Consider the following 67,132-nt stretch of genomic DNA (forward strand, 5'->3'; position numbering starts at 1 on the left):
TTTACTTTTTGCTTGGACAAAATTTGAACTTTTGTTGTCGGTCAAGCTATGTTTGAGTCTATTATTGATAACCATTATTTTAGTTACGGTATTTGAGATATAAATCATTTGGTAAATGTAGGAGATACTGTCTCCATCCATCATCACTTTGTATTCAAAATTTAACACCACTTAAAAAATATTACAAACCCAAACTAATATTAATTAGGTCTCGATTATAATATACCAAGGTTGATAACAATGAACAGTTAGAGAGCCAAATTGTATTGCATGATTGATATACCAAGTTCTTAAATGAAATCAAATTAGATATAAAAGAAAACACTGAAACCTACTGCTACTCAGACGAAGGTAGGCACAATAAGATAGGCTGGCTATCACAGATGTTGCGTCAAGATGATCAGAAATTTGTATCTGCTTACTATTACCTGAGAAAGTTGCCAATCGATCATGTATGTGATGCTAATCCTTTTAATGGCTTACCACAAATGGAGCGTCATCGGCTGAATGATTTAGTCATTAGGACAAAGGACCTCAAGACTCGTTTGGCAAGGGAGTTCATCAAAAAATATTTTTCCAGGGAAGATCTAGTGATGAATATACTAAAAAAAATCAAGGAAAAAAAAGGCTTTAAAACCCAGTTTTTTGATATAAATGACCTGAGGATGAACTGGTTCAAAACCTTTTCTTGGATGGGTGTACAATACTACAGATTATAGAGAGTTATGTGAGGAGTAGAAGTGGATTGGCTGTAGAGTTTGGAATTGACCATGATCAAGAAGCATTGATGGTGGAAGACTTGTTCTTGCTACAAAACCAAATCCCCTTCCAAGTCATTGTGTTGTTCTTTGAATCAATGAAAAATGAGGAACATCGTGCATACCTGAAATCGTGTATTGTTATTTTCTTTCACTTGAACAATTTCATGACACGTGAACAAAAATTCTTCAACATTTATTTGGACGAGGGTCAATGTGATAAACTTCTGCAAATACGCAATTGCGGTGCATATGTTCACCTCGTTTTCCTTCTTCACTCCTTGATCAGAGGTAATAATAAATATGACCAAGATGACAAGCTTTCTGGTTTCACATTAATGAGATCGGGAGAATATAACTTTTGCACGTGCAGCGTAGAAGAACTTAAATCAGGTGGGTTACAATTTAATCCAACCATGAACGATTCCATCTCTTTCGGTAGTAAATATTTCAATATCAGTGGATATCTTATCATTAATTGTTGATCAGAGGTATATAAGCTGATGAATCTTGCAGCGTAGAAGAACTTCCTCAATTAATTGTTGACGAAATGACGGTATATAAGCTGATGAATCTTGTCGCCTACGAGATAAGTCTTCCTCCCAAGTTCCTTGGCCAACAAACTCAATATCTTATCATTTCTTATGTGAAATTCATGGATGCTCTGATCAATAAAGAAGAGGATGTTAAAGTCCTAAGGGCATCAAGAGTACTTCAAAATCGCCTCAGCAGAGAGGTAGATGTAGCTAAGTTATTTAACAAAATGGGGTCAGAATGCTTCAACCCACCACATGGCTTATATGAGAATGTCAGGAAGCAGATAGAAACTCACTACCAGAACAAGTCTGCGATTTGGATTGTCCAAGTTCGTGAAAAATATTTATGCAATACCTGGACTATTGCTGCTCTTTTGGCAGCTGAATTCATTCTTTTGTTGACTATCAAAATTTGGTACACAATTCTCTCCTGAGTTACTGCAATATTTTTAGCCTAGCTATAGTAAAAAAATATCCAACTTTATAGACTGGTGAAAGCAACTATAGATATAGGTTCGTATGTTATATAATAAATCCTCTTTTTTAGGATAGTAATATACTAATTTGTCATGGCACTTACAAGGTTGATTTTTTTTAGTATGTGATCTCTTTTAATTTTTTTTACAATGATAAATATTTGCTTCATACGATCTACTAAATTATGACATTTTGTTTTTTGTTTGGACAAAATTTGGACTTTTGATGTCGGTCGGGCTATGTTTGAGTCTATTATTGATAACCATTATTTTAGTTATGGTATTTGAGATATAAATCATTTGGTAAATGTAGGAGATACTGTCTCAATCCATGATCACTTTGTATTCAAAATTTAACACCACTTTAAAATAAATTACAAACTCAAACTAATATTAATTAGGTCTCGATTATAATATACCAAGGCTGATATCAATGAACAGTTAGAGAGCCAAATTGTATTGCATGATTCATATACCAAGTTCTTAAATGAAATAAAATTGGATATAAAAGAAGATACTGAAACGTGCTACTACTCAGAGGAAGGTAGGCATAATAAGGTAGGCTGGCTACCACAGATGTTGCGTCGAGATGATCAGAAATTTGTATCTACTTACTGTTACCCGAGAGAGTTGCCAATCGATCTTGTATGTGATGTTAATCCTTTTAATGGCTTACCACAAATGGAGCATCATCGGCTGAATGATTTAGTCATTAGGACAAAGGACCTCAAGACTCGTTTGGCAAGGGAGTTCATCAAAAAATATTTTTCCAGAGAAGATCTAGTGATGAATATACTAAAAAAAATCAAGGAAAAAAAGGCTTAAAAACCCAATTTTTTGATGTAAATGTTCCTGAGGATGAAATGGTTCAAAACCTTTTCTTGGATGCGTGTACAATACTACAGATTATAGAGAGTTATGTGAGGAGTAGAGGTGGATTGGTAGTAGAGTTTGGAATTGACCGTGATCAATAAGCATTGATGGTGGAAGACTTGTTCTTGCTACAAAACCAAATCCCCTTCCAAGTCATTCTGTTGTTCTTTGAATCAATGGAAAATGAGGAACATCGTGCATACCTGAAATCGTGTATTGTTGTTTTCCTTCACTTGAACAATTTCATGACACGCGAACAAAAATTCTTCAACATCTATTTGGACGAGGGTCAATGTGATAAACTTATGCAAATACACAATTGCGGTGCAAATGTTCACCTTCTTTTCCTTCTTCACTCCTTGATTAGAGATAATAATAAATATGACCAGGATGACAAGCTTTCTGGTTTCACATTAATGAGATCGGGAGAATATAACTTTCGCATGCGTAGCATAGAAGAAGTTAAATTAGCTGGGTTACAATTTAAGCCAACCATGAACGGTTCCATCTCTTTCGGTAGTAAATGTTTTAATATCAATGTATATCTTAAACTTCCTCAATTAATTGTTGACGAAAGGACGGTGTATAAGCTGATGAATCTTGTCTCCTACGAGATAAGTCTTCTCCCAAGTTACAGGAAGCAACCATAGTGACGTGGGGCGTTACAGTTATGTGAGTAGTAGAGGAGGATTGTTAGTAGAGTTTGGAATTGACCGTGATCAAGAAGCATTGATGGTGGAAGACTTGTTCTTGCTACAAAACCAAATCCCCTTCCAAGTCATTGTGTTGTTCTTTGAATCAATGAAAAATGAGGAACATCGTGCATACATGAAATCGTGTATTTTTGTTTTCCTTCACTTGAAAAATTTCATGACATGTGAACAAAAATTCTTCAACAACTATTTGGACGAGGATCAATGTGATAAACTTCTACAAATATGCAATTGCAGTGCACATGTTCCCCTTCTTTTCCTTCTTCACTCCTTGATTAGAGATAATAATAAATATGACCAAGATGACAAGTTTCTGGTTTCACATTAATGAGATCGGGAGAACATAACTTTTGCATGTGCAGCGTAGAAGAACATAAATCAGCTGGGTTACAATTTAAGCCAACCATGAACGGTTCCATCTCTTTCAGTAGTAAGTATTTTAATATCAGTGTATATCTTAAACTTCCAGAATTAATTGTTGACGAAAGGACGGTGTATAAGCTGATGAATCTTGTCTCCTACGAGATAAGTCTTCTCCCAAGTTCCACGAAGCAGCCATAGAGACGTGGGGCGTTACAGTTATGTGAGGAGTAGAGGAGGATTGTCAGTAGAGTTTGGAATTGACCATGATCAAGAAGCATTGATGGTGGAAGACTTGTTCTTGCTACAAAACCAAATCCCCGTCCAAGTCATTGTGTTGTTCTTTGAATCAATGAAAAATGAGGAACATCGTGCATACCTGAAATCGTGTATTGTTGTTTTCCTTCACTTGAAAAATTCATGACATGTGACCAAAAAATTCTTCAACAACTATTTGGACGAGGATCAATGTGATAAACTTCTACAAATACGCAATTGCGGTGCTCATGTTCACCTTCTTTTCCTTCTTCACTCATTGATTACAGATAATAATAAATATGACCAAGATAGCAAGCTTTCTGGTTTCACAATCATGAGATCGGGAGAATATAACTTTTGCATACGCAGTGTAGAAGAACTTAAATCAGCTGGGTTACAATTTAAGCCAACCATGAAAAGTTCCATCTCTTTCGATAGTAAATGTTTTAATATTAGTAGATATCTTAAACTTCCTCAATTAATTGTTGACAAAATGACGGTGTATAAGCTGATGAATCTTGTAGCCTACGAGATAAGTCTTCTCCTAAGTTCCAGGAAGCAGCCATAGTGACGTGGGACATTACAGTTATGTGAGGAGTAGAGGAGGATTGGCAGTAGAGTTTGGAATTGACCGTGATCAAGAAGCATTGATGGTGGAAGACTTGTTCTTGCTACAAAACCAAATCCCTGTCCAAGTCATTGTATTGTTCTTCGAATCAATGAAAAATGAGGAACATTGTTCGTACCTGAAATGGTGTATTGTTGTTCTCCTTCACTTGAGAAATTTCATGACACATGAACAAAAATTCTACAACAACTATTTGGACGAGGATCAATGTGATAAACTTCTGCAAATACGCAATTGCGGTGCTCATGTTCACCTTCTTTTCCTTCTTCACTCCTTGATTAGAGATAATAATAAATATGACCAAGATGACAACTTTCTGGTTTCACATTAATGAGATCGGGAGAATATAACTTTTGCATGGGCAGCGTAGAAGAACTTAAATCAGCTGGGTTACAATTTAAGCCAACCATGAACAGTTCCATCTCTTTCGGTGGTAAATGTTTTAATATTAGAGATATCTTAAACTTCCTCAATTAATTGTTGACGAAAGGACGGTGTATAAGCTGATGAATCTTGTCTCCTACGAGATAAGTCTTCTCCCAAGTTCCTTGGCCAACAAACTCAATATCCTATCATTTCTAATGTGAAATTCATAGATGTTCTCATCAATAAAGAAGAGGATGTTAAAGTCCAAAGGGCATCAAGAGTACTTCAAAACTGCCTTAGCAATGATGCAGATGTAGCTAAGCTATTTAACAAATTAAATGGGGTAAGAATTCTTCAACCCACCACAAGACTTATATCAGAATGTCTGGAAGCAAGTAGAAACTCACTGCCAGAACAAGTCTGCGATTTGGATTGTCCAAGTACGTGACAAACATTTCTGCAGTACTTGGACTATTGCTGCTCTCTTGGCAGCTGCATTCATTCTTTTGTTGACTGTCAAAATTTGGTACGCAATTCGCTTCCGAGTTAGTGCAATGTTTTTAGCCTAGCTATAGTAAAAAATATCATACTTTCTAGACCGACGAAAGCAACTATAGATATAGGCTCGTATGTTATATAATAAATCCTCTTTGTTAGGACAGTAATATACTAATTTTGTCATGGCACTTACAATGTTGATATTTTTTAGTACGTGATCTCTTTTAATTTTTTTTACAATGATAAATATTTGCTTCATATGATCTATTGAATTATGACATTTTATTTTTTGTTCAAACAAAATTTGGACTTTTGTTGTTGGTCGGGCTATTTTTGATTCTATTATTGATAAACATTATTTTAGTTATGGTATTTGATATATAAATCATTTGATAAATGTAGAAGATATTGTCTCCATCCATAATTACTTTATATTCAACATTTAACACCACTTTAAAAAATATTACAAACCCAAACTAATATTAATTAGTTCTCCATTATATGTGATGCTAAATATGTTGAACTATACAATGTGATAATAATTTATATGTATTCACTCATGTACAAAATTAAAATAGAAAATTTGAGTTTATATGCACACCTAAATAAAATATGCAATCTATTATTTTGATTCTAATGTTTTTTGTTTTAGAAGATGCCCTTTGCACGTGTTGTACCTTATTTTTTGCATTTATTATTCTCTCTCCGAGTTCCCTCTCACCAAAATAGCTACTAGAAAATGGACTTTACAGTTACAACCATCACCAAAATGTCGATGGTTGTATGTTATTAAAAGTATAGATGTGCATATTCTATTGAAATGTAGGTTTGTTTTATTTATATAATTTTTTAATTATATTTATTAAATTTATATTATTCTTAAATAAATAATATTATATATAAAATAATGATTATGTTTGATTGTTTTAATATTTATATATATATAATATGAGGACAATTTTTTTGTAGGGGCTTTGCTTTAAGTTCTACCAGTGAGACTCTCAGTGTTCTCGACTTTTGAACAGTTTTCGGAGTGATTTTTTAATGACCGTGTATATTGTAGCTATTTAAAGCATCGGCGCGATTTTTAGAAAATTTTAAATAATTTACAGTATCGAAAACTAGGTTCAAACATGTTGTTGTACGCAACACGCGTGACTAATTTTTTTTAGCACGTGGAAAACAATATGTTTGAACCTAGTTTTTGGTACTGTAAACTATTAAGAATTTTCTGAAAATTTGCAGGATGCTCTAAACAACTACAATATACATGGTCATTAAAAAAAATTGCGCCGAAAATTGTTCACGAGTCGAGAACATTGAAGAACTCCACCGGTAGGGCTTAAGGTGAAGCCCCTATAAGAGAATTCCCCTATAATATAATAACCCTTTAAACCTAAATGATATTTTTTAAATAAAAATTATGATTAGGTATTATATATTATTAGTATAATGATATTTTATAATATTTAAATTTATATTATAATATAAGTTAAATATCTAGTATTGTATATTAATATGATTTAAATATACATTTAAATTTATATTAATATAATTATTAAATATCTAGTAATGTATCTATAATATTTGAATTTGAATTTATATTAATGTAATTATTATATATGTAATTTTATATTAAATATTATTATAATAATAATATTTTATAGTACTCGAATTTATATATTAATATAATTAATAAATATCTATTTTAGTTAGTTTTAAAGGAATATTCCGTTAAATATTTAAAATATTTTGTTAAACATTTAGAATATTTTATTAAAGTTAAAAAAACACACTGTTAAAATCAAAACTTCTGTTATTTACACACCGTTAAATTATATATTTTTCTTTATCCAAGATTGACCTGATAGTTTAAAGCTAGAGCAGTTACAATAATTAAGTTAAAGGAAAAATTGAGTTTATATGCATAATGGAGGGGCTTAATTAAAAAAAAAAATATTCGGTACACATCATTATTTGATACTAATATTTCCCATTTTTTCAAAAATGCTCACACCATTGTTCCTCTAATCTCTCTCTCCTCCTTTTTCCTTGTGGCGATGAGCAACCACCATCACCACCCACTATCATCCATTTTTTTTTTTAGTTTTCCCTTTCATTTTTTTTATCATTCGACTCCATGAAGTAAATTTATCTCTTCGTCCTTGTCCGAGACTGACCTGATAAATCAATAGTCTAAAGCTGGAGCAGCTCCAATAGTTAAGTTAAAGAAAAATTTGAGTTTATATGCATAATGGAGGGGCTTAATTAAAAAAAAAAACACCATATATGATGTGCATATCATTATTTGATGCTAATATTTCTCATTTTTCAAAAATACTTGTACCATTGTTCTTCTCATCTCTCTCTCTCTCCTCTTTTTCCCCATGACAACAGGCAGCCACCATCACCACCCACTCTCATGGCGACGGGCAACCACCATCACCATCCACTCTCATCTATTTTTTTTCTTAGTTTTCCCTTAATTTTTTTTATCATTCGGCTCCATGAAGTAAATTTCTGTTTTCGTCCCTGTTCTAGACTGTCTCGATAAATCAATAGTCTAAAGCTAAAGCTGGAGCAGTGCCAATAGTTAAGTTACTAAAATTAGTATTGCTTGTAAGATTGTATTATTATTTGTCACATTTTTTTTTAAATCATGTTTCTTTTAAAAAATAATAAATATGACCACAATTTTGAAATTATTATTATGTTAAAAGAAAAGGAAAAAGGCCCATAGTGAAATTAGTATTGGGCTTTAGTTTTTGGGCTTTTTCAAAGAAAGTAGGGAGGTGAAGGATTTAGGAAAGAAAACTGGTGGTGATATTTGGTATTTTATACCAAATTTCTGAAAAGAACGAAAAAAACCCTAAACTCTCACTCTTCTTTTCGTTTTCACACAATTCTCTCTCTTTCTCTCGCCGATGAGGCCACTGCTCCAAGCCTCACTCCTCTAAAGCTTCCTTTTACTCATTCCACAACGACGCCGTTTAACCGGATTTCCTTCTCTCTCTCACCTTCCTTCCTCCCAGGTCTCTCTCTGGAATTTTATGTGTATTTATCGATTTCTGCATTGAATTATTGTGCTTTTGTTTCATTTTATAGCTTATCATGGTTTTCAATACTTTCTCAATTATTATTCTGTTCTCCACTTTTAAAGATTTAAACTTTACATGTTCACAAAATCACATGACATGTCTGTGTATTTTTCAAGATTTTGTTTTTTCCCCCTCGAGGGAGAAAGTACTTTGTATGAGTTGGTACAGGCTAGCTAGTGTTGACTCTGGATTAAATATAAATATTGAACATTACTATTCAACTATTTTATTTTATTTTTGGTAAAGAAAAAAAATTAATTAATTATGATGTAATGATAGTAATGAGGGAGACCTGATCCAAAATAATTGACAACATTATGGTCTGGAAGTAACCCTTTTTTATAGATTTATGGTTGAGCTCTTTCTCTTTTTCTTTCTTGCCCTTATGTTTTTATTAGTTAACACCCATAACCCATTTGAAAAATGTCAACTTTTTTTACATATTTGTGATTTTCTTTAACTTTATATGTCAGGACTAAGCTCCTTTGATCCTTACAATGTAATGGGTGATATGTATAAAAGATAAAAGATGACATCAAAAGTAATTATCTTTTGGTTTTTTTATTGCATTTGATTTGAATGTGTCTGGCTTGTTATGCATTGGTCTGGTGGTTTTGTTTCTATGGAAAACACAACTGTCAATAGTGATTTGATATGGTTGATTGCAAATGATTGATGTAGTTTTTCTGGGTGTCTTTGTGCAGAAGATATGACAACTATTAATGTTTTTGTGAACTATGATGGGCATTGGGATGATAAGAAATGCTACGTTGACTTCAAGATGACGGGTATATTAGTGCCCAAGGAAACTACATATAAAAGACTGACGGGATTGTTGTTCAAAGAGTTGAATATCAAGCCTTCAGAACATTCCATAACTGTTCAATATCAAGTGAGTCCAGGTTCTCCACCCATCACCATATTGACTGACAGCGGTGTCTTGTTTTACTTGGCGTTGAAAAAGAAGGATCCTGTACTTACTGGCTTCCCATTGTGCATCACCATTGAGGATAAACGATTGGCTCTCAATAACCAAGCAGTGCCAATTAATCAAGTTCAAGCAGCTGAACAACGAAGTGAAACAGCGAACGGAGAAGAACATGATGAATCAAATCATTTGAACGCATTGCCCACTCCAACGAACAGTGATAATCACACATCAGATAATCACATATTTGATGATGTTTATGATTCTCCAATGGAGGTGGAAACAATCGAACCAGCCGACTATGTTGACCGATCTATTCTCACTCGTTCACGAGCCATTGTAGAAGCAAAAGCTAGTTCTAGCAAACGACGACCCTACAAGAAGCATAAGCAAAAGCGTGATGCCGTTAGTGAATATGAAATGACAAATACTATCATATCAGAGTACCATTATTCAGAGATTGCAGTTAAGCAGCTGTATAAAAACAAGGATGTGTTGAAGAAGGTGGTTAGTATGTTTGCTATAAGAAACAATTTTCAGTATAAAGTCAGGAGATCAGACAAGAGGTTTTTTTTGGTTACTTGCTTGGATCAAACTTGCAAGTGGCTCCTTCGGGCATCAAAGTTTTTGAAAACTGACATGTTTATTGTGAGAAAATATGTTCCTACGCACACATGCTCTTTGGATGTTAAAGGGGATCATCGCCAAGCTAGTAGTCGAGTAATCGGTGAATGCATCAAGTCCAAGTATAAGTTGTTGGGAGAAACATCTTATTCACCATATGACATCATAAGAGATATGAAAGATGAATATGGTGTTTCAATTAGTTATGAGAAGGCCTGGAGAGCTCGAGAATGTGCCTTGGACATGATAAGGGGAGCCCCAGAAGAATCATATGAAAACATTCTTTCTTATCTGTACACGTTGAAGAATAAGAATCTGGGATCGGTAACTCACCTTGGTACAGATAATGATAATCATTTTAAGTATTTGTTCATGGCTTTGGGAGCATCAGTTAATGGATGGCCTCATTGTCGACCTGTTATTGTGGTTGATGAAACATTCCTAAAGGCTAAGCATAGTCGCATCTTGTTTACAGCGTGTGCTAAAGATGCCAACGACAAGATTTTCCCTTTGGCTTTTGGCATTAGTGATTTTGATAATGATGCATCATGGGATTGGTTTTTAACAAAGTTAAGAGATGCATACGGTGACCGTGATGGGTTGTGCATCATATCCGACCAACAAAGTAATATCTGTGCGTCAGTTAAAAAAGTTTACCCGAATGCTAAACATGGGTTTTGCATGACTCATGTTCTTAATAATCTGAAGACCAAGTTCAAATCTTGTGGTAAAGAAATTGTTCCTACTTTTATTGCTGCTGCTAGATCGTACATTAAAGATGACTTTGAGTACTACATGAAACAGCTTGACAACATTGATGTTGGTATTCGTCCTTATCTAGCTGAAATAGGACATGAAAAGTGGTCGCGTGCGTTTTTCACTGGTGGGAGATATTCAATAATGACTGCTAACATTGCCGAGTCAATGAATATTGTGGATGGTTCAGCTAGAGAAATGCCTGTGGCGACTTTGGTTGAGTGGCTAATTACTTGGATGGACAGATGGTTTACGGAAAAGAGACACGAAGCTGAATCAACAGTCACAGTACTTGCAGCAGCTACAGAGAAGGTCTTGCGGGAAAATCAGGTTGCAGCCTTGCCTTTGGTGGTATGTCTTCCCACTTATGATCTCTTTTATTTTATTTTTTTCTTTCAGGTTACCAAGTAATAATCAGATACGTTACATGAACCAGATTGTTTGATTTGTATTGCTTTGCAGGTTTTGCCAATAGATTCAAACTTATCACGAGTGTATGATGGTGATAATCTTTTTGTTGTGAATTTAGATGAGAAAATATGCTCATGTCGTCGATTTAACCTAGATCAAATTCCTTGTCGACATGCTTTGGCGGTTTTAGCGAAAAAAAGGTTGAACCCTTATGCATATTGCTCACGCTACTATAAGAAGGAAGAATTACTTGCAACTTACCAGGAAGAAATTAACCTTCTTGGGAATCCTCGAACTTGGAGTATTCCGGATGATGTTAAGTTGACAGAAGTCTTACCTCCAATTTCAACCGAGAAGTCTAGCAGACTAAAACGAAAGAGATTATCTTTTAGTGGAGAACACAACTCTCAAAGTAAGTGTGGTAGGTGCGGACAGCCTGGGCATAACCGAAAAACATGCAAAGCTCTCGCCATTCAACCATCATCCTCACTGGTAAGAAGATCAACTCGGTTATCAGGAAGGATTACATCTGATGAAGTTGCTGATGAGAACCCATCTGATGAAGTGGCCGATGAAATCCAATCTGATGAAGCTGCAAATGAAGTCCCATCTGATGATGCTGCCTATGAAAATGAAGTAGTGAAACAATTAACATTTGATGAAGCTGCCAATGAAAGTGAAGTCGTGAAACAATTAACGTTTGATGAAGCTGCCAATGAAAGTGAAGTTGTCCAAGAAAAACCATCTGATGAAGTTGCCAATGGAAGTGAAGCTGCCAAAGAAAATGAATTTGCCCAAGAAATACCATCTGATAAAGTTGCCAATGGTAATGAAGTTGCCCAAGAAATACCATCTGATGAAGTTGCCAATGGTAATGAAGTTGCCAATGAATTTCCATCTAATGAAATTAAGATTGAAATGCCATCTGTACCATCTGATGAAGTCGCCAAAGAAATACCATCTGACGAAGTCGCCAAAGAAATACCATCTGATGAAGTTGCCAATGAAATACCATCTGATCAAGTTGCCCAAGAAGTACCATCTGCCTAATAAACATATTAAGTTTTTTTTTTTTTTTTAATTGTTTTACTCAGTACTTAAGTAGGATTGTCATGGTTTGTTTCGTTATGTTTTGTTTGTATAGTTCGATTGAGAACTTTTCTTATTTGTTAGAAGGATTGTTTTCGTAGGATTTTCGTCTATGTTTAATTAAGAATCATGGCATGTTATTCTAGACAAATAGTGTGAAGGAAACTGAGAATAACACATTGCTTAAACTGAGTCCTCCATCAAGGTAACCTCCTTCATCAGCAGGTACATAATCTGTTCTTTGACCATCTTAAAATAACATCTTTTTTACATTGTTGTTTTTGTAATGAATTATAATTGGTTGAGTTTGCTGTGTTCTCCTCATATAGATCTGGTGATCTACATTTTTGCAGTGATTTGTCTTAATTTGGTGGTTGGTTGTTGCCATCAGCATATAGTGTTAGTTCTCCATATCGTGAGAAAGAGAAAGAGAAAGATTTGCACATGTTGATTTGTAATCAGCAGAGGTGCTTGAATTATGGAACTTGTGCTGATTTTTCTTGTTTATAAATGTTTCTTAGTCTTTTTTTGTTTCAATCGAATCCAAAATAGTAAAACCAGTAACTAACTGTTCATGCTTATGGTTAGTCATTCCATTGTCAACCAACCTTGGCAATAAAAACTTATCCAACAGTAGAATTGAAAGGTTAACCCCAAAGGGTAGTAAAAAAAAACAGGTCTTTATCACCTTTTTAAGAACCTACTCTTAAAAAATCATTTAAATTGAATGATTATGTATTGATTATATAAATATAAATATATTTAATTTGTAGAGGTTAGTTTGGTTGCTCCTTTATTCAAGAAGCCAAGTCTCCAAGATATGAGTTGTGAGAAATAAGGAATATGCATATTCAAGATTTGTTGAAAGAAAGAGTAAGCTTCAATTATGTGGTGAATATGTATTATTTGGTGAGAAGGAACAGTTCCCCCGAGACAAATATAGATAAGAAAGTTGGTTAAAAATTTGTTTGATGTATACAAATCGGTAATGTAAAAAGGATTTAACATGTTAATGTTGTAATTAGTGTAGTTTTATTGATCAAAATTTAATCTCCAAATGAAATCAAGAGAAATTTATTTAAACCAATTTATCTACTTTGTTTGTAGTAGATCTAGTTCAAATCAAGGATCTACCTTTTGAGTTTGTCTTATAACAGACATATATAGCCAATCATTAGTCAATTTTTTGTTGGCATTTGTCAAATTGGTTGATTAAATAGTGCATTTTGAAATTATATCTTTTCAATACAAAGGCATGTCCGACCTTAAGTTTAATGGACATGTTGGTGTTGAAGGTGACACTGCAATAAAAGAGCTTTTTTCCATAGAGAGAAAGGTTGATGATGGTGAAGAAAGAGAACATTTTGGGATTAAGTGTATCACTAAATACAATTAAAGAAAGTGGGGTATACTACCCTTCTTAAAAATTGAGTCTTTAAAGTACTGATAGGAAGTTAAAGACTTAATTTTTTTGTTAATCCTCTCAAATTCAACTGGTAAAAATTGCATCTTTTTTATTTTTAATGTAAGAGTAGCACTTAAAAATGAAAAAGGAATGGTATCATGTCATCTCATCTCATCTTGTGATTAGCTTAGCTTATTATAGGTGCAGTTTCTGTTTGGAGAGAGAGAGAGAGAATCTAAAGTGAGTGAAGGCAACACTCTAACTTCCCTCCCTTTAAAGCAACCAAGAACCCTCTCTCTTCTCTCAACACATCCTCATTTACCTTCTATTCTATTCTAATGAAGAACTAAACACCATTTTTTGTCTCTCAATTGTTTTGGGAAAATGAGTATCAAACTTGTCATGATTTCTCTAGTTGTAACTTCCATTATCTTCTCTCTTTTCTATATTCCCACTATTTTAACAATACCCGTCACCACTTTCAGGCCTAATGTTGTTATGAATCAGTATTTCAACTTGAAGGACTCCGACAACACTAGTTGGGCGCCATATCCAGTGACCTTCGCTTACTTGATCTCGGCCACGAAAGGTGATTTGGGCAGACTAAAGCGATTATTACACGCTCTGTACCATCCGGGTAACTACTATTTGATTCATATGGACTATGGAGCGCCACGGAGCGAGCACAGAGACCTGGCTGAGTTCATAAGCGAACACCCTGTTTTTAGCCAAGTGGGTAATGTTTGGATTGTTGGAAACTCCAACTTGGTGACTTACAGAGGACCCACTATGCTTTCGACCACGCTTCATGCAATGTCAATCCTTTTGAGGGTTTCTAAGTGGGATTGGTTCATCAATCTCAGTGCTTCTGACTACCCCTTGGTCTCTCAAGATGGTATGGTGAGTGCACCTTTTTTGTGTTCGATCATTTGTCGCACTGAAACAAAGTTTTCATTTTTGTTACTCTATTGTTTTTTCTCAATCCATTAAAAGGGAAATGTGGTTGTTTTCAGATCTGATCCATGCATTTTCGGAGTTGCCCAGTAGAGATCTCAATTTCATACAGCACTCCAGCCGATTAGGTTGGAAACTGTAAGGCTTCTTTTCATGCTAACGTTTTGTCTTTTGATTTTGTTTTTTTTCTTTCTATGTATGTTATGTTGTGATTTAGGCTGAGAGACTTATCAGAACAATTTTTTGCTTGGCAATGGCAGGAACAAGAGAGGAAAACCAATCATAATTGACCCGGGACTCTACAGCCTTAATAAATCAGAGATCTGGTGGGTTATTAGACAGAGAGCTCTCCCAACTGCATTCAAGCTCTACACAGGTTTTTCCACTTTATTTGTTGTTCTCTTCACAGAATCAAAATTTAGTCTTTTTGTGTGTGTATGTTTGTGTTCTTGTTCTTTTGTCTTTTTGTTTACCAGAAAAATACATAATTAGTAATTATAATGAGGAAGCAGAAATAGTAGAAGATATTTGGGTTTGGCCGGCCTCTACTCACTTTATATTATATAAAATGAATTTTCCTTTGAAAATCTTGTTATGATATGAGTGGTGAACATGTGAATTTCTGTACAAACATGACACGTCTAAAGGTTGCTGAGTACAAGGTACAATTGTTATTAGCCTGGTCATGTCAAACCAAAAAACATAATTAAATAAATTTACTTTACCAAAACACATCTTCTGGTTTCTGATAAGCTTGAAATGAGATTTGTGAAAACGTGGGAGGACCCACTTGGAAGAAGTGGGGTAATAATTTGCTTGATAAACAATTCCAAATATTTTAAATTGGGCTTCTTGTTCTGTTTTAATGTTGGCCTAGCTCATAGATCTTCTTCTTGTGGTTACTCACATGAAAAGAATTTAGTTGTTAAACCATACAAAGAAAAACCAATCATGATTAGATTACTTCTAAATATGAAAATGGATTTTATTAGCCTTTTTTCCTTTTGCCAAAGGATTTTGTAATCCATTTGTATATAGCGTGTTCCACAAGGGTGTGTGTGTGTGTGTGTGGTTCTGTATCACTTTTGCAATATTGGAATGTCTCTTTCCAATTTTTTTCTTCATATTTTAATGGCCTTTTGCTGGTAGGTATGCAACTGCCACTGGCTATAGATGATGCCATATGTCACATGGATCTTTAATATCCACATTAAGCCTTTCTCATTCCACCTAACTATGTGAGTGTGACCAATACTATTGGGTTACTATATACTGATTACGCCACCACCCAACTTTTTTCTTTTATATGCCCAAATTAAACTTACTAGAGTGTAATTTTGCACATTTATGACAGACATGTGCACATCAGGTGCTGCATAGTCTGGAAAATGCACGTGCCTATATGACATGATACACATATGTCCATGCCTACTTAAGATAAGATCTAATATTATTGGAATGCAACGTGGCTTCCTGCTCCATCGATCTCTCCCCCACTCTTAACTTATTGTAGATAATTTTACAGCATTCAGTTTCATTTCCTTGGGAAGAAAAATGGACTTTGTCTCCACTCAGAAAATAATTACTTAATTTGCCAAATTTGTTTTGTTTTTGTGCTAATAATCTTTTTCTTTTACTATTTTATATTGGGAGTTAAGGACTTGAACCTTAGGTTAGGCCTCGGCTGTTTTGGGGTGTTGTTACAATGACCCTGCAACCACAACAGTGATTAGTGCTTTTAATGACATAATAACCCCATCTTACCTTCATGACGTATGCGGTTTGGTTGTTAATCTATTCTACCATTATTTTCAGAGTAATGGGTGAAAATCCTTTATAATATGATTCTGACATTCTTTTGATAATTTTTTGGGAAATGGCTTCCAAGAGGGAGTTGTGAGTTTTTGACAGTGTCAGCAAATTTTTTTATAGGTGTCTAGTGTGTTTGGCAGGCCATTTTACAAAGAATTATAAAAAATGATATTATTTTGCAAAAGTGATTATATAAAATAAGTTACTTTGTCAATGTATAAATACATGTAGTTTCAATTCATAGTTCACCAAAAGAAAGCTGGGTTTGAACTTTTATTGCTTGACAACAATGCAGGTTCAGCTTGGACAATCATATCAAGATCCTTTGCCGAGTATTGCATAGTGGGGTGGGACAATCTACCAAGGACTCTCCTCCTATACTACACCAACGTTGTGTCTTCCCCCGAGGGCTACTTCCAGACCGTCATATGCAACGACGAGAACTACAAGAACACCACAGTCAATCATGATCTTCACTACATTAGTTGGGACACACCTCCTAAGCAACATCCCAGGTCCTTGGGACTCAGAGACTATAGAAAGATGGTTCTCAGCAATCGCCCCTTTGCCAGAAAATTCAAGAAGAATGATCAGGTTCTCAACAAGATTGATCGCGAGCTTCTGAAGAGACGCCGTGGAGAGTTCAGTTATGGCGGATGGTGCTCTGGGACCAGGAGAATGCGCAGCTCGTGCTCCACTTTGCAGAGTGACAAGTTTGGTGTGCTGAAGCCGGGACCAGGTTCCAGAAAGTTAAAAACCTTGTTGTCAAGATTAGTATCTTCCAGGAGTTTCCAAAAGCAACAATGCAGATAGATTCTTTTGTACCACATATAGAACAATAAGATTGCCAAGCAGCTTTTAGTTTTTGGAATGTTAAACCTGCTTCTGCTCTTACCATAGGACTTGTGCCCTAAAACCTATTGTATTCCATGTGATTTGATTCACTCATAGTAATGAGAAATAATGTTGTGCATTATTTAGTTAGCCATGTTTGTTATATTGAGTTTTTGTCTGCCCTGGCTTTGTATCCACCCCTTTGGTGAACCGTCACTCTTATTAGAAACACCAAGTTTCTTGCTGTGGACACAGCGAGAAACTTCACAACGTTGCTACTAATAAGAGCGGTGGTGAACCGTCACTCTTATTAGAAACACCAAGTTTCTTGCCGTGGACGCACCAAGAAGCAAGCCACTTGGTTAGAGATCAAAATTCAGTCTCATTACTTCTTATGCCAATGCTTATGCCGAAATCAAAATTTCATAATTCATTATGATCATGCAAATGTGATTACAGTAATTTGTGAAATCGATTTAAATTTCAGCATAATCTAGCGAGTGTTTAGGCTGAAATTTTGATCAAAATTCAGTCTCATTACTATGATCTCTAGCCAATGCTTATGCCAATAAACTTTGTACATAACTACTTGTTGCTTAAGTCTTAGAAGGCCATTAAATGAGATTTATAAATTGTTTTCACAATCAATTGTATTAATTTACTGAATTTAAAGATGGCGGATTAATTATACGGTAAAACATAACAAAAGAGTACTATACAACATGACCATTTTAAATTATCAACCAAAATGTTTTTATAAAAAATAAAGCCAATCACAACAACCATCAAATCCACCTTTTCTTTCTCAATATATGTACAAAGTTTCATCACAAAAAAAACTAAATGCCTTTGTAAACTCAATTAAGTAATCAATTTTTAGTACTTTGAGAACAAATGTTAATGATATTTAAATGAAAAAGCACATTTTTGTATTAGAATTTAGGGGTGTAGTGTAAGGAGTCAACTTTTCAAACTTTGAGGATTTACCATAAGTAGATGTTGTCTACCTTATTTATTATGTATATAAATGTGGCATAGAGACTTATGCTATCGTCTATGGTCTATGGTCCACAAATATAACGTTCACTTTACTCTATTTATTTCTTAATCTTTTTAATATTATTTTTTTCTTACTATCCAAACGGTCACATTATTTTTTTTTGTAACTTTATGCTGCCGACCATCACCAACTTTCTGCCCAATTCACTTACTTTACATATTACAACGTTATAAATATTATCAAGAATGAATCAATATTTTCACTTCCAAAAATAAATTTAATAATAAATAAATAAAATACAACCGCGGGAACGTGCCAAAACATTCAAACTAAAACAACTCTTACATTATTTGGTCGGAAAGCGACGGTAGTCGCCGGAAAAAGTTCATCGGTACGGACGGCATATCGCCACGAAATCTAGGATGACGTAAGTAGTAGAATCCCCATCCCAACATGAACACCTTAAACGGCACCGCATAGAACACCAACGACGCCACCAAGCAAAATACCACAAATATCCCCGTCGCCCTCGGGTCCCGCCAATTGCACAGAGCCTCCAACCGCTCTCCTTGGGCCGCCACGTCACCCAACAGAGTCTGGGCCCTACCCGCCAAGGCCCGCAACCGATCGTACCGGACCCGAACCACGTCGGCCGACCGATTTGAAGGGAACCCGTCGAACTCTTCGTCCAGCTCATCATGGCCCACCGAGTCCACGTGGGACAGCCTCGGGTCCATGTTGGCAGGGATCACGCGGCGGTACCGGAAACGGAGGGTTAAGATCAAGAAGGCGTACATGAATACGGTGGGGAGCACCAGATGCGGACAGAGCACCACGGCCACGAGGAGCACGTGCATCAGAATGGTGGTGGGAGTGTGCACCCACGTGCGAATCCCGTCGAGCCAACCGGCCAAAGTGGCGGCGCGCGAGAGGCACCCCACCACGCGGAACCAGTTGGCCTTGCTCCGCCTCATGCTCCACACGTGGGTGTCGGAGTCCAGCAAGAACTGGACCACTTCTTGCCCCAATGGCGGCTCGGAGCGAGCCATGCGAGCCGTCACGATGCGCATGGCCGTGTGGCGGAGGATGTCTTGTTGGGCCGGGCCCAAGGGGCGGACGTAGTGCATTCTGGGCAGCATTGGGCTGCTGTAAGCTTGGATCAGACTGAACCACGAGGCGCATGAGAATCGAACGGCGATCTCCACTTCTCCCATTTTTTTAGCACCACCGGGGAGCAACACCGTAAGAGAATATGAGCTCATGTACACTCGATTAGTGTCGAGCGCTGACAGCCGTACACGTATCTTTCCGATCCTCAAATCTTTCCCTGGCCTCCCCGCTTCGTCGCGCTTGTACCTTCCATTGTCAAAAACTCCAATGGTGAGTACAGTGCATGGGTCGTAGACGTCCCAAGTGTACTGCTCGTTCCAGCGTGGGTTAAAGCGGTCCATGATAGTACGGGTGCGGACCCACTTAGGTCCATACTTGGCAACCACGTAAGCATCGGTAGTGCCACGTGTACCGTCTTTGGTCTTAACGGGAAGCAGATTAGTGGCACCTCTTATCCCGACTTCTAGTAATCCAATCGGAGCTTTGGATAGTTGTTTAGCAGCGGCTCTGACATCACTTGTCACGTGCGCCGCCTCATCAAGCACGTGATACCCACCCTCCAAGCAAACCCGCACGTGTATTCTCCCAGCGTAGGGTTGTGTTTTCTCATCTCCTCCAATCAGATTAAACCACCTGGACTTTGGCTCGGCACTGTCGTCCGTACGCTTCTCAATAGTCGGCACGTGTATCTTGACGTGGCCAACCGAGTGTGCGTGCGTGGCGTCCTCAACTGTAACCACCAAAAACGGCTCAAACGGCTCGGCTGCCACGAACATCAGATCCTCGTTCCACGTGGGGCTCGATGACCCCACCGAAGCTCGGCTCGTTTTGAAAAGCTGGGCCCCAAGCTGTGCCTTCACGTACACGTCCGCACCGCTCCTAGGCTTAGCTTCGGGTCCACCCGAACCAAGCTGCAAATCTTGGGTTTGGATGACCGTTAGTCTCAAGTACCATAGCTTCGGAGACAAGTACACCTTGGCTCGGGTCTCTGGTATCAAGCCACCGGAGTCCGACTGCCAAGCCTCCTGAAAAGCCTCGTCCGCCTGAGTCCCTATCCACACGGCAAGCATGACGTCATTTCCAGGCGAAGTATCTGAGTCAAGAGTGTACCATTGGGGAGCTAGTGGACTATCTGGTGGCACTCGCTTGGGGATTTCCTGGAGATCAAACGACACCGTTCCCAGAGAACTTTCGGCGGTAGTTACGGTGGTGATGGTCTTGTCATTCTCTGTGGTTTCCTTCTTAATCTCGACCTCTGTCCAAACAGAGACTTCGAGACTAGTGGAGTTGAGACCGTCTTTGTCGAAAGCGAAGACTTGGTCCCAGTCTTTGTCCGAACTCTGATTCTTGGTCTTGATGGAGTGAGTTCCGATAACGAGTTTCGCGTAGACGGAGGATGTTGAAGAAGATGGTTTGGCTTTTACAACACGAACGTAGAGGAAAGGCATTCGGTCGACGAGGTCGTATGCGCTGTGGCTTCGGTCACTGGCTATGGATCGAAGCTTATGGTCCATCAAAGTCAAGGTGCCGCCACCAACCTCCGAAGACGTCGTTTTCTGATCTTTACTTATCTGGTTCTGTTGTTTCGAACTCGTATCGGTGTGAGCGATTGCTGGTTTCTCAACCTCAGCAGGCGCCGCCGCCGTGGTAGCCACCACAGCAACATCAGTAGTAGCCGTTGGCTCCGCAGGAGACTTCTGATCAGCCTCCGCCTTTGGATCCTTCTTATCATCACCGCCTCCATCCTTTTTAGCTTCCTCTGTTTTAACCTCCTCGTCACTTTTCTTCTTCTCCTCCTCTTTCTGGGCATCCTCCGGCGGTTTGGTCTCTTCAGCCGACGCAGCTTCTTGTTTGACCTCAGCCGGGGGCGGAGGATTCTCGTCGACGTAGTAAATCTTTAGACCAACCTCGCCTTTGATCTGAGAGAACACACTCCGCTTCTCTAAAGGATAGTAAACAAGCGGAACCTCATTGGATTTAGGAATGAAAGTGGAGCCGGAGATCTTGACTTTGCCGAGAAAAGTACTCTTCTTGCCACTCTTCTTGTGATCGTTGTAGAGATTGATCTCGAGGGTTTCGGAGGCCATGGCGTCGGAGTCGTGGACGATGAACTCGAGTGTCTCGTCCCACTGAGGATTGAGATCTCTGAACTGGGTCTTGGTCCTCCGCCTCTGACCGTCGAAGTCAACCATGGCGTAGGCGCTGGCCGTGCCTTGCCCGTCTTTGGGCATCAGATTCTTGGCGTTGCTTATCTCCACGAACAGCTTCCGACAAGAAGACGATGCTTCCGCCATTATTAATGTCGTTGTCGTTTCGATGTGAAGGAGCTGAGATATTGGTGTCGTTTATTGGTTATGAAAAAAATGGAGAGAAATGAGATAGTGAGTGAGAGCGGGGAGAGAAGGGGGTTTGGTTTAATAAGGAAAGAGAAAGGAGCGTTGTTGACACGTCAGAGTGGGTTGGACACGTGGGTGGATATTGGGCTGCGAGTTATGTTTGGGTGTTTTGCGGTTGCAGTCAACTACAGTGGACCACTCCCTCCACTGTCTGACTCTGACTGAGGCTCTGACCGCCGTGCCTGTTGGTGAAAATGGGCATGTGTTTTAGTTATATTAACGAAAATGCCATCGTTTTTAAAAGAAAAGCAGAGTAAATGATGGAATAGAATAGTTGCCCGTTCTGACCATGAATCATGTAAATATCTGACCATGGTTTTCAAGTATATTCGATTTTTCAATTTTAATCAAACCAAAAAAAAAAAAAAAAGAAGAAAAAAAGAAAACATAGCAGTAGTATTAGTACATTTTTTATATGATGATCTGCTGTGGTCGAATGCATGCCAACCGAATATGTGAATACCACTTTAATGGAAGAAGAAGTCAATTGCATCATGGTAAAACTCATAAGTTTAGAGGGAAATTAGTAGTTCGAAAACTCATTATTCATTCATTTCAAAAAAAATAAAAATAAAAAGTAGTTAATGTTACAGTTAGAATCCTGTGATCTGCAGGTAGAAAAGCTGGGTAAAAGCTGGACAATGAGGAATGTCAAGTGTGATGATTCTAAGACTGTGTAGGTATAAGACTACACGGTTGAAGATGACTTAAATTATGTAGGTATGGGACTACACAGTTGAATGATGCTTAAATAGATTAATAGGTACTACCTATGCTAACAAGATGCATCTTCTTTTCAGTAGCCTATAATTTAAGAACTCTAAAATTAAGCATGTTTGACCTGAAGTACTCATGGTTGGTAACCATAGTTACGTGGTGGGCGTTACAGTTAATTTTAGTTAGTAATAAATATAAAGGTTGGTTTGGTTTGATTTGATTTGGTGTTGTTTGTGTTATATATGGTAGATTTATTAGATAGAATCAATGATAATATTAATTAGTGGTCCATTAAGTGGAGTGGAGTGGAGGTGGGTAATGTAAGGACAAAGATCTAAAGGTAAGGGACGTTTGTTTTAAACTTTATATAACATAACATGCAGTTGCTGTACTTTTGTTTACTTACTATAAATATATATTATAAATTAATATCAAAATTAATACCGTTAATATGTACATTAAGATTAATGTTATTGTTATGCTTGAATTAACGTGTGATTCGACTATATATATATATATATAAATATTCATGGAATATATACTAAGCGTTTATTTAGTGGGAAGCCCAGTAAAAAGGACACTCACTAACTGTAAAAATAATAGCAGGAAAGGAGTGTACGTACGTATGATGATTTGTTGGGTTATATGAATAATGATATGTTGTTGGAAGTTAAGGTTGAAAAGTACATATCAAACTTAAATTAATATAATGATATATATATATAGCTTTCTAAGATCTGCATATATCTATATTCATGAATATATAAAGACAAGGGTTAGTATAGTCAATTAAAAAAAAGGAATTGTTAATATAAAAGGATGGTATTGATCGAGAGAGAGAGAGAGAGAGAGAGAGAGAATCAGATACTCTTGGAATTCAGCTGTTTTGTCAAATAGTTATTATATAAAGATATATATAGACAGTTCTGAAAATGTGAACGTTGCTTCATCAACTTGTTATGCCACAAACACTATTTTACTCATTCCTATCTATCTATAGTATCTCTTCATCATATCTATATATCAATACCAAACATAAATATATATATAAAAAAAATGATATTTCAGATAAAAAAAATATCAAACTTAAATTAATATATAAATACACAAACTTTCATATATTATTATTAATCATATATTATTAACTCTGGTCACGTGGAAAGTACTACCAAGTCCATACAAGCATAGATGAGACAACTGAAATAATTTATGCAAAACGGTGCAAAAGGAAACCCATCTCCCAGGGACTGGACTGGACTGGAGTCGGCTGAACTATTTGTACCACTGCCATTTTATTTATAGTTTTGCCAAGCCAACCACTCTGTTTGGGTCTCAAATTCTTTTGGGACTTGAAATATATCGGCAATATGCCCCCTACTAAAACTCAAATTTATTTGTCTGCACCCAATTAAATTGTTACAACTCATATTTTATATTGCATAATACTTATTGCATTAATAGCCATTTTTAAGAATAAAATTTACACCTTCAACAACTTGATGTACTTACTTTTAACAATTTCTTTACACAGTAAAAGTGATTCGTTCATAATTATTCAAAAAAACACCCACCAAAGGAGACCCGAGTCTCAATAGAAGCTCAATCCATTTTCAATGCCAAAACTAACCATGGTTTACTTTAATATGAACACCATCTTCATTTAAATGTCCAAAAATAGAGCCAAAATACCCAACATTCAAGTAACCTGATTTTAAAGCAGCAATTTAGCCCCGAATTTTCACGCTTGTAAAGTACTTGCACAATTATGAAAACACAACCCGGATATTTTGACTGTTTGAACTCGATCAATGCATGACAAGTCAACCAACCCAACCGCCTAATGTAACACAGAACGGCTCCACCCATGCTTCAAGAAGATGACATTGAGTCTGTGTCACCACACGTATTTTCAGGAAGTCCGAGCGAATCAGAGATTATGAAACTGTTGGTAGCGCCAAAGATATTCGCTAGCTGCAAAATTAGGGTTTGACAAGCGACAGTTGAAGGGAGGAAAGACGGTGGAAGCGCAGGCAGAGATTTTGGTATGAATTCATCCTTATTGAAGGTGGGAGCATGTAATGCATGCACTGCCCGACAGAATAGAAACCTGTAGAGAAGAAAATACACAACTCGGTAACTGCTCTATAATTTTTTCAATGCACAACTCAACAATGCTAAGTTATATATGTCAATGTTGGGGATTTAACTTTTACCGAAACAAAACAAAGTCAGACATTGAATTTTACCAGCAAGTAGGACAAGTAGAAGGTGTTCTGGTATATGCAAGAATGTTCAACCTTTGTTGAATCAATTTCACCAGCGTTGAGAAAAAAGGGGGCTTCTTTTTATAACTTTTTCAAGCGTTTATATTTCATTGTTTCCACATATTTCAATTATTCCATGAGCAAAAACACTGATGAACACTGAAAGGACTATTTTGCGTCATATTATTAACTGGGCTGTGCTTTAAATAATGCAGTAAATTACAGTCCTAAGATTGTAACTGTCATAGGGTCAATTTTTTAAAACTAAAATACCACTATGTTATGGAGATGGCCAAAGCTTTAAACATAGGTCAGCTAACCCAACAATAAAAACAAAACACACAACCAAGTTTCAGTTCAATCAAATAGCACGTCAATTAGAAAAAGTACAAGGTTTTATTAGATCCAAACATGGTTGAAAAGTGAAAAGAAAAATTGAAAATCAATGATACCTCAAGACAAGTCGCCTAAGGAAAGGATCGCGCAAAATCTGCGCCCAGACAGGATGAAGGGCATCTGATGCAGCTAAATTTACACCCCAATCATTTAAGGAAGATGAAAGCAATTTCTCTGCCTCAACATATGTATCCTGAAACATTTTGTTCCAGTGAGTCAGTAGAAGAACTAAAACAGCAGTATTCATAAACCAGAAGGGTTGACTGGTACACACCATTTCAACATCCGAGTCAGAAATGCAAAGCAACAGGCAGAAAGCCTGTAATGGAGCTGTAAGAAAAACAGTGAATAGACTTCCAGTCGAATGACGAGGTGAATCAGCACTTGTGCAGTGATATGAAGTTCTCGGAGAAAGAAGAATCGCTGCCATTTCTCCTTTTTCTGCTCCATTTATAGCCTTCTCACATAACCAGAATAACCTTTTATATCGGTAAAATAAATATTTCACTAGAAACCAAAATAAGTACACTACTAATCATACAAATCAAAACCATCATAAACAGTTTGTTTTAATAAATGCAAAATTGAAGTCCTGTTTTTCTTTTTCCTCCTTCACTTTAATGTTTATTTGTAATAAATTAAAAATACGAGAGACAAGAGATGAGCCAAATGACAACAAGAACGAGAACAAGCTCTCTCACGTCAATACTCAGCCCAGAACAAGTTCAAACAGTATCTTTGAAAATTAAGAGAATATGAACAGAAGCTAAAAGTTTACATCTGCACAGCATTATGGACATTAACATTTCCAAACTAACAAACATATCTATTCAACTACAACTAGATAGTGATTTCTAGGGTACCTAACTTAGCCTAATTAAAAATTCCACAGTAACATACCCAGATAACATCAGAATCATTTTTTAGGAACAGCTGGCAACAAACAACACTCTTTAATAGTCTTGCTGAAAAATGTTTTAAAAAATAAATAATAACTGAAAACAGTACCAGTACTTTCTAGCATTTGTTGCTTTAATGATTATAGTTTCACTTATGTACCACTGAATAATGTATCATTTTTTTAGTGAACAGGATTGTATCTGAAACAACACACTTAACTTTATTTATTTATAGTAACATATCATCACAATTAAGAACTGATGCATTTAAATAAGTAGATGTATTCAAACACGGCAGATGATTACTTGCCTCAAATGCTTCATTGGCGTCACCATCAATAACTAAGAAAAGTGGTCTTCTTGTAAATGGAACCAAGTCACTGGGATAAATGCAATTTATTCCTGTAAAATGATTCTTTTGACATTAGAATAACCAAAAATCCTGACTCAAGTTAATGATAAAATTGAGTCTTCATCTCATGTATAAGAATTCAATACTGAAAATGCGATATAAATCAAATAGTAAATGTCACCAATGATATTCAATAACTTTTTCTTGATGTATTTCATTTGTATAGAAAATCAATAATAAATCTTAAACTTAATCAAGGGCAAAAATTTTAAAAACAAAGAATACGAGAACAATCATACAGTGAGTACAAAATCGTGCATATATTCTCAGCAAAAAAATAAAATTGTGTATAGAGTATGTACCTCCATTTCCACGAGACCCAAACTGTAAACAACCAGAATCTAATGCTGAGCTATATTCTTCAGACTGTTCGGAAGAAGGGTCTGGTCTTTCAGACACAGATCCTAGTGGAGAAGGGGAGGTGGCATGAGAGTACCGAGGAGCACCTGTAGGAGACAGAAATATTTCTGTTTCTGAAACAATACAAATAAATAAAGAACTTTCTACAAATTATAACATAATTAACAATAATGAGGTAAAAAGTTAAAAAAAAAAGGAAATAAACCTGAAGCTGACAAGTAAATTAATAAAACTCCGTCAGGAGGGAGCTCCTCACATATTGTGGCCACAACCTGCCATAAGAAAGCAGACACATATAAATTTAAATAATCTTAAGAGCACAACAATTCTGAAATAATATAAAGCAGACCAACAACTTCAACTAACAGTAGCAGATATAAATAGCCTTCTCAAACTAGATTTCATGATTTTTGCAAGCAAACTTAAAGATGCCAAAACTTTAACTTAACTAGTAAACAAATAAATACAAGCATAAAAGAAAAGGAAAGGAGGAATGTAAACTGCAATCAGCTAGCATATTTGCAATTATGGTGTCCTTGACATGATGAATTAAATTGAACATAAGTTTGTCATGATATCTATGATTATTATTTATTATTTCTTTAATGTGAAATCTCTATGATTTCTTTAATCATTTTTTAATGTCATAGATAATTTCGAAGTTTTCCATAATCCTGAGATATCCAAAATGAACGTAACTTTTAGTGTAAGATGGAAAACAGAAGTAATAGCCCCATAGCAGGGGGGAATATTAGGAGTCTAGGTGTTATAAAACTACATAGCCATTGAAATTATTTAACAACTCTTGCAACATTATGTGTTATAATGGTAAAGAGTATCAGTGAAAACTACTGCGATTAATATTTATATAAGTTAGAAATCTACTTCAATTCCATATATAGATGAAAGTTGAAAATTGTAGAGAGCCTTATTGAAAATCTATATTAAAACAGGTAATTGTTGGTTAATTACCTAATACAAAATAAAGAAAAAAAAGAGCATGCACATCAGCTTGTGCCATAGTCATACTCACAGCTAAAAAATGTGTGATGGAAGGACGATGTAAAACCGCCTTTCTAGGGTTAGGAGGCAGTGTAGGATCAAGAATATCTTTAGGTGCAGAAGAAGGCCCATTGTGACCATTCTTTGTTAGATTTGATTGATAAAATGAGCCACATGGTTCCCACTCCAGACACTGAAGCATTCTGAAAGTGTCAAGAGTGACCTCTGAAAACTTAACCTGTACCAAAGATAACAACAACAGGAATAAAGGTTCAAATCAATTAGCCATGGAATGAAGGTGCAATAATACCAAATAACAGCGAAACAAGAGTGTCAAAGCAATGTATTTCGATAAAACACTGAATCAACTACCTTATTTGTCCTAGTTTATAATGACAGACTCTAATCAAGGATATCAATTAACAGCACCAAAACACAGAGAAATAAGCATTTACAATTTGAATAAAAAGAAAGAGAAGGAAAACCTTGATCGATACCTAACCTCATTGTGATGATAAGTGGCGAGAACAGCGTCTCGAAGTCTCAGATTCCTAGAACAAGTGTGTGGAGACAGTGAGTCCGAAAAAGAGTCCAACACAACACTATACCTGAGAGGCCTGATATTCATAAAATTGGTGTCATACTTCAAAAACCTAACCAGCTCCTGAAAAACCAACTTCCATTCCTTGAAGTCGGTTTCTTTGAAGGTCCTCTTGCACTCATCAAGCAAAAGCCTGAGCTGGTTAAGCAGTTGCTGAACCATTTCCCGCCGGTTCAAAAGCAAACACACCATCAGAAACCTGAAACACATTATCTGTTTATTCACAAGAAACACTGATTATCACTAAGCCGAATTGAGCAAGAAGGGCAGCAGCGTACCTTGAAATGAAGCGGAGGTGCTTGGAGGCGAGGGAGAGGTCGTGAGGGGGATTGGAGTGGGAGTGGGAGTGGAAATTGAAGTAGTCGCGAGTGAGAATGGCGTCGTAGAAAATGAAAGCCTCGTGGAGATAGCTGGCCTGACTGGTCCTCATGTAGTGAGCGAAGTAGAGCTGAGCAATCCGAGAAGCGATGTCGCCGATCTCGGACCTCTTGAGACCACTCTCGACAAGTTTCTGACGATTCTCCTGCTGGAACTTCCATACCTGAGTGTAGACCTTGAAGACCTTGTAGAAGTAAGCATCGTACTCTTGCCTGATCCCATCGATCGTCGTCGTCGTCAAAATCAAGTCAAAATTCAATACCCTAATCGTAATCGTAGTACCTAATAGTGTGATAATGATAGTACCTGTTGCGGTGGTAATAGGGAAGATCTCGGATTTTGGAGAACTTCTTATCGGCTTTGTGGACGAGTGACCAGAACACTTCGCTCGCCGGAACCACGCTGCTGTTGCTGCCACAGCTCTGCGGCTGAGCCTGAGCCTGACCTTGCATCATTTCATTTTTCATGTCGTTTGGATCATTCTTCCATGTCGTTTCGTTAATTTGAATTCTAGCTTAGCAGGACTCAGGAGACTCTCTCTCTCTAATTTTTTTATTACAATACAATAGTCATTTTCTATGTAATAAAGTGGACTGTATTATATAATAATTATTAGAAAATTAGAGTAAAATCCAATTTTATCTCGATAAAAAGATAAATGTTTACAATAAAAATATGATTTTTCTATCTAGAAAAATGAAAAAAATATATAAAGTAATTTCTTTTGGACCAAAGATAAAGCTAACTTTAATAATAATAATAAAAAATTTAAAAGTGGTGATAACATATTATATAATGAGATTATATCTAAATCATCGATATTTTACATTAATGAAGCCTAAGCATAGAGATGATCCATTACTAAAACCAAACTTTTTGGTTATTAAAAAAAAACAAAAATCGAACAAAGGAGTAAAGAGGGGTAAATTGGTAATTACGTTGGGGGTGTAGAAGTAGATGATAGTTGATTTGATACTGCGAGAGTGCAAAGGCTAAAACCCCAACCCAAACACTCTCTTCTTCTTCTTCTTCTTCATGCTTCTTTTCTTCTTGTGAATAATAATAGCAGAAGAATCGAAGAGGGGCTCAAATGGTGACGATGCCTCTCTCAATGTCTCTATCTCTTTCCCATTCGCTTAATCGTCCCTACATTCAAAGGCCTTCTTCATCGACTGCTCCGCTGCGATTCCGATACTCCTCCTCCGCCGCCGCTTTCACTCTCAGACCCATTCTTTCTCACTCCCGTCCTTCTCGATTCTCTACTATCATAGCTTCTTCTTCTTCTTCAGGTTCTTGTTGTTCTCTCTGTATTTGTTTATTCAGTTAATTTATTATATATATGTTATACGAAGAGGAAATAATGGCATAATCACTTTGACTATCATTTGTTTATTTTCTTGTAAATTATCCATGATTTAATTTAAGTATATCTAAATTTACGATGTTTATAATTGTTATTATGTTCAAATTTGAAATTTTTGTGTTTGTGTTTACTTTGTTTCAATGATAGTTAGAAGGTAAGGAACAAGAGGTAACTATTTAGGGAAGGGAATAGGACACAATATCACAATATAGGAGGGAAGAATGGAGAACTTAGTCCTTATTTGGAGTTGGAGGGATTGAAAGTTAGTTAAAATTGAGATTTTGAATGTATCTTAAACCTCTCAGCATATTGTATCACATATTTTGATAACTAAAGATGAAATTGCAGTGTATTTTTACTGACTCTTATTGTTTTTTGATGACACAAATTAGACAAGTTCGCAAGCATTTTTTCATCAAGTAGTAGTCAACAAACATCTTCAGTTGGTGTTACGCCACAACCTGTGCCTCCCAGTCCCTCTTCTTCGCAATTGTAATCACATCACACTTTTTTTTGGCTGTTGGTATTGTTGTTATGACTTTTATTTAAATAGTCATGCTGTGATAAGAGGCTAAGTTTGGTCAATAACCTTTTAGTGTGCTGTGTGTGTGTGTTTTTCCTAGTCCTATTACATAAATTCAATTATTTTATGATTTTCTTTTTTTCTTTGTTTGTTTTCTGTAGGGGATCACCTCTTTTCTGGATCGGAGTAGGTGTTGGTCTTTCAGCTCTATTTTCATGGGTGAGAGAATATTTTATTTTATTGAGTTCAGAAATATTAAATGTTCAACTACGCCATGTTTGACAAGTTGATTGCAATGGCAGGTGGCAGGGAACTTAAAGGTTAGTGTTATCCTCCCACAAGTTGGCATATGTTTTGTTTAATTTGATTTTGATTGCTTAGTGTGCATCAAAGATTTTCCTACAAAAATAGTTGCAAGAGGGGAGTTTAGGGGCATTCCGTTAACTCTGATTTTGTCAAGTTGAACGTAAATATTTTGAGTTTCTTTTTCTGACTGTACAAGTTTTCGTATTAATAAGAGGAATTCTTGTTCTTTTCTTGTTTTTATCAAGAAAACTTTTTTGGTTTTCATAAAATAAAGGGCTCTGGGAACACAAGGGAGTTTTGTCACTTGAAGAAAATAATTAAATGAAGTCCTGAGTCCCAATCCATTCATTATAGATCATAATTTTTTCCTGGTGCTTACTCAACATATGGGACAGGTTCCAAAATTATGGCTGTTTTGTTTTTTATCTCCTTGTGGAGGTTAAACAAAAGAATATGCGACATTATAGTATATAGGCACTAGGGCAATGCCATTATTAATATATATATATATATTTTCTTCATAGTTTTGTTCGTTTAATAATTATGTTCTGACAGAAATATGCAATGCAACAAGCTCTTAAGACTATGATGGGTCAAATGGATACACAAAATAGTCCATTCAGCAATCCTGCATTTTCTCCGGGTCCAGGCACACCTTTCCCATTTCCATCAGCTGCACCACCGCGACCTGCTAGCTCTCCTCCTCCATCTTCTTCTCAATCTTCAGTGACAGTTGATGTGGCTGCAACAAAAGTAGAGGCTGCACCAGCCACTCGTATCAATGAAGAACCAGAAGAAAAGAAGGAAGCAAAGAAAATTGGTATTAAAAAAAAAACTCTTTCTGCTGCTGTCATTATATCGTATTCACGTTTTCATGTTTGAAGGTTGAACCTAATATATATCTTGGTCTGCCCATAGGAGATGTTGCTTTTATCAAAGAAATATTATTTGATTAAGTATCTTTATTTATATTGTTTTAGTTGTTTATAATTGACCATTTCTTTTGCCTAATCCATGTTATGGATTTCTTCTTTCTTTTTTTATTTGGGTTTATTTATTAGGAAAGATAGAGTATTACTAGAAGTAAAAGAAGGTAAAGGATCCCTAGATTCCTACAAGATGCTCTCTAAATGCGATTATGCTACTAATGACATGTCACATAGAATCGCCCCACTCTCTCATAATCCTTGTCAATTTCTGCTGCTTAGATGAAGTGTAAAATCTTTGGTTACATGATATGGGTGTATGGAAGATCGGATGCTAAGAATTTGTCAACCAATGAATTTCAGCTATGGGTGGTGAATATATAAACCTTATCTTACCTGGAAATCATCAAAACTATGTGTATCCAGTTTAAGTGCTTTTCCTAGCTTGACAAAGGACTGCTATGATGTAGGTGTTGATTATGTTATCAGATCTATTGGGGGATTGGTTTTCCTTGATGCTGGTTCCTTTTCTCATGCATTTCCGTACTTATTCTCATGTTTACATTTTAACGGTTTTTTTTATTTATTTTTTAAATCAAAACAAATGAAATGTTTTTTTTTTTTTTTAAGGATTAAATGTTTTCCCAACTTTTATTTGCAGCTTTTGTAGATGTCTCTCCCGAAGAAACCACAGAAAAAAGTCCCTTTGAGAGTAGCATAAAAGATGCTGCCCAGACTAGTTCATTTAAAGATAGTCAAGATCAAGTGGCTGGAGAAGTAAGTAACTGCTGTTGATATTAAAAATATTCAGAGCTTGTGCTTCGTTTAGAAGATTAACTTATTTGCATATTCAATAAGGTATATCAGAACGGAACTACCTCTAATCAAGGTTTTGGACCTTTCGGTGCTTCCAATGAGTCTCAATCCACTCGTAAGTACAGATGTTTGGCTTCGTTGCTTTCCTCATAATAAGAAAAGCACATTTTTTTTGCAGGAAATTTCATGTTTCTGCTCTTTAGTTTCTGTGTTCTAGGAGTTATATTTTGTTCTCTGTTTTGATTGTTCACAAATGGGTAGTAAGTTTCTTGTAATCCCATACCTCTTGTATTATTTCTCATATTAATAATACAGACACTGATGTTTTGATTAAAAAACAGAGAGTGGGAAATAGATAAAGAATTTTTGGTCAACGTATAGATTTGTAGTTCTAGCTAGGAGCCTAAGATTATTTGTCCTAAATAGATAAAGATGAGAAAGAGTCGTCTGTCTCTTTCACCCACACACACAAAATGAAAAGAAAAGAAAAGAAACTACGAAAATGAATCTAAGAAAGAACACTTATATTCATTTAGAGTATGTTTTTTATACATTCAAAATTTCATTTGTATAATATAGTATGGTAAACTGTCAGCCCTTGCATTGATATAATATCTATAAGGTTACTATGTCTTACTCGAGACACTAGAAATCCATTAACTGACTCTCTTGGGTTTCTTATATTTATCTTTGCTAATTACTGTTATGATTTAATACATTTTATTTTTGCAATTTAGTATTTCACATAATTTAAGCTGACATCTTGATTTTGTTGTTGTACAATGTTTATTGATGGATAGAAAAAGGAAAAACCATTTCAGTAGAAGCTTTGGAAAAGATGATGGAAGATCCTACCGTGCAAAAGATGGTTTATCCGTAATCTCTCTCTCTATCTCTTCTGTTTTTTTTTTAAATAGTGATTATGTTGTGTGTTGTTGTTTGTTATAGATTCTGAATTATGCTTTTGTCTTCGTTCCTTGTACACGAGTCCCTTTATTTTGAAATTGTTCTCAAGGTTCATTGGACATCATCACATGCAACTTGAAATTTTATTTCTTTCCCCCTTGTGTAAAATCATGAGCTATATCTAGAGAGAGATGGAGAGAAAGTATTGAAAGAAGTCTGTAATTTCCTAAACAAGTCTGCTAAATATTTAACATAGCTTATGCTTTATACATATGTATGAATCAACGTATCCTAATTCTACTAGGAATTAATCTTTGAATCAGATTTTGAGAAAGCATATGATCTTGTTGAATGGAGGTTTTTGAATTTTGTGATGAAACTTTGACGATTTTCCATGCACTTATTGTAATAATTTAAATAAGAAAAAAAATGGTTTTAGTATTATCTTGCCAATGAAAATGATTATAATATAATTTCCTCATATTATATTATGAATTGTATGTTTGCTTTTGTAGCTATTTACCCGAGGAGATGAGGAATCCTACTACCTTCAAATGTAAGTCTATCTTACTGTTTTAATATACTCCTATATCTTCTGTTTTCTTCCCCCAGGCCACACCCCTGGAGCCCTCTTAGATTTTCTCAATCTCTGCTCTTAGTGTTATATATTCATTTATTTTCTGCAAATGCAGCTATTGCTATTAATTCCATGAAACCATATATACCGACTATTACTCAAATCTCTATGCATGTTGTACTGACTAACAGGGATGTTACAAAATCCACAATATCGCAGTCAACTTGAAGAAATGCTGTAAGTTCCTTCTTCCATGTTTATATCTGATTTTGTCTAGTGTCGTGATTTCATATTTTTGCAATTGATTTAAGAAAGCAACTTTTTCCCCCATCTAATGGAGAGATAATCGAACTTTTAAATAACGGCACACTCTTTTCTTACTTTGGTTATGGCATATTGGTTAAAGTTGTTTAAGTTCTTTTCTACTTGATGTTGTTTTCCAGCACTAATATGAGTGGAAACACCGATTGGGACAACCGAGTGATGGATTCGTTGAAAAATTTCGATCTTAGTAGTCCGGAGGTCAAGCAGCAGTTTGGTAAGTTTGAGACTCAAAATATTTTGCTCACTTATGTGCGAATGTTGTATGTTGTTTTTCTAATTATAGTACCCTTCTATTTATGTTTTGTTTTGCAGACCAAATTGGACTTACACCCGAGGAGGTTATTTCAAAGATCATGGCAAATCCTGATGTTGCCATGGCATTTCAAAACCCTAGAGTTCAACAAGCCATTATGGATGTTAGTCTTTTTATCAGTGCAAGGTAAACTTTTTTGAGACGATAATGATACTAATTATATGCTGTGTTGCTTTTGCAGTGTTCACAGAACCCATTAAGCATCGCAAAGTATCAAAATGACAAGGAGGTAATGCCATTTTCTTTTTGTCCAATTCTTTCTTTGCACATTAAATAATCTGGAGACTTAATGAAGTCTTGATTTAGGATTAAAAATATAGTTTGATTTGATTCGGTTTGAAATGATGTGATTTTGTTTTCTTCCCCTTATGTCTTAGGTAATGGACGTTTTTAACAAAATATCAGAACTCTTCCCGGGAGTGAGCGGCTCGCCGTGATATAGCTTAGATTATATTCTTTTTTTTTCTTTGGGAGTAGAGAGCGGTTTTACATTGGCAGAAGTTGATGAAAAAGGGGGGCAAAATGCTTTGAGAAATAGGTTGAAGTTGTTTTAAGTTTGAAAAGTTGTATTTATACTTTCAATGTGTAATTTCAAGTTTTTGGAAATTTGGTATGTGGTTTGTGGTGGTAACTCCAAATTTTGTGTGGCCAATTGCCATGTGAATGTGATGTGTTCCTAGGCCTAGCTATTTAGTTCAAATATATGGATGTTAATTCTCTGTTGTGTTTCAGTGGCCAAAAGGCCTCTCATGCCCATGGCAACAAGGCATTTATAAATCTAATCTGAATGCGTTTATATGCAAACATTTCATAGACATTATGTTGAGTTGAGTCACTAAAAGCAAGAGCTTCAATCTTAATTAAGGGTAGGGTCAAGGCTTTGGAGGAGAACAAATGAAATGTAAATTGGTATCCATTTGTTACACATGGTACTAAAATTTTATAATTTTACATGCTTTTAATAAAGAAAACTTGATCCAAGACTGTAGTTTTTCAATATGCATTTGTATGTCCCCAACTAATGCTATCCTTTGGTAAAAGATACTCTATCTCTCGCAATTCATTCCTGAGGATTTCAGTTTCTGGGTCTTGCTTACAATGATGTCTAGATACCATAATCTTCATTTGGGGAGGGCTGTTTTGGATTTGGTTGCTTGTGTTGTGTGTGTGTTTTCCAGCTCTTCATTCAATTAAGTGTCATCTTTAAGTGTGTTGATGGATTTGATGTTTACCTAGATGCAATGAAAAACATCTGTGTTTGCTAGTTTATGTGATATGGATCTTCTTGACTTCTCTGTCTTTTTTTCCAATGGAAGAGAGGGAAAGCTCTGAACAATTTGGTTTTTGGGCTTTGGGCTTTTCAAAGAAAGTAGTGAAATGAAGGATTTAGGAAAGAAAAGTGGTGGTGATATTTGGTATTTTATTTATACCAAAATTCTGAAAAGAACGAAAAAAACCATAAACCCTAGTCTCAATCTTCATTTCGTTTTCACACATTTCTCTCTCTTTCTCTCGCCGATGAGGCCACTGCTCCAAGCCTCACTCCTCTAAAGCTTCCTTTTACTCATTCCACAACGACGCCGTTTAGCTGGATTTCCTTCTCTCTCTCTCCTTCCTTCCTCCCAGGTCTCTCTCTCTCTGGAATTTTATGTGTATTTTTCGATTTCTGCATTGAATTATTGTGCTTTTGTTTCATTTTATGATACTGATGTAATGAAAGTGATGACTGATCCAAAATAATTGACAACGTTATGGTGTGGAAGTAATTTGGCTTTTTTTTAGTTCTAGATTTTGATCAAGGACCATATTATCATGTTTTTTTTAGGATCTTTGTGTGGTTTTATATTCTGGGTTCTTATCTATAATTCTCAACCCAATCATCTCATATGTCAACCAAGTTAGAAGAAGAGTTGTTCTTTTAAATTTTTTTACCTCTTATTTATGTAGAGAAATTGCTATACATATTCTTATCCGAAAGAATTATATTTATTAATAGATTATTATAGCATTTTCGTTCTTTCCTGTGTTTTATTTTCATAGATTGGGTTGATTCATGGAGTGGACTTTTTGTTTGCTTGATTTGAATCAATTAATCAGTTTGAAAATTATCTCCGTTCCCGCCTCCGCATCCGAGTCACTACGAGGAGGCGTTTGGGAAAATGTGCATCCCTACTTCTTATTCACTTAATTTTATAAATATAATTTCCTAATATACCCTCATTTAAAAATCAATTTATTAAATATAGATATAATAGTAAAACAAATATATAAAATTCAATAATTAAAATATTTAAGTGGGAACGTGCCCACATGCTCTCACGTGGCTCTGCCATTGTGGAAGGACAATTAATTCGCCATACTCTATGTTATATTATATAAATATATAATTTTATGAAACTCAACATCTTCTTCTCCCTTAAATTTCATTTTGTATTAGTGCGTACATTACTGGTCGTATAATGGCGCTGGCTGTCTCTCCTTTCTCGCTAGGAGTACGAACAACAGCAGCTGATCATCTTAGAAAACATTCCTCTGGTTCTCCTACACCTATTAAATCAAAGCCAATAATAAACAAATCCTCCTCTTACGACATCGTTTCACGTTCTAATAACTCTACCTTTAACTCGAATCGCCCAAAAGTTGTGTGCAGTTTTAGATCTTTATCAAACGAACAACCCAGGAGGTCTTATTCAATCCAGGTATGCTTTGATTTCTCTTCTAAATTTAGTTTAACTCTCTGATTTTCTTAACTTGGGTATATATAACCATTATATCACTTATAAAAATGTGTGTGTGTGTGTGTGTATATATATATATATATTTGATGATGAATCGTGTTAGGATTATACTTTTTTCTTATACTGTTAATGCTTTTGGTATGTGATTTGCAATTGTAATAACTCAGTTCACGTCTAAACAGTAAAAGACGACAATAATATTATTGTCCTAATCGAAGTCTCAAAACTTAAAATTTTGACAATAAATTAAAATCCCTTTTTTTTTGTCAGTTTATATTTTGTTTTTAAATTTGAAACAAATTTTCATTAAGGATATTTTTGTCTTTTACCTATTCTTTGATATTGACTATATTTTGATTTAGGGGATGATGATTTGTTCATATGTTGAAATAAGGAGATGTTCTTGTAAAGTTTTTCAAACATATATCTAATAGATTATAGTCAATATCAATTTTTTAATTTGGTATATAAATATATGCATATATATATATAAAAACATTAATATTTTAAATTAGATTGGATGAGTTACTTTCGACATAATAAAAAGTTTGTATTCAATTCATGTAATAAACATAGATTTTATATTGTTAATCTAATCGAATCTGCACTTTGGAGATTTAATAGGGATAGATTATCACTCACTAGTTTGACCAATATCAGTTACTATGTTTAATCGACAAGATAATTCGGATTATTGCTTTCTTTTATTACCCACCGAGGAAAGATATCATCTCTTTCTCCAATTTTTTTTTTTTTCATCTCTTTATTAGGATGTAAAGATTTTCTTTTACATAGCCTTAGACCTTTATTGTTTATGCTAATTCTTTTATTTGTTTATTTTTTCTATTTATGTCTGATAAGTCTAGATTTGAAATATTAATTTGACAATTGAATGTTAAGAAATATAAGGCCAGTTAAATGTAACAAAATGATCAATGGTTAAACTAACAATTTTTCTTTCAATGTTACGTAATTTTTCTTTTTATCTTATTCATCAATATGAACTGACGTGGTATCCTTCTTAATTTTTTTTTATGTTAGTTCCTTTGCCTTATTGTCGGAAAAAAAATGTAAAAAGTCTATATATATATATATTGTAATCCTACTTTTTAGATTTTTTTTAATTTAAAAAATAATTGTGAATTGAAATAAACTTACGTCACAATTTGGAAAAAAAAATCACCTATCCCCAAATTTCCAGTTTCTTCCATGTCCCACTAATTATTTAAAGACACCTCATTTATTTATTTAATATATATTTAAATTATTTATAATTTTCTTTTTTCCTAACTATACATAAATGTGATGTCTTAAAATAATTGGTGGGACATGGAATGGATAGAGAATTTGGGACAGTAGATTTTTTTTCCACAATTTGAAGCAAATACAGTTCAAAATCATATCTAAATTTTTGGTGTAAATAATTGTTTGGGAAATTTACAAAAATAGCTAAAAAAAATTTAAATATGGAATTTGGAAAAAAAATTACAAAAATATAGAAGGGCATAATCATAAATAAGTTTTTTTTAATAAAGTTTTGTTGGTAGTAATTGTGTAAATCAAAGTACACAGCAGAATGGTGACAATAAAAAATATAACCAATACTAGATCCAAGATCACATTACACTAATAAAGATTCACAAAATATATAATCATACATCTCGTAGCCTATCAAGAATATTTGCTATATTTTCGTAAAACAATAACAATCATCCAATCCAATGAGACAGCTTAGAGATTCACACCAAAATCTTCCAAGCAAATCCTTAACACACAAGGATCATGTGTGGGCACGTAGTATACACTACAACAATATAAATGTTTTATTACTTCATTTGGGAGACATTAAATGTCTATAATGTCTCCTGCTAGGGTAGACGTTAGAAGTGGAGTCATTGTAGATGGGCTTTCAATGTCTCCCATTGGGAGACATGAGCGACACCCCATGCCTCCTGGTGGGAGACGTTGAAAGGTGTCCAAAAGCGGGGACTTTCAACGTTTCCCATTGGGAGACGTGAGATGTCTCCCACGTCTCCCAATGGGAGATGTTGAATATATTTCTATTTTTTTGAAATCGAAAATTAATTTTTTAATGTTTTTAATATATTATATAAATTATTATCTAATAAATTGAAATTGTATTTATTAATAAAATAAATTTATATAGTATTGTTGACGCGGTTCTTCGCCAACAGGTAATTAAGAGAAGAAGATAAATGGATTAGTGCTGAAAGTAGAACCGTCACAGATATGAAATCTTAGGGGATGAACTAGGTAACTCAAGACACGTTTTTAAGTGGTTCAAAGGTTAACATCCTTCTACTCCATTAGTCAATATTATTGATATATTCTGGGTATTTGGTTACAAAGTGTATATCTCTTCTGAGACTATTTTTTCCAACCCTTATCAACTCCCAGGGTCTCCATATTTATAGGAGAATGCACCTGGAAGTTGGTAAGGAGGTCATCCCGTGACCTTCTTATTTGTCATATCAACTCTGTGACATTCATGATTAATTCCTAAACCTGACACATAAGTATGGTCAAATCGATAGATAAGGAGATAATGGGCCGCACGGCCCAACCCAGCCATGGGTGTCTGAATACGCACGTTCCTGCTGCGTGTCCAAGAAGTCAGGGAGATATCAGACACGTGATGTCAGATATAGGCACGTTTATCTTGCGTGTGTTGACTTTACAAAGGGTCAGAGATCCATGAGAAGCTCGTACCACGAGCTGCTTCCCTGACCCGACCTTTGGCCTTCAGACTCCTTCCCCTAGTCTTGGGCAGCCTTGGCGAGTCCTTGAGGATACCTTGAGCTAAGGGGGGACGACCTCGAAACAGAATCCCCGACCTGGGGAAATTTACGGACTAACCTTGATTAATCCGAGGCTCGACCTGCTAATCAGCCCGTGGGAAAATCAGGGCGTACAAGTATTATATGTGATTAATTGTTAAATATTTTTTATCAATTACTTTAATCATTTTTTATTTGTGAAACTAGGTCTGTAAATGCCAAATGATAGATTTGAGGGGATTAGTTGTTTCACAGTACAAATTGTTAACACAAATGTGAAATAGGAAAAGAAATTAATACCAAAAAAAAAATTACAACAATAATCAAAATAGGAAAAGAAAACAAATTCACCAAGAACAACAACAAGATTCAATTCTAAATCATAAATAAAAAATACACACAAACAAACACTAATTGTCCAAAATATACAAAACACATTATAGATTTTTAATATACAAAATGGAAAAAAATAGATAACAAGCCCCAAATAGAAAACGAGAAGAGTTAGCGACTTCGATGGGGTGGCTCACGACTTCAACGGCACATAGCTTCGATGGGGATGAGCGGAGACGCCGAAGAATCACAACTTCTATGACGTTGAAGGAAAGCGGCTTCGGCAAGGATGGGAGGAGGTGACGTCATAGGTTCATGGCTTCAATGAGAACGAAAAGTGGTGTGGGTAGTTGTCATGGTGGTAGTCGCGATGGTAGTCGTGGTGGTGGCATGGTGATCTGAAAGAGAAAGAGCTAGAAGGAGAGATGAATGGAATTTGAGAGAGAAATAGAGAAAGAGAAAAGAAGGGGGGGGGGGGGGGGGGGGGGGGGGGGGGCACAGCTAGGGTATTCGGAAAAAAGAGAGAGAATGAAAGTTAGATGAAGGGGATTTAATAACAATAATAATATAGGGAATAGGAAATGTGTGGGAGAGAAGATGCATGCTGTCAGTGTCCATTTTTCAACTGATTTTTTATCTTTTATTAAATAATAATAATATATAGATCATGGACTTCCAACGTCTCCCACTTGGAGATGTGGGACACATGGCATGTCTCCCAGTGGGAGACATTGGATGTCCCCCGTGAACATGTGTTTAGACCCCAAATTTTTAACGTCTTCTTGCACTTTTAATGTCTTACAATTTTAGCAATTAATAAAAAATTTCAATGTCTCCCAACATAAGACATTTAGACAATAGAAGACATTGTAGGGGGTCAATGAATGTCAAAATTGTTGTAGTGATAGTATGGACAAAATTTAGACTCTCTTGATCTACTCAACACATGAGATTAAGAGATGTTTGGAGAAAACAAATGCTCTGAGAGAGTATTGCAGTTTTTCAAACTTTCTCTAAAAGTTGAAAATCAACCGCTTTTGTTTTTACGATACATTACTAAACTTTTACAAACCTAAAATAATTTTAAAAAAATAGACGCAGTCAAAATTGATTAGATTCCAAAATTTTAATTATTTAATAAATATTTTAATCAAATTAAAATATCTATTTTTATATAATTATCTAATAAATAAATATTTAAAATTCTTAAAGAAAAATTGAATTGAAATAACAGGGATGTGACATGTGCCACATGCCAGTCAATGTGCAAAAACTATGTCTCGGCATGTGATAATTTTATCTCATTTATTTATTTAATTAATAAGAAAATATTTATGCATTAAAATAATATAATATTTCATAAATACATAAAGATCAGTTAATTCAACTTTATCTTATAATTTAAATAATTTATTATCATAAAATAAATTAATATTTTTCTATCTCATTATTAATTAACCCAAATTAATTAATATTTAATAAAACTAATATATAGTTTTCAAATAAAAACATATTAGTCTTTTTAATTAATTAGTTAATCATAATTATCACATAATTATTACATAATTTCAGCTTAGCCCCAAAAAATTAGTTTCTTGACAATTATGTCATTTTCTCCTTTTTAGTTTGTCAATTATATCCAAACCCTTGACAATATAGTATAGAGGTGACTTTGGAAGCATCGACGTATAATACTATGGTCCAATAAACAAGGTTATTTATTAAACTCTTTAATTAAATAATCTTATTTATTAATTCCATTATTAATCCACTATATATATGGAATTGCACTTTTAGTAATTATAGAATTATGTTTACAGAATTATCTCGATTTGTTTATTGATATAATCACTCATGTAGGTTTGTCCTCCAATTTATTGGTTCAATAATTAGAGTTGGTCAAATATTGTTTTACCCTTCTAATTACATCTTGTTCCTGAAGTTCTACTAATTCACTAGTGAACAGTTAATTTATAATCATATTATAAATTTGAGCTCAATATTCGATTCGTTTAGGAAAGCTTTGAATCCATTCTTGTAAGATCATGTTCCCAGCCATTCGTGCGGTTGAATCTCCAAAACAAAAGTCACTAGCCTCATTATACAAAGAGACTTTAACTAGTGAATCAAAAGACCCAATAATCATGAACAAGAGATCATGAATACTTAGGATTTAGACTGGCCTATATATGATCATTTTTTTATATGAACTAAATCTTTTTGGCAAATTGTAAGTTTTATAAACAAAATTATTTCACATCGATCCAGTCATATATAGTCTAAGTATATAAAGTACATTTACTAAGATGTCTATCCACATCAGCTATTCAAATCTAGATCACATGGATTATCGAAAATTGCTTAGTAAACTGTGCTAGAAACCATTGATTAAATATTCCATACTTTAATATGTTGCTAAAAAATTTATTCATTATCTATGATATTATTCGTGTCGTACTCATAGAAGATCATACTCTCATTAATCAATATCGAATTTTATGATATTTATAATTATTCAGTAATAATTCAAACATTCAATTATAAAGAAAATGTATTTTTAATTCCAAACAAAAATGTCTTATTACATGCTTTTAGGGCTCCAACCCTAACAAGTTTACAAACTTGTAACTGTTGTACCCTAAAAATGTGATCTAAATCGTCTTGTTCGAGGTACAACTGTCAAGCAATACATGATGGTTACAAGACTCGAAGGACATTTCATTAACTCCATATTAAATAGCTCGAGATTACATTATCAAGTTAGGCTATCATGAGATCCTCCAGATCGCCCTAAATGTCTATGATAGAGATCAAATAACACAACGTTTTAATTGGCCCCGTCAATCTTTGAACATTACTCGGGTTATATCACCTCTAGTTCGAGGAATACATTCGGCTCGCAGAATAAGGATGAATCCTCACAAACTCGGAGATTCTTTATACGCAATTAATACTTGTAATCGTTATGTAAAAAATGCTTGATATAAAGAGAATTAGCATATTTAAGGAATTATGTATTTTGGGAAGTTATTCATTCTTGTAAGTTACCAAATATTGTACGATTACCAAAAATTGTCCATCAACCCCCTATAAATAGATAGGGAAGTGACAGTAAAAAGGATCGCATTTTGTATGAAAAAACTCTACATAAATTGTCTTAAACAATTTCTTTAAGAGTTCATAAGCAGAGACTCGTGGACTAGGTGGATTTTAACCACTGAGCCACGTAAAATTTCATGTGTTCTAATTATATGGTTTACAAAAGCCTAATCTCCCTTATTCAAATTTCTTAATCTACTGTTGGCGAAAAACTGTGTCAACAAATTGGTGCTTTCATTGAGAAGTAGATTAGGTTTACCGATATTTTTCTGAAAACTTTCGTCCCAATATTATTATGGTGGTAACACGTTTAGTGCGCGAGAATGAGTCTGAGAGACCTGGAAATCAAGGAGAGTTCCAAACGGTTGACCCTGCTGGAGAGGGCACCTCCATACCTCATCGTCCTGGAAAACAACCCCAAAACGAGGATGACAACCATGGCGATAGTGGAAGCTCAGCTTCGTGGCCCCACAATACTAACCCATGATATATCACTGCCATAGAGATGGAGAATGCTTTGTTTAGGAGCCACCTTGCCCAGACCAATAGGTGAATTGATAAAATCATGGCACAGTTAACCCTCATTTAACCAATAGTAATGTCGGAAGGAAAGCAAGTGGGTCCCACAGGTCTTGATCCCAAAGGCATAACCATCCTAATGTGAGCCGCTCTATTCGGAATGAGCAAACAACTCACGTCGCCAGAAAAAACCAGCCAGCCCCTAATCCCAGGAATGAGCAAACAACTCATGTCACCAGAAACAAGCCCAGTCAGACGGGGCGAGCAAGGACCATGTCAAGGAGAGCAGAAGACCCTATCAATCCTCCAGCAACTCGACCAGCTAGTTAGGTACAAAGAAGTGAGGAAACTTTACCACCAACCCAACACATTAGAGTGGATAATGGGTGACCTAGTTTTTTGCGCTCTGATGAACAGCAGATTGCCTCGCCAATAAGGAACCCACCATCACCTATTCGTCATCTGACACCCCCGCGATCACAAAGGAATGTATCAGCTCGCGGGAACAACCAAAGAAATTATGTACCTAGAGAAGATATGTATGTTTCGCGATCTCGATATATTGGAATCCAAGTTCACACAAACAACCAAGCCCCACGACCTCAATTGTGAATGGTAAGCTTCGCAAAAGGTAGTTGCTGGACTGAAAGCCGTCGTGAGGGTAGGACAAAAAGTGTGTGCAATATACACTCTCAAAGCCAGGAAACCTATCGGATGAGTCGTTTGAATTCAGCTCAGAGTTTTTCCCTCTAACCATCAGTGCGACTTACGCAATCATTTCAACATCCAACAGGGACAACAAGCTTGCGATAACGATCTGAGTTACAATCAGACGAGGGAAAATCCTTCGATAAGGCGTGAAGATGGGAACATCCCCATCAACCGAGCTCATGCTTGGAGGGAAAATAACCCAAAAAACTTGTAGAAAGGGATGGGAGCTAATAATCATTTCCATAATAACCTGGAAGTGAAGGATCTAACCATTGAGCGGCTCACTCTAATGAAAGAGCAAATGAAGCGTCTCTTGTCCGAAAAAAATCAGGACGATTATGATTCTGTCGAGGATACTTGAGAATATGTTTCACCACAATCCAGTGTTCCAAACCTTGATTTAACTGATAACAATTGACAATTCCTACTGCATAACATATGTTAGGTCTAGTACATAACATTGCATACATTAGGCTCCCTACAGCTGATGCATAGGGATACTTTCTCATGTCCTCTTGCTCTTGTGGTGTCTTTGGACACTGATCTTTGCAAAGAGTAATTCCATGTCTGGTCGACAATTGACCCTTTTTGGAATTTTCCATTGAGAATCTTTCAAGCACTTTATCAATATAATTTGCTTGTGAAAGTGCCAAGAGCTTGTTCTTTCTATCTCTTAGAATTTTAATGCCTAGAACATAGCTCGCTTCTCCCAAATCTTTCATTTGGAATTTGTCAGCCAACCATTTCTTTACATTTGATAATGTCTCTACATCATTCCCAATGAGTAGGATATCATCAACGTACCCTTTGATGTATTTATAAACACATGCTTCATCAACATTTTTGTTCGAAGCCATATGTTTTGATAGTTTCATCAAGTGTTAAGTTCCAAGATCTTGATGCTTATTTCAATCCATATATGGATTTCAACAACTTGCATACCTTTTTCGATCTTGATCCTTCTTAATAAACCCTTCTGGTTGTTCCATATATATGGTTTCATCAAGTTGGCCATTTAGAAAGGTTGTCTTGATGTCCATTTGCCAGATCTCGTAATCATAGATGGCAGCTATAGACAAGAGTATACGAATGGATTTTAGCATGGCTATAGGAGAAAAGGTTTCTTCATAGTCAACCCTTTTTTTCTATGTGTACCCTTTGGCTACAAGCCTTGCTTTGAAAGTCTCTACTTTCCCATCTGCTCCTCTTTTCTTCTTGAATATCCACTTGTAATCAATGGGTTTGATATTCTTAGGTGGATCTTTAAGAACCTAGATAGAATTGGAATTCATCGATTTCATTTCTTGGTTCATGGCGTCTTGCCATTTGTCCTTGTCAGAATCATTTATTGCATCTTTAAAATGTCAATGGATTATCTTTGTTTGTTTCAAACACAAGCACTTGAACTTCATGTTCATAGCGTGTGGGTTGCTTACTAACCCTCCCACTACGATGAGGTTCTTTACTATTCTGACTAGAACTAGCAGTTTCCTCTTGCCGTTTCCTATTAGATTTTGCTGGTGACTTTGCAACTTCATTCGAGACCATCTCCTCCAGAAAACCTTACTGCGAGGTTTGTGGTTATTAACATAGTCATATTCAAGAAAAGTTGCATTTGTCGATATAAATATTTTATTTTCTTTTGGACTATAGAAAATTCCACCTCTAGTCTCTTTTGGAATATCCCACAAACATGCACACTTCAGAGCGTGAATTCAACTTCCCAGTCTTTCCTTTAAGCACGTGTGCAGGACACCCCCAAATTCAAAAATGGTGTAAACTAGGTTTACAACCATTCCATAATTCTATGGGTGTCTTTTGGATAGACTTAGATGGAACGCATTCAATATGTATGGAGCACATTGAGTCGCATAGCCCTAGAATGACAATTGTAATGATGATAAACTCATCATTGATCTAACCATATCTAATAACGTTTTGTTCCGTCTTTTTGAAACACCATTTTGCTATGGCGTTCCAGGTGCAGTGAGTTAGGATTGAATTCCATGCTCACGCATATGGTCATCGAATTCAAAATCCAAGTACTCTCCTCCTCGATCAGATCGAAGTGCTTATAGTGATTTACCTAATTGCTTTTCAGCCTCTGCTTGAAATTCTTTGACCTTTCCAAAAGTTTCAGATTTTCTTTGCATCAAGTATAGGTAACCATATCTTGAATATTCATCAATGAAAGTGACGAAATATTCATAACCTCCTCTTGCTTGTACATTAAGTGGACCGCAAACATCTGTATGTACTAGCTGAAGTGGTTCTGTGGCTCTTGATCCTTTAGGAGAGAAAAATCTCTTGGCCATTTTGCCTTCTAGACAGGATTCACAAACAAGGAGAGATCCAATAGATAGTTTTCTTAAATGACCATCATTTACAAGCCTATTTATTCTGTCTAGACCAATATGGCCCAAACTCAAGTGCCACAGATATGTTTCACTATCGGAATCAGTTTGATAGATCTAGGATTAGCTGTTTTAAATAATTCAGAATTAAAAAAAAAATTCATTCATTATAAGTATGTATATTTTGTTTATCCCAAAGCTTTTGCATAACAAGTAAATAAATAATTTCTTTAAATAATAACTACTTTATTAATAAAAGAAATAAATGTTATGCAAAAACATAGAAATAAGTTTCCAAACATTAATAATCAAAATTACTAATAATAAACTAAATTTCTAGACTGTAGTTTTCTTTGTTTAAAGAAATCTAAAATTTCTAAAACAAAATAAAGAAATTTAAATTGTTCAAATAACAATAAAATCACTTAATAAAACTACTCTTCAACTTCTCCATCTCTTTACTTACTATTCAAATCTTCATCAGTCTCTTCCTCCTTTTCAGGGTTCTAATTCTGTAAAAGGAAAAACAAAAGAAAAATAGATTAGTGACATATATTTTTTAATCTACTATCCAAAAATTTTGAATCTGATATTCATAATCTTTGAATCTACTATTCAAAGTTGAAAAATATATGTAAATCTTATTTACCTTTTTCGTTTGATATAAACGATGACACTCAGGAAAGACTTCCTTTGCCATTGCTCACCACATCTCATGTGCTAAGTCATAGTGTTTATATTTTTCCTTTGTTTTGTCAGACATGGTTGAAAGCATGCAATAACGTGCCAACCGATCGGATTTCATTTAATTTGCATATTTTTCTTCTGCTTCATAGCTAGTAGCCAAATGTGGTTCTGTTGGAGGTTTGTTACAGATGTTTGACATCGTATTTTTATAAGAAAAAAGGGTTAACATGCCTCGAAACCAGTGTTGCATATTTTTAGGTCCAAAAACCAAGGATTTGAGAAAAGCATCGGTGTGTAATTCACCAATAAACATTTTTGCTGGGAATAAATAAATAAATACAAATATTATTATATTTAGAAAAATAAATATCAAAGTTTTAGAAATTAAACGTGATGCATGAACACAATTAAAACACATAAAATAAAGTTTAATTTCCACGATAAAACTTTCTAACAATTAAAGTGTCGTCTTAGGGTCGGTCAAATTAATCTTAAAGAATTTATAGACGTTCTTATCTTTATTGTTTAAAACTTAAAATAATTCATTATTTTCTCTTTTAAACATTAAAGTACCGCTTAGTTTGGTCAAGTTATGATTATCCATTGCAAAAGCTTAACCATAACTTTGTGAGTGTAACCCATTATTTCGGAGTTCATGACTTAACATAGGACATTCCGCCTTAGGGTCGGTCAAACCTAAAATACATCATTAGTTCCTATCTTAGTAAGAAATGTAACCTTGCTATTGACATATCTAGACACATTCCTTAGGGGGACGAAAACAAAGCCGTCGCGATGTGCTATTCATATCTCACGGTGTTATTTTAATAATAGAGACCACGGGTTATGTTGAGTTATCAACCCTCTCCCACTCACTATTTTGAAATAAGTGTTTTTAACCTAATTAATTCCAAATTAATTATATATTCTTTAAACTTTATGAACATAATTGAAATTGGTAAGAAAGCGAGTTTCTAGGTCCATATCTAATTTTAAATTACCAATTATGTTCATATTAACTTTACTAAAAAAAACAATTTTAAAATAAAGTTGGTTTAAAGAAATTAAGTCATAAAGACTTAAAAAAATGGCGTGATATTTTACTAAGTTTTCAAAGAATAAAACTAAGTAATTTATATGCAATTGGTTTCGCAAAACAAATCATATAAACATATAGGACAATCATAATAATCATGTTTCTACCAATGAGATGCATGATAATAACTGTGTATGTTTTTTATGTATGTCACAAAATGTATGAACAATTTTTAATCACATCAAAACAATTATTTAAATAAATAAACAATAAATGTTGAACCGGGTGCTTTTGGGTATTTTTAATTTTACAACCTCTTTATAAAATTAAAATAAAAAAAATGCCTTAATCTCCTTGACTTTGGCTCTAATTTCAATTTAATTGTACCTCGACTTAGTTTATGTCGATTTTGTTTGTCTGAAATTAGGGTTAAAGCATTGTTCTTTTAGTTCTTTGCTTACCTATATATATATATAAAAAAAAAAAACTAAAACAAACAACACAGTTCTGTGATTACAATATTTTAATATGCAAGAGAAATTGGGCATAAAAGAATATGTGATAGTTCTTTTATTTATTTTCCATTTTTAAAAACTACCGTAGACGAGTAATGATTTTTTTTTTTGAACTTTTTAAAAATTAAAGTATTATAATTTAATTTTTTAAAAAAAGTATTGGGATATTAAAGTCAAATTAATATAATTGTTAGGCATGCACTGAAGCCGGAGCACCGATTGAAGATTCTCCTTTGCTCAAGAAAGTTTGGGATTTCGGACATGTTTGGTTAAAATACCTGAGGCCCTATGCAATAGTGGGAACAGTTGCGGCGTCCGTGTATGTGATTTAATTTTACCAAAAAAAAAAATGTGTTGTCAAATTTTTAATTAAATTGTACGTAATTATTTATATTTATAATACCTTAATAATCTTTTGTGGGCAGTTCTGTGTATGGAAGAGTGATGACTGAGAATCCAGATTTGTTTAGGTGGTCTCTTCTGATGAAGGCATTACCTGGCCTATTTGCTATAATATGTGGAAATGCTTATTATATTGGTATTAATCAGATTTATGATGTCGATATTGACAGGTAAGGTCAATTTATATACCTGGAAAAAAAATATGGAATATTGTATTTTTTTTTTTTTTTTTATGAACAAAGAATATTATTAACAAACCAAACCATTTACAAAACGGGAACACAAAACCCAAAACAAAAACAGCTCAAAAAGAGCCCAGCAAACCGAGACAAATAACAAAACAGCTCACAGAGAGCCCAGCAAAAGAAAGTTACAACAGATTTAGGCTTCTAAGTAAAATAATGTCAGTGCTCTTCATCTTAGCCTTAGACAATCTAGAAACTCTAGCCTTAATATTATCTTGAATCAGAGAGACAGCCTTGCAAACAGACATCGAAAAGGAATTAAAAACACACTGGTTTCTGTTCCACCAAACCAGATACACAGAGGCAGCTAGCCCAGCAGCAACTATCTTCTGCTGAAGATTCTTCGGCTTCCCCTCCATCCACCTAATCCAATCCTGGAAACAAGCAGGCCAAATCAAACTACCCAGCCAGCTAGCCACACCTTTCCTTACTTGAGCAGCAAACTGACATTGAAAAAATAAGTGCTCATGACATTCCTGCTGCACTTCACAAATTGGATACAAGTAAGAAGACAGCTGCAGATGGCACTTCAATAAATTGTCCCTAGTTAATAGATGCTTCAAGGAAGCTTGCCAAAGAATAAACCTGTGTTTAGGCAAAGACAAGCTACACCAAATAACAGCAGCCGAAGGCACCTTATCTCTGTTCATAAGTTGAAAATACATCTTACTGGTTTTAAAGTTGCTGTTAACTATAGCTTTATCTAACATCTCCTTGCTTATGAAAGCCCTCATCTTGATTAGCTTACGCCAATACCAGCTCACGTCAGATTGTATATTGTACTCCCAAAAAGATTGTTCTTTAAGATAAACAGAATCAATCCATTTAACCCAAAGAATATCTTGTTTAGTGGAATATTGTAATTACTTATACGTTTTTCTTTATTTATTTTGATATAATATATTTATGTGTGTGTGTGCTGGTTCAGGGTGAACAAACCTTATTTACCTATAGCTTCAGGGGAACTTTCAATGAAATCAGCATGGTTATTGGCCATATTTTATTTAGTGGCTGGGTTGTTGATTGTTGGATTAAATGCAGAGCCACTCGTCACTGGTCTCTATTGTCTTGCTCTTTTCTTCGGCACCATCTACTCTGTTCCTCCACTTAGATTGAAGAGATTTTCTATTTCAACAGCTCTTGTGCTTTCTTCGGTACTAAATTTATATTATTCAATCCCACAATTTGAAAAACTAATTGCATTTTAAAAACAAAATAAGTAATCCTCTGGCTTTGATCAAAGATAGTTTTGCCAAAGAGTAAATTGTTATTATGATTAAATCTATAATTAATTATTTAGACTATTATTACAGATAACACAAATTAACTAAACTATGCAGATACGAGGTGTACTCATTAATATTGGAGTATATTATGCCACTAGAAAAACGACTCTTGGACTTACGTTTATGTGGAGGTGGGTTGATTTTTTTATTTGTTTTTAATGTATAGAAGATTTTTCAGAAATTACTTAAAATTATATTGATATTCATTTTTATTGTCATATAATTTATTAAATATTTTCGATAAAATATCAAGTTAATTACAGTTCGTACATAAACATATATAAGATGTGGAATCATTTTCCAAAAAAGTTAAATAATGTGGACTTTCATAAATTCATTTTTTTAGTAGGTCTATTTTCATTATTCTTGTTTTATTTTAGACATGATCAACAATTCATTATTATGAATATATACATACATGCATTCTTTTAATTTGAATAATATATGTATAGATATTTATAGTAAGAAAATTTAATAATGTTTGGATATCAATTTGGTATGCAGCCCTGCTCTTGTCTTCATCACCACTTTTATAACATTGTTATTTATGGTCGTCGCCATCACAAAAGATATTACAGACATTGAAGGTGACACGAAGTAAGTAATAACTATAATTTATATTCCTCCAATATATATTTATATTTTTTTATAATTGATTTAATTTGTTTAAGTTATGTAGGGAATTTGTTCTAATAATTATCCCAAAGGAATTATTATGTTTGGAGATTTAAATTGTTTTAAATTCAAATATGACATAGCTGGTTGGGAATTACGACAAGTTTTTATTAGATTAGGCTATATCATTTTACTTTATGACTCAGGTATTTGTTTCTATTAATATTAATAGAAAAAATACCAACTTAGCTAATTTATTTTGTCCGAATATTCGATCGGTCTTTATATTTTGTTAAATGACAAAACGGATTCTCCATTTTACAAAATGGAACAAAATAATATTATAAACCCGATTTTGGTCAAATAATTTTTTAATATGATTAAAATACTCTTATATTTGTGAATTAATGAATTTATTAAATAATGAAAAATATATTTTAAAATAAAAAATAAATTACAATGATTTTAAAATACAAAAATAATTAAAAGCTTTATTAAAACTAAATATATCATTAAACTAAAACTTAATCTACCATAAATCTAATTTTCATCTAATTAATCACTGGAAGAGAAAATTATATTTTAATTAGTTTTTAAATTATACAAAAATAAAACCTAAAAACATAAAACATTAAACTGAAACCATAATCATATAAGAAAAATTCATTTTCATCTACGTCTTCTTCTTCTTCATCATCTTCTTCTTCTTTAGGGAAGCTTGGAGGGAAGCGACTGGCGAGGTGGCTGGCAGGCAAAGAGGCTCGCGTACCCCTAACCTCTAGCACCCATCTTCCCAAACCTCGATCCCAGATCTGGTTCTATTTGTCCCCAACTCCAACCCAGATCAGCCTCCACCTCTAGCGTGTCCCCTTCTTCCCCAACCTTGACCTTCGCTCGGGACCCAGATCGGCCTCCAATCGACGTCCAAAGTTTGAAGAGCCTTGTCAAACTATATTGTCTTTTGGAGAGCCTTGTCATTTGAACTATATTGTCTGACAAAAATCGACGTCCAATTATAACCATCATTGAAAACTTACCCTTGACTATATTTTGTTCATTTTTTGAACGTTTTGCTGATGTGGTCATATACCACATGGTATAGTTGTAGTAGGAGAATTTATTTAATTAAATTAAACTTTATGTTAGATAACTTAGTCAAACTAAGTTATTATCTTAAATATATGATAATTTTAAATTTTTAGACAAAAATATTCATAACATTCAAACACTTATTTTCTTTCTTAATCTAAACTCTTTCTCTAACATCTCTCACACACTCTTTCTCATTCTAATCTTCTCGAAAAAATACCAAAATTAAAAAAAAAATCATCTAAAACAATCATTTGAGCGAAAAGATATGAGCTTCCAAAGTTTTTGTCAAATTTCAATATAGAGCATCGATTTTGCATCGAAAAAACATCGTTTTGGCAAAAATCAAGTTTTCATGATTGCATCGCAACAGCATCAAACCATCATGGATTTTGTATCGAAACATCATCAATTTTGCATCGAAACACCATTGATTTTGCATCCAAAAAGCATCGTTTTGGCCAAAAAATAAGTTTTTATGATTGCATCGCAATAGCATTGAAACACCATCGATTTTGCATCGAAAAAATATCGTTTTGGCCAAAAAGCAAGTTTTCATGATTGCATCATAACATCGAAACACCATCGATTTTGCATCGAAACACCATCGATTTAGCGAAAAAACAAGTTTTCATGTTTGCATTGCAAAAACATTGAAACACCATCGATTTTGTATCGAAAAAGTATTGCTTTTGCCAAAAATCAAGTTTCACGATTGCATCGCAAGAGCATCAAAATTGCATCAAAAATGCATTGTTTTGATGCAATTTAGATGCTTTTTTGATGGTGTTTTGATGCAATTTTGATGCAAAATCGATAGTGTTTCGATGCTCTTGTGATGCAATCATGAAAACTTATTTTTTTGGCTTAAACGACGACTTTTCGATGCAAAATTGATGATGTTTCGATGCCAAATAAATGGTCTTTTGATGCCAAATTGATGGTCTTTCGATGAAAAATCGATGGTGCATTGATGTAATCATGAAAACTTGATTTTTGTCTAAAACGATGCTTTTTCGATGCAATTTCGATGCTCTGCACTGAAATTTGATGAAAACTTTGAAGGTTCATATTTTTTCACTCAAATATCGGTTTCAGATGATGTTTTTTTTTTTTTTAATTTTGATATTTTTTCAAGATTTACAAGATTAGAGTGTTAGAGAGAGTGAGGTAATGAGAGATGTTAGAGAGAGAAAGTTTGGATTGAGAGAAAAAATTAGTATTTGAATGTTAGGGGTATTTTTGTCTAAAAAATTAAAATTGTTATATATTTGAGATAATAACTTATATTGGCATATTAAAAAATTTTACTAAATTATTATGCATATAAAATAAAATTTCTCTTAACTAATTATAGTTAACCGAAAAAATTTATTGACATTAAACATACAAATATTAACTCTACAAGAATGCAAACACATATTCCCAAAAATTATCATTACACTACTATTTATATATGTATTTTATGTGTAGATTCTCAAATCAGATTACCTTAAAGTTATATCACTATACTATTTAAAACATGAACAATATATAATATAAGCTTGGAATACATTTTAATAGTTGCTATGAATTGAAGGAAATTTTTACTACATAAAAAAGTTGGAGGGAAAAATCTCTTCAAAGACAATAGTTCACGAAGAGAAAAAAAAATTCATATTTGTCCTATATAAAGTAGCATACATGCACTTTCATAATAAATGGATTATTGAAAATAAAAAAAGAAACTGTACCTCCCAATGGATTGAAGTTAGAGAAAGATAAAAAGATGAGAAACTAGGAAAAGAACGGAACTCTTGGGGGTAGCTTTTTGGTTTTCAAGAGACTTTCAATTTAATAATAATAATTATTTTAAGTCTTAATTATTTTTTTATGGTAGAGTTTAATTAACCATGTTTAATTAACCATTGTCCAAATTATTATCTCGAAAGGGGTTGTTACAATACTTAACTATCAAACTATACGATTTGTTTTTTAAACTTACGAATGTCGATCTCAAATAATTTAAGTTTTGATTTTATATATTTTATGAAACATATATATCATTATTACAGGTTTCAAATAGTAACCTTTGCTGCAAAATTTGGGGTTAGAAACATTGCACTCTTTGGCACTGGTATTCTCTTGCTAAATTATATAGGTGCCATATTGGTCCCAATTTGTATGCCTCAGGTGAACCTCCCTTTCAACCTTATTAACTTTGCATTTTCCTTTAATATATATTCAATTGTGGTCTGTAAATTTTACAACTTATTATACTTATACTATATATTATGTCCTTTTAGTGTTTTTTAAAGTTTAACTTTTCAAATCTGCAAATCACTTATGTTTCAATTTATTTTTTTATCGGTTGTCTTTCATCAGAAGTCATATTGCTATTTCAAAATTCTAAAACAATTAAAAGTGCTAAATAACACATTTGCTCATTCTTAATTAGACCATTCATTTTGGAGTCCGATTGCTTAATTGCTGTACAGGCAATAAGGAGTTCTTCAGTCCTGTATTCCTACTTTGGACGACTCATAACAGATTGTAAATGTTTGTTGTCTGAGTTAAAATCACAGTTTGTTTCTATTAAATTTGTAAAATGGTCTGCTACCACCGTCGCTCACTATTTAGCGAGGACCACGTGTGTAGCTTCTGATCGTCATTTGTTTGCTTCTCATATTCCTACTAAGTTTCAATCTGTATTATTGAATGATTTGAAGTATTAATGAAGTTTTACTTTTCCGGGCAAAAAAAAAAAAATTAGACCATTCATTTTACATTTTCGAGATTTAGACAAAATTCACCTTCACCTTCATATGACATAAAATATTATTATGTCAAAACACATATGCATATTAATTTTTATTTCCTATTTACAGGCTTTCAACCGTAACTTTATGGTCTCTACTCACGCAATTCTGGCATTATGGTTACTTTTACAGGTTTGTCATACATTACAAGTTACAAGTAATGTCAACTGTCACAAAAAATGATAATAGTAATAATAACATTATTTTTTTTTCTTCTTTCAATTTTCTTTCAGGCCTGGATATTAGAGCAAGGAAAATATACAAAGGTAAAATTTAGCTAAGGATAAATAAGAATATTTTAAACTTCAATCAAATGGTATTATTAGGGTTGACAATTTACACTATCAGAGGCAAGACATGGCACAAGCATATTTAATCGAGATATAAGTCTTACATTATTCTAAGGAAAGGGAGCAAAGTAATTTGGATATATAAACTGAACCAAAGTGGTAAATTTAATACTGGTTTTATGACTTCTGTGTATGTTAATGCAGGAAGCATGTGCAAATTTCTACCAAGTCATTTGGAAGCTTCTTTACGCAGAATATATCATATATCCCTTCATCTAGAAGATTATCACTTATTCTTCATCTAATTTTTTTGTTAAAATAAATCATATTTGTAAAATAAAAAAGGCATCCTTGTGTTTACTTTAACTATGATGCGTAATAAAGTGGCTAATCTTTTAAATTGTTCCTTTGAATTTATGTACGTAACCTATACATGTTTTATATCAAAGAGCATATAATGAGTGAGAGGATTTTTCATATCTATATTTATTATAATAATATCTTTTAAATTGCTCCCCTGTATTTACTTCTCATATTTGAATTTGAATCCCTCACTTTACTATTCTTACATAACAACTTTCCCAAAATATATTAAATTGAATTCATAGTTACTTACTAATTCAAATAAGATTTAATTACAAAATATAAATTCAATAAATGGCTGGTATTATTAATGAGAATAAAATTGCATTCCAGCCATTTTTAAAGTTGGAGGCAAAAGTTTTTGTTGTCAACTAATCTCCTCCAAAATCATATTAGGAACACATATAAAAATAGCAGACAAAAACAACCAAAATTTGTAAGAGGAAATAACACAAACACCACAAGAACACAGGACTACTTGGTTCGAAATTAGCCAGAAGATAGCTAACCCTGCATGCATCCAAGGCAAGGCAACATAAGCCTGAGTCAAATCCACTATTGAATAGATGATTAGCAACAAGACACACTCAATCAAGATAGTCTCTTCTTCAACCTCACTTTTACTCTCAGTCGCTCATAAGAAAACCCACTCAATAAAAAAGGTTGCTCTGGTTCTCTCTGTTTTTCTCTCGTACAATTTCGCATTCTCTAAAATCTAATTACAAGTGTTCAGAGCTAGAAAAAATATATAGCCTCAAGGCTAACTAAATGAATTAACACCACCCAAGCTACAGTCTTGACCAAGGCTTTAATCGTAGTTAGTTGACCAATAACTAACTGACTTACTTCAATTATAGCAAAATAGAAAAACATGTGGCAATTTGAGTTATTATCAACAATTCTCCACCTTGACTCTATATTGATCCGTGGATTGAGACTTGGTTGCCCCACAACAACACTTTGGAATTACTCCTTGATACCAAGCAAGTTCAAAGCTTCTTTGAACATGTTTACGGGTATCACTTTAGTTAATATGTAATGTATGTTGGGTTAATATCAGTGGGAATTTTGACATTATTGATCAACCCTTTTGAGACAATATCTCTGATGAAACACAGTATTCTTAGATAATTGAATTGCACATTGAGAATCACAGTGCACAATCACTTTGTCTTGAATATATCCCAATTCAGACATAAATCCCTTCAACCAAAGTGCTTTCTTTACAGCTTCTGCTAGAGCAATATATGTTTCCACCAACTGTAAACACACATACAGAAAGTGATCTTCTTTTATCTTGGTCACCAACAAAGCCTGAGTTACAGTACCCCACAACTTCATTTTTATTCCAGCTTTGTCTTGTGTAGCAAAGTTTCAAACCTGATGTCCCTTTCATATATCTTAACAACCATTTGACAACATACAAATAATCTTCACAAGATTTACTCATAAACATATTGACCAAACCAATACCGTAAGCAATGTCGGGCCTAGTAGAGACCATAGAATACATGATGATGCTACCTATTGCGTTAGCATAAGACACAACTCTCATCTTTTCTTCTTCAAAACTCGCATCCTCTTTTGAAAGAGATTTGAATTTAAAATGAGAACCAACTGGAGTGTTAACAGTTTGAGCATCCTTTAGGCAAAAAATCTCTACAATTTTCTTCAAATAACCTTGTTGAGAAAGTGTCAATAGACCATTAACCTGATATCTAAAGATTTCAATACCCATAGTTTTTGTAGCAGGATCTAAATGTTTCATGTCAAACTCCAAACTCCTCATCTATTTTAGATTATCAATTTTAGCTTTATGCTTACACGCTATAAGCATGTCATCGACATATATCAAAACATATATTTATATATATATATATAGCTCTTGTCACCAAAATCCTTGTAATACACACAACTATGATGTTTAGATCTGAAAACTTTTTCTTTTTTGCATGAGTTTTTCGAAACTAAAATACCACTGTCATATGGGGATTGCTTCAAACCATATAAGGATCTCTTGAGGAAGCGCACTTTATTATCTTCAAAACTAGTATTGATGAAGCCTTCAGGCTTCTGCATGTATAATTTTCTCGTCAAGGTTTCCAGGCAAAAAAGTTGTGTTCACATCCAATTGTTCTAATTCAAGATTGTCAATGGTTGTATTGGCCAAAATGACCCTTATTGAGGTGTGTTTAACATATGGTGAAAAACCTTCAAGATAATCTATCCCTTATATTTGAGAGAAGTGATTCGTTACCTGTTCGCCTTGAATCGAGGCTCTTCAACTCTTTGTAGTCCTTGCTTTCTTTTAAACACCCACTTGCAATCAATAATTCTCTTATTCTGAGGTTTATCAACTAAAATCCCGATGTCATTTTCAGCCAAGGGTTGCATTTCGTATACCATTGCTGTCTTCCATTTTGACCATTCTATACTCCTCTTTGCTTCTCAAAAGGTGTAAGGTTTTTGAAGATCAAGCATATCAGTTACATTCATAGAAAAAGCTGTAAAATCATCCTCTACAAATCTCGTTGGAGGTCTGATTTCTTTCCTTGCTCGATCTCTAGCCAATAAGTAATCATGGTGTTGATTGTCAGCCACTTCCTCAATTGTTTCATCCAAAATTTCAGTGTCATCAAGTTGTGCATCTTGTTCTTATTGTACAACTCCACCTTGATAATGATCATGTGGTAAATTATGAACTTCAACCTGAAATTTTGGATCCTGCTTAGCTTGTTTAGAGTTGGCTTGTTCCTCATAGGGTTTGTTAGTTTTATAAATAAACACGCTCATTAAAAGTTACATCACGTCTGATAATGCATTTTTGTGTCATCGAGTAACCAAATCTTATTCCTTTTTACACCAATATGATACCTAAGGAAAACACCCAAATTAGATCTAGGATTTAGTTTTTATTCATTCACATGAACATATGCTAAACATCCAAAAGGTTTTAAATTAATATATATGATGGTTTAGATCCATACCAAACATGTTCAGTAACTCTGAAATTTAGAGCATATGTGTTGGTATTAAATGATCAAATCAAAAGTACGCAGTAGAATATATGAACCCATTTTAATAAATATTAAAACCAACGATGATCATATACATATATAAATATTAAATCACATATAAATAGATCAGGGATTACCCCTTGTAGCTTATCGAGTGTTCTTTAGTCATTTTGTATAAATCAATGATCTTCCGATATAGTGTTATGAGATCTCACACCTTGATCTTGCAGACCAATCTAAAATACACAAAGATATGTATGGGCATGTAGGATTCAAAATGTTGATATATGTGACTCCTTAGATGTACTCAACACATGAGTTCTTGAGAGTTTTGACAAAGAGAAGGTTTAGAAAAAACTATCCTTTTAGAGACAGAGTCTGATTATCCATCATACTTTTCAATATCACGTAAATTAGATTTATAAAGATATTTAATCTAATTAAATAATATTTATTTAATTAAAATATAATTCAAATTAAAATTGATTAGGTATTTTCATTTGATTATCTATTTAAATCATATTTAAAAAGAATAATTAAATAACTGATTAAACAAATTTATTTGAAATTCAAAATTCAAATTTCAAGGATAAAATCTCTCATGTTAGGCACCACACACTGTGCTGTACAATATGATTCTCATTTGTTTATTTAATCAACTTTTAAGACAAGATATTTATTTCAACATAAATATCAGTTAATTCAAAATTAATTTTATCTTAAAATATCAGTTTTAAATTAAATAAATAGATATCATATTATAAATAAGATATTTATTATTTTCTCTTTTTATATTAATCCAAACAAGATTAATATTAATTTTAAATTATAGTTTTTCAAAATAAAAATTATATAGTTAAATAAATAATTAATTAACAATTAATCAATTACCCATAATTATCAAATAATTATTTTGTAGCCCTGGAAAATTAATTCATTTGCAATTTAGTCATTTCTCTTAACAAATCTTTCTTTTGACATCCTTACCCTTGACAGTGTAGGATAGAGGTGATCTGGGGACCATGGACTTATAATACGAAGCTCTAATAAACCAGATTATTAATTAAACTCTTTAGTCTAATAATCTTATTTATTAATTTCATGATTACTCCACTATAAATATGGAATTGCACTCAAAGTATTTATAGAATTATATTTATAGAGTTTTCTTTAGTAGTCCATTGATATAATCAATATATTTAGTTTTGTCATCCATTATTAGTTCGTTAATTAGAGCTGGTCAAAATTACCATTTTACCCTTCTAATTACTTCTTGATCCTTAAGTATCATCAATTCACTAGAGAATAATTAATCTATAATCTAATTATAGATTTGAGCTCAATAACTATTCAATTCCAGAATCAACCCTTAAGAGAACCAATATTCGATCCGTTAGGAAATCATGGATTCCATTATTGTAATTCATGTTCCCCGCCATCCATTATATTAAATCTCCAAAATAAAAGTCATTAGCCTCATTATTCTAAGAGACCTTAACGAGTGAATCAAAAGATCCAATAAACCTAAACATGAGTTCATGAATAATTAGGATTTAGACATATTTACAAGTGATCATCTATTATGACAAGAATTAAATCTTTACGTCAAACGACAAGTTTATAAAGATAATTAATTCTCATCGGTCCTGTCATATATAATCTCTATTATATACAACACCTTTACTAAGATGTCTCTATCCACATCAGTAATCCGAATCTAGATTTCTTGTATCTTGCATGCGTAGCAAACCGTACTAGTAACCATTCATTAAAGATTCCTTACTTTAATATGTTATTGACTATTTTACTCATTATATATGATCTTAATTCTCTCGCACTAATACAAGATTATATTCTCATGAATGAATAGGGAATTTCTTGATATTATTATATTATTATATAATTAATTCAAACAATAATTATAGCATTCAAATATAATAAAATTGTACTTTTATTTAAAACTAATAAAATGTCTTTACATGCTTTCAAGGCATTAATTTTAACAATATCCCACTTGCCCTCAAAGCAAGTGAGACATTTCCCTTAATCCCATATTGCACACGTGACTCATGAACGACTTTGTAGGAAGTGTCTTGGTCAACAGGTTAGCCAGGTTCTGTTTTGACGCTATCTTCATAACAGTTACATCACCTCAGTGTACAATCTCTCTTACAAGATGGTATTTCCTTTCTATATGCTTCCCTCTCTTGTGGCTTCTAGGTTCTTTGGAATTATCTACTGCTCCACTGTTGTCACTATACAAGATTAGTGGCTTATTCATATATGGAATAACTTCTACATCAGTGTAGAACTTCCTCAACAAAGCTGCTTCACAAGCCGCTATGTATTCGACTTCCATGGTTGAATCAGCTATGCTAGATTGCTTAATGCTTCTCCAGACCACAACTCCTCCACCAAGAGTGAACATTGGCCCTGATGTCAATTTTCGACTGTCTGTGTCTGATTGGAAATTAAAATCAATGTATCCAGTAGGGTTTAGCTCACCCATGAATATACCAACATATAGTCTCTCGTTCCCCTAAGATACTTGAGAATGTGCTTTACTGCAATCCAGTGTTCCAAACTAGGATTTGATTAATAACGACTTACAATCCCAACTGTATAACATATGTCAGACCTAGTACACAACATAACATACATTAGACTCCCAACTGCTGAAGCATAGGGATACTTTCTCATATCCACTTCCTCCTAAGGTGTCTTGGGACATTGTTCCTTGGAGTGAGCAATTCCATGTCTTGTCAGTAATTGACATTTCTTGGAATTCTCCATAAAAAATATTTCAAGCACCTTATCTATATAATTAGCCTAAGATAGTGCCAAGAGCTTGTTCTTCCTATCCCTTAGGATTTGGATTCCCAGAATGTAGCTTGCCTCGCCCAAATCTTTTATTTGGAACTTTTAGCTAACCATTTCCTTACGTATGACAATGTCTCTACATTGTTCCCAATGAGAAAAATATCATCAACGTAAGGAACTAAGAAAACCACAACTTTTCCTTTGGTGTATTTATACACACATGTTTTGTCAACATTCTGTTCGAAGCCATATGTTTTAATTGTTACATCAAAAGTGATATTTCAAGATCTAGATGCTTGCTTTAATCCATAAATGGATTTCAACAACTTGCATACCTTTTGATCTTCCCCTTTCTTTATTACCCTTCTGGTTGTACCATATAGGTACTTTCATCAAGATAGCATTTCAAAATTTTTGTCTTGACGTCCATTTGCCATATCTCATAATCATTGGCAACCGCTATGGATAAGAGGATACAAATGGATTTGAGCATGGCCACAGGAGAAAATGTTTCTTCATAATCAACACCTTCTCTCTGAGTGTAATCCTTGGCTACAAGCCTTGCTTTGAATGTCTCTACTTTCTCATCTACACCTCTTTTCTTATTGTATATCCACTTACACCCTATGTGCCTGACATCTTCTGGTGGATCCACAAGTTCCCATACATAATTATAATACATTGATTCCATTTCTTGGTTCATGGCTTCTTGCCATTTCTCCTTTTCAGGATCATCCATTGCTTATTTAAATGTTAATGGAACGTCCTTGTCTGTATCAGAAATAAGGACATGTGCCTCGTGTTCATTGAGAAAAGGTTGTCTCACAATCCTCCCACTACGACGTTGCACTGGGTTTCTTTTCCAGGAATCATGGTTTCCTCAATTTTTCGTTTATCATTTAATGATGAAGATGATTGTGATGGAATCTTATCAGCTATGAGTTCCTCCAATACTCCCTTGCTCCGAGATTTTTAGAGTTATTCATATATTCATGTTCAAGGAAGGTCGCATTTGTGGAAACAAATACCTTTAAATCATTGGGATTATAGAAATAACAACGTCTTGTTTCTGGAGCATAGCTAACAAAAATGCACACTTTCGAACTTGATTCAAGTTTCCCTGATTTTGGCCTAAGAACATAAGCAGGACAACCCCGAATGCGGAAATGGTGCAAACTAGGTTTGTTTCCATTCCACAGTTCCTGTGGCGTTTTGCTAATGGTCTTAGATGGGACTACATTCAAAATATCTGTTGTCGTTTGAAGTGCATATCCCCAGAATGAGAGAGGAAGTGAAGAGTAGCTTAACATAGATCTGACCATGTCCAACAAGGTCTTGTTTCTTCTTTTAGAAACACCATTTTTCTGAGGCGTTCCTAGTGCTGTGAATTGGGATAGAATACCATGCTCCACTAGAAATCGTTGAATTCTAAATCCAAATATTCTCCACCTCGATCAGATCGAAGTGTCTTTAGAGTCTTACTTAACTGCTTCTCAGCCTCAGCCTCAGATCAGATCGAGGATGTCTGACCGGGGATGCGATCCTAGTCCTGTCAGGGCGGATCAAGTTAGGTCGCGGCCGCTCCGCTCTACCATCCTCCGAGTCCTGTGCTCGGCGGTCTAAGCGGGGTACAGGACGGCTGGCCGGGGTAGGCTGTCGTCGCGAGCCCTCCCCGGATCTCCTTCGTGAGCTTCCTCGAGCCTTCCTGGGTGCGCTCGAGGGCGGAAGTGAGCTGGGAGTTGAGGTCCGGATCGATCGACTGAACTGCTGCTCGGCCCTAGGAAGTTCCTCAAATGTGGTCTCCCGATGGTGCGACTTGGGAGTAGAATTTGATGTTGGGGGTCTGACCGACCGACTGGGCCTGGATCGATTACCTCGGCGGGACTTATGAGTCTCACCGTGCCCCTTTCTGACGTTGGCGTCGGTTGTAAGAGGGAGTAGTCGGGCCAAAACCTCTTGAATCTGCTGGTTTGCTTTCGCCAACTGACTCCTCAACTATGCATTTTCCATTTCCACCACCGTGTAGAAATCCAGGTTCGGATTGGGCGGCCGGGGAGCCGAACTTCCAGTGTCGTCTTGGCCTATTGGTTGCTTGCCGGCCACTGCTGAACCTCGGGTTCTGATCATCGGACATGGCGACATGATGGGCCTCCTGCCCATGACGTTGGTCTGCCTCGTTACCATGTCTTGAGCGAGTAACTACCATGGTTGGGTATTTGCGATAGCACCAATCTAACAGCTCTCAATGAAAGCACCAAACTGTTGACGTGGTTCTTTGGCAACAGATAATTATAAGAATAAGGAGAGGGATTAGTGCTAAATAATGAACCATAATAGATGAATGATCTCAAAGGAAAATTATAACTCAAATAGTTTTTTAGATGGTTCAAAGGTTAAAATCCTTCTATTCCACCAGCCAATATTATTGATATCTCTCTGATATTCTTTACAGGGTATTTCTTTACAAATTAGAAGCCAACCCTTTGCAACTCCCAGGGTCTCCATATTTATAGGGAGAGGGCACCTGGGTGTTGGCAAATGAGGTCATCCCGTGACCTACTTACCCATCATGTCACTTCTGTGACATTCATGATTAATTCCTAAAACCTGATAATGAAGTGTGGTCTAATCAATAGGTAAGGGGGATAATGGGCCGCATGGCCCAACCCAGTCGTGGGTGCCTGAACACGCACGTTTATGCTGCGTGTCCGAGAATTCATGAATGGAGTAGACATGTGATGTCTGATATATGCACGTTTACATTGCGTGGTTGACTTTATAAGAGGTCAGAGGTGCCAACTCAAGCTCGTACCCCGAACTTGATGTAGTCTCAGCCCGTGGTGTCCACACTGCTGACCCGATGCCTTAATAATCGTAATAGACCTTTGGTTACCTCGAGCTAAAGAGGTAGAGCCTTGTAACAGCAGCTCCGGGTAGGTGTCATCCACGTGACTGATATAATTATGCCATTTCTCAGCTCGCTAATACCCCGTGGATATTTAGGGCGTACAAATGTCATAATGAGGAAATATCCAATGTAATTATTATAAGATACAATTTTAGAAGTAAACAAATCAGACTATACGACCAGATTGGTCGTATCTTATAATTAAGCCTAACGAAGTGATGTGCTTCTGGTCGATAACCGAACAGTACTTCTGCCACGTGTCAACCACGTGTGAGAAATCCTTGCCACGTCATCAACAACCGTTTTTAGGGTAAATAGTATATAATAATATTGAAAATTAGTTATCAAATTATGTTATAATATTGAATATATATATAATCAGAATTGAAAATAATTATATATAATCGAAATTGAAAAATAATATTTTTTATATTAAAAAGACTTTCTCTGCAGTTGTATTAACAAAACCGCGGAGAAATAAACTCTTTCTCTGCGGTTGTGTTGAATAAACTGCGGAAAAAGATTTTCTTTCTTCGCGGTTGTATTAACAAAACTGCAGAGAAAGAACATTTTTCTCCTCAGTTTTTTCAACACAACCGCAGAGAAAGATGTGGCTTTTCTCTGCAGTTTTCATACCACTTTTCTCTGTGGTCGAATATACTGTATTTTTCAATACTCTCGAAAATCGCAATGTATTAAGTAAAAAATCGTTGAGAAAGACATTTTTTGTAGTAGTGAAACCACTTTTACCAGCGCAAATTACCGTCGATGATAGTGAAGTTTTTTGCCGGCGCAATACGTGAAACGTGCCGGCAAATGCCCCGTTTCGTGTAGTGTATACAATTTACCTCGCATATTAATTTTCATGTTTCAGTGTTTGTTGGCAATGTTAATAATATACACCCACCTTAATATGACGTCAGCTGTGGCACATCATAATATGACGATTTCCCTCAAATAAAATATGTATATATTTTTATAATATATAATATGATTATTTCTGGTGTTGTAGCACATGATAATTGATTGAAATAAATAATGATAGAAGGGGACCTCCAAAATTAATGATCACAACTGTAAAGTGTGAAGTAATGTAAGATTCAACCAAACTCTTCATCAAACACCTACCCTCATAATTTCCCATTTACGGATTTTTAACTTTTAATAAGTAATATAAAATAAAATGCTTTAAATTTGTTTAAAAATATTACCAGATAAATTAAAAGGATTTCAAATGAAACATTTATTTAATAATTAATAAGTGGAATATCATTTATTTCCTATTTTTGTTGGCCCTATTTGACTAAGCTTTTACTTAAACTTAAGTAAAAGTTGTAGCTTATTTATTTAATTTAGATAACTATTACATAAATATTTTTTTTCAAAGTGTTTAAATATTAATAAAAAAAAGATTTTTTATAAGTAAATTAAAAATTATTTTAATTTAAAAAATAATTTCTCAAAAACCTTTTTGGGAGAAGCTAGGGTCTCCCATATCGGCTTCTCCCAAAAAAAATTGAAGAACAATAAATATATTATTTTA

At 34.5% G+C, this 67,132-nt stretch overlaps 6 protein-coding genes across 7 annotated transcripts; 4 read left to right on the top strand and 2 right to left on the bottom strand.

Moving 5' to 3' along the window:
• The first annotated feature begins 8,303 nt into the window (after positions 1-8,303).
• LOC133824895 (uncharacterized) lies at positions 8,304-12,677 on the top strand. The gene is made up of 3 exons (XM_062257914.1): positions 8,304-8,498; positions 9,269-11,223; positions 11,335-12,677. The coding sequence occupies exons 2-3, from the start codon at positions 9,274-9,276 to the stop codon at positions 12,331-12,333; spliced, it is 2,949 nt and encodes a 982-aa protein (XP_062113898.1). The 5' UTR covers positions 8,304-8,498; positions 9,269-9,273; the 3' UTR covers positions 12,334-12,677.
• A 1,313-nt stretch (positions 12,678-13,990) lies between these two features.
• Positions 13,991-17,519, top strand: LOC133824899 (beta-glucuronosyltransferase GlcAT14A). Its single transcript, XM_062257919.1, has 4 exons — positions 13,991-14,672; positions 14,791-14,869; positions 14,992-15,107; positions 16,839-17,519. The coding sequence occupies exons 1-4, from the start codon at positions 14,162-14,164 to the stop codon at positions 17,354-17,356; spliced, it is 1,224 nt and encodes a 407-aa protein (XP_062113903.1). The 5' UTR covers positions 13,991-14,161; the 3' UTR covers positions 17,357-17,519.
• Positions 17,520-18,613: 1,094 nt separating this feature from the next.
• On the bottom strand, positions 18,614-21,872 carry LOC133824896 (multiple C2 domain and transmembrane region protein 14). Its single transcript, XM_062257915.1, has one exon. The coding sequence runs from the start codon at positions 21,779-21,781 to the stop codon at positions 18,719-18,721; it is 3,063 nt and encodes a 1,020-aa protein (XP_062113899.1). The 5' UTR covers positions 21,782-21,872; the 3' UTR covers positions 18,614-18,718.
• Positions 21,873-24,079: 2,207 nt separating this feature from the next.
• LOC133824897 (uncharacterized) lies at positions 24,080-29,476 on the bottom strand. 2 transcript variants are annotated; one of them, XM_062257917.1, is made up of 10 exons: positions 29,219-29,476; positions 28,813-29,124; positions 28,436-28,733; positions 27,965-28,171; positions 27,137-27,203; positions 26,874-27,017; positions 26,470-26,561; positions 25,535-25,717; positions 25,317-25,453; positions 24,080-24,707 (listed from the first exon to the last, which is right to left on the bottom strand). In XM_062257917.1, the coding sequence occupies exons 1-10, from the start codon at positions 29,377-29,379 to the stop codon at positions 24,470-24,472; spliced, it is 1,839 nt and encodes a 612-aa protein (XP_062113901.1). In that variant the 5' UTR covers positions 29,380-29,476; the 3' UTR covers positions 24,080-24,469. The 2 variants fall into 2 exon arrangements, with proteins under 2 accessions (XP_062113901.1, XP_062113900.1); XM_062257916.1 differs by having other exon boundaries at positions 26,874-27,044.
• A 426-nt stretch (positions 29,477-29,902) lies between these two features.
• On the top strand, positions 29,903-35,685 carry LOC133824898 (protein TIC 40, chloroplastic). The gene is made up of 14 exons (XM_062257918.1): positions 29,903-30,201; positions 30,668-30,767; positions 30,960-31,017; positions 31,101-31,118; positions 31,660-31,924; positions 32,692-32,807; positions 32,889-32,961; positions 33,647-33,722; positions 34,268-34,308; positions 34,521-34,566; positions 34,773-34,867; positions 34,966-35,069; positions 35,148-35,195; positions 35,344-35,685. The coding sequence occupies exons 1-14, from the start codon at positions 30,003-30,005 to the stop codon at positions 35,401-35,403; spliced, it is 1,299 nt and encodes a 432-aa protein (XP_062113902.1). The 5' UTR covers positions 29,903-30,002; the 3' UTR covers positions 35,404-35,685.
• A 389-nt stretch (positions 35,686-36,074) lies between these two features.
• LOC133824900 (homogentisate solanesyltransferase, chloroplastic-like) lies at positions 36,075-56,883 on the top strand. The gene is made up of 11 exons (XM_062257920.1): positions 36,075-36,592; positions 37,404-37,665; positions 49,951-50,075; positions 50,182-50,328; positions 51,332-51,557; positions 51,744-51,820; positions 52,194-52,286; positions 55,448-55,565; positions 56,261-56,323; positions 56,425-56,457; positions 56,686-56,883. Exons 2-11 carry the CDS (start codon positions 37,426-37,428, stop codon positions 56,758-56,760), a joined length of 1,197 nt encoding a protein of 398 aa, XP_062113904.1. The 5' UTR covers positions 36,075-36,592; positions 37,404-37,425; the 3' UTR covers positions 56,761-56,883.
• Positions 56,884-67,132: the final 10,249 nt, after the last annotated feature.

The sequence above is a fragment of the Humulus lupulus genome, chromosome 3, assembly GCF_963169125.1.
Source record: "Humulus lupulus chromosome 3, drHumLupu1.1, whole genome shotgun sequence".
In the NCBI taxonomy this organism is placed as follows: Eukaryota; Viridiplantae; Streptophyta; class Magnoliopsida; order Rosales; family Cannabaceae; genus Humulus; species Humulus lupulus.

Bases quoted from the DNA above. Each gene is read 5' to 3' on its own strand.
- LOC133824900 (XM_062257920.1), top strand. From the start codon at position 37,426: ATGGCGCTGGCTGTCTCTCCTTTCTCGCTAGGAGTACGAACAACAGCA. The intron at 50,076-50,181 runs GTATGTGATTTA...TTTTGTGGGCAG, and splicing joins GGAACAGTTGCGGCGTCCGT to TTCTGTGTATGGAAGAGTGA. The intron at 56,458-56,685 runs GTAAAATTTAGC...ATGTTAATGCAG, and splicing joins AGCAAGGAAAATATACAAAG to GAAGCATGTGCAAATTTCTA.
- LOC133824899 (XM_062257919.1), top strand. From the start codon at position 14,162: ATGAGTATCAAACTTGTCATGATTTCTCTAGTTGTAACTTCCATTATC. The intron at 14,673-14,790 runs GTATGGTGAGTG...GGTTGTTTTCAG, and splicing joins CCCCTTGGTCTCTCAAGATG to ATCTGATCCATGCATTTTCG. The intron at 14,870-14,991 runs GTAAGGCTTCTT...TGGCAATGGCAG, and splicing joins AGCCGATTAGGTTGGAAACT to GAACAAGAGAGGAAAACCAA.
- LOC133824896 (XM_062257915.1), bottom strand. From the start codon at position 21,781: ATGGCGGAAGCATCGTCTTCTTGTCGGAAGCTGTTCGTGGAGATAAGC.
- LOC133824897 (XM_062257916.1), bottom strand. From the start codon at position 29,379: ATGAAAAATGAAATGATGCAAGGTCAGGCTCAGGCTCAGCCGCAGAGC. The intron at 25,454-25,534 runs GTGTGTACCAGT...AAAATGTTTCAG, and splicing joins CTGACTCGGATGTTGAAATG to GATACATATGTTGAGGCAGA. The intron at 24,708-25,316 runs GTATCATTGATT...TCTTCTCTACAG, and splicing joins CTTAGGCGACTTGTCTTGAG to GTTTCTATTCTGTCGGGCAG.
- LOC133824895 (XM_062257914.1), top strand. From the start codon at position 9,274: ATGACAACTATTAATGTTTTTGTGAACTATGATGGGCATTGGGATGAT. The intron at 11,224-11,334 runs GTATGTCTTCCC...ATTGCTTTGCAG, and splicing joins TTGCAGCCTTGCCTTTGGTG to GTTTTGCCAATAGATTCAAA.
- LOC133824898 (XM_062257918.1), top strand. From the start codon at position 30,003: ATGGTGACGATGCCTCTCTCAATGTCTCTATCTCTTTCCCATTCGCTT. The intron at 30,768-30,959 runs GTAATCACATCA...TGTTTTCTGTAG, and splicing joins AGTCCCTCTTCTTCGCAATT to GGGATCACCTCTTTTCTGGA. The intron at 35,070-35,147 runs GTTAGTCTTTTT...TTGCTTTTGCAG, and splicing joins TTCAACAAGCCATTATGGAT to TGTTCACAGAACCCATTAAG.